Below are 72,089 nucleotides of genomic sequence, written 5' to 3' on the forward strand. Positions count from 1 at the left end.
AAGATGTAAGGATCCCCGTTTGTGAATCTATATAAGCCCTCATGAGCATAATCTATGAGCACTCTCATGAATTCATTGGCTTTGATGAATCTCACGTTTGGTTTGTTGATCAGAGGATGCCCCTCCTCTATGTATTCTCTCAATCCCTCTGTTGTTGGCATTGCAGTGTTTTTCATGTCTCTGAGTGGAGTAGAAAACCCTGGTGGTGAATGAGTTACCATGATTAAGGATCACTCAAATCTCTTAAGATTGTCCTTGACAACCCCACTTTGGCTTAGTGCAATTTATCCCTTTTTGTTCCTGGTAAGGTCTCTCAAAAGTCAGAAATTTGTGACTTTTTGGTCTCTGGAGACTACTCTTGGGGTACCCTAAAAGTTTGGATTTAGGAAACCTAAAAAATTCAGCTATTGCCTGCAAGCTTTCCCTTTGCAACCGTTTTTTGTAATTGGCCCATATGTAACATAGCATGTAGACTCCATTTAGAACTCACTTGAGTATGCTAAACTAGTTATCACAACAAAGATGTACCCCAAAGAGTACCTCTTTTCACTTTGCATGAAGTAATGATTGACCAAACTCATCAAAAAAGGATAAGTCCTTGAATTGTTATCAATTTTCATCAGTAAACCCCCCACCATAACTAGTGTTCAAGGTTGAGAACTTGATGTATACATGAAGAGACTAAACCTAGTTGAAAATATGCTTTACCTTATGGTAAGCAAACTCCAACTAGAGCGATACATGCTTTTCAATTGAATTGGTTGATTCTAATGTACGCACTTTGAATATGCTTTAGCACAAAATTGCACTTGTAATCTTCCTATCCTCTTTGGATAAATGACATTTCCCGTCGTTTACAGATAGTCTTCCAAAATGACTGGTAAATAGGGATCACAATGCCTTACAACATTGCTGAGGAATCAAAAATGTTATGAATAACCATCTTGGCTAACTTGAAAGATCCACAATTATCCAAACCAAGCCATGACCTCTATTGGTGATTGTGAGATCCATGTCATGAATGTGCATGCCGCTCCAAATTAGGCTTTACTAACCACTAGGGCCCATAACACCTACTGTGCATGCATTTAGCAAAAATAGATCCAAACTTGCATATCCATGATTGTACTTGACCATACTTATGGAAAATATGATGCTCATAGCACACATAAAAGAGGAGTGTAAATAGTTCTAAAAGAAAACTAGATACTTTCTACTGCAATCATTTGCAAGACTTGTTGAAACGTTTGAATCACAATACAATGTGAAACATAAGTCACTTCTAGGTACAAACAATCAAACATTTTCATTAACATTAACAACCATCCGTTAATGTTTTTTAGCAGCACTTGTACCTTAACAAGTTAAACCAAGTATCCTACAATTTTTGGCCACTGAAATTGTTCATGATACCACGTGCTCAAAATGGTCATAAAAAAAGGATTTGCCTAGCACCTAGGGACTTTGTCCCAACACATAATTGAATTTAAGGGTGCTAGTGTCAGTCCTAGAGACTCATATTCTCCACATGTGGAATATGTCTCAACTAAGGATGTCTAAAAAAAGTATATCCTTTAAGTACAAGATATACTTGTGTGTGGAGGTAACTGAAAACACTCTGCAAGGTGAGTAAGAGGGACCCTCTTGAACCTTGCTCCACACTAGCTAAACTAAACTCCTTGAGTTCCTTGACCATGTTGTATCCATGTGACAACATGTGCCAAAGAAGACCTTACATATACATCCATAACTGCATAATGCAGAAATGTATTTGGACACTGTGGACCAAAAATCTTTACTGTTACATGACCTTGTCATGGTTCTAAATAGAAAAATGGATGAAAGCATTCAAGCTTATTCATCCAGCTTGAAAAATTCAAGTAAAGTATATGCAAAAAGGGAGTAAAACATATACATACATAGAGGTTGAACATAACGTGCACTTACATGTAGTCACGTGCACTTTGCAAACCTGAAAGAAACAACTAAAAAACAAGCATTTAGAAACTCGTAACTCTGGGTGTTGCATTTGAAATCCAAACCCCTTTGTGAGCTTCTGAAATGCCAAAGCGCTTAGTTAGAATTTTCATGAAAATTGCTCATTGTAGCAGCCAGAACTGCTCATTGTAGCAACCAACAATGACCAACACAGTCTACCGTGGTAAAAAATGTTGAGAATCAAACGAGAAAGTTGAATTTGTCCACTACTCCTTGGTGGATTGCAGACTTCTTTCCTTGAAAGTATGATTGTTGGTACAAGAAAATCTCATCAATACAAAAAAGCGTACTATGCAGAGCTAGAGATGTTGGTAAGTGCAAGGGGAAGAGCTGAAGCAGGTATATGAGACCTGGCCAGGCAAGGTACAACTAAAATGTATGCTTTATGTGGTTTCTTAGGCCAAAGGGGCTCTAGAAAGAGCCAATTGGGATGGCAAGTCCGGGTGTTCCAAGTGATAAATTAATGCTCTAGAATGTAGTGTTTGAGGTGCTCTACAAGCTGGTCCAAACGGATCATCAAATTGAGCTATAGTTGCAAGTTATGGATGTTTGAAGATGAAGTGCATTGTAGATTTGAGACGGATAGGGCAAGTGATGACAGATGGTATGATCCATTTCAAAGTGATAGATGTGTAGAGCTTATTTTATGAAGCCTGTTGATCTTTTCAAGTCGTTAATCAAAGCTAGGATGGGAGAGATATGATCAATTGAAGTTCGACCAGGGGTTGATTCTGAGCTGGTTTGCCTGCATTGGGAAATGTGCTAGCAAGGTCTTTTTTGAAACTCAACAAGGTTTTTAGAGGTAAAGTGCAGTATATGGAGCTAGTAGGAAGAGATAACTCATCAATCGGATGCTTGGACAGTGAGATATGGCATGTTGAAGCTCGGTGCCAATTGGTGACGATGCAATGTCAGTTAATTTTTTGCCGTTTTGGTCAAATCAGTTGAAGTACTTGGAAAATTCAAAAGGTGGTGGTGCTTATACAAGATAGAGTCAACAATGGAGAGATCCATTGGGGTTTTACAGCTGACCCCTTGGGTTCATGAGCTGGAAGTCACAATGGGTTGAAAAGAGGGAGAACAGATGATTTTTTTTAAAAGTTTCTAAAGGTTTTTTGAGAAGGTTTGAGGGTGGGGGCTCTGTGAGGCTGCCATGTGTCACCTTGCAATAACCCATATGTGCTCGATGGATCTCAAGGTGTAGAGTATATACTTGAGGTGTGAGACTCATAAGGTTTCACGAAGTGAGAGAGCCCCCTTGTGAGCTGGCTATGACGTGTGCCCCGCGGGCATTGTGAGGGCGGCACACGTGAGGAAGATGGTGGCTCTGAGCGTCATTTTTGGTGGCGTGTGATGGTAGTTGGAGGCACCCATGAGTAGTAGGTGATGTGGCATGCAAGTAAGACCGGTTCTTGTGCCAATAATTTTTTAGGGGAACCCTAACAACGCCTTGAGGATGCTCCTAGGGGGTTGCTCATGTGTGGCTTGAGGAGCAAGGGTTACTGAGGGGCCCAAGGGGTAGTTCTCATGAGATTGAGAGTGGAATGTGGCCAAGCATCAATGGCATGCAAAGACCTACTAAGTATGATGGTGCCAAGTGTGGGCAATGCAAGAGAATTCTAAATGGGTCTCTCAGAAGGCTGCACAAGCTAGAGGATTACAAATTTTTTGGTTTTTTGAAGTTTATGACTCTTATAAAAGGGGATTCTCACGACTTTAGAGGGCCTCTTTGCCATTGTGAGTAAAAAACAAGGTAAAGAAGGAGAGGAGGTGACATATTGCTATGTGCGATCCATGGCGGCTTTATAAACATCTTTGCAAGGAGAAACTCGCCATTGTTCCCCTGTTTTGGTGTCGATTCCCTGCTCCCCCTCCTTTCTTTTTGTTTGTGTCCTTAACATGTAGTTCCGAGAGAGGAATAGAGGTGTGGAATAGAGGTTTTGGGTGCGTTATATGTGCTAGAGTTTCTTGAAAAGCATGTGTGTGCATTGATGTATCAAAATAAGTGTGTGCTATTGATTTTATGTCGATTGTGAAGGTGAAAACTAGTGGTTAGGGTGTTGTATTTGACATGGGTTGTAGAGAGGCATATTCTGTGTGTTTTGGGTGTGAATTACCTTCCCCCTTTCCACCGTGTTGAGCTCAAATCATGACTCTAGACACCTATGGAGCGATTATGTATTAGTGGGGTGTCTGCGGTGTGGAATAGAGGTTTTGGGTGTGTTATATGTGCTAGAGTTTCTTGAAAAGCATGTGTGTGCATTGATGTATCAAAATAAGTGTGTGCTATTGATTTTATGTCGATTGTGAAGGTGAAAACTAGTGGTTAGGGTGTTGTATTTAACATGGGTTGTAGAGAGACATATTTTGTGTGTTTTGGGTGTGAATTACCTTCCCCCTTTCCACCGTGTTGAGCTCAAATCATGACTCTAGACACCTATGGAGCAATTATGTATTAGTGGGGTCATACCGTTGAGAATGCCACTCTTAGAGGCCTTATCCATGCTGCAACTAAGGAAATTATCTTCTTCAGTTGGAGTCTTATTCACAGCCAAGCTGTGATAGAATATTCTCCCTCCATATATAGAGGAGAAAGATGTCAAATACCCCTAAAGGAATTAGTCATACTAGATTTTTGAGGTGTTTACATAAGAGATTACTTGTGCGGAGGCTTTATTAATGTATTCATGTCTTCCCATGAATTAGTTTCTTGATAGCAAGGCCATGCCTACTTGCTACCCATAGAAACCATGATTGGGATTGACTTCACTTTGTGCATAGAGCCAATGATGGAAAGTGCTCACTGCTATAAACATATACAACAATTGGAAGCCCATCTACCAATCTCAAATCTTTATAGATAGAGTAGCTTATGGTATCATAAAAGCGTATACAATGATGGGGTGGATGTATTGCCATTGTATTTGCATGCCATGCATGCATATCAGAAAAATGGATTTATAAGCCCTTGGCTTCAATAACAATCTCAACATTGTGAGCTACTGCTATACGTGCCTTGCACAATTACACTGGCATAGATACATCATAGTGCGTTGTTGTGAGCTTATATCCACTTTATGGCAAAAATGTGTGCCATTATCCTTGATCTAAAGTCAAGTGATAGTTCCTTGGCACATAAGAGAAGCCTTGCTTTGCATGAAGTCTGGCAAAGCACTTTGCATTGCACAACAGAGAAATATTTTTCAAATAAAAGATTGAATTACAAAAAAAACAAGTATAACTTGAAATGTACTAACCTGTTTGGCTCACTCGTAACTGTATATGCTAAGAAATTGAGAGCTATCGGAGGTAATGACATTGTGGTCATAACGACCTCCAAGAAAAAATCAAATAGACATGGTGCCAAGTTTCCCGAAGTCTTGTATGCTAATAGCATATTCCAAACTTTGGAAACTTCTATGCAAGATGCTCTAAAGTGAAGCCTTTCTTCACATAAGTTCATTAGAAAGATGAGACAAAACGCAACCTAAGTGCTCATAGCTAACATGTGGTCCTATTGACACATTTATGTCAAAGCAGAAGAGAATTGACCCTGTCAAAATTTCATAGAGAAAATCGGCCTTGCTATTGAGAATCCTTAAATTTCCCAATTGTGAAATAGATAGCTTAGGAAGCGTACCTATCAAATTTCATTTTATTACCAATCTCTACTCGTCGTTGATTGAAGCAACATTTGCTTGTCAAGTTGGCATTGTGAAAATTCCTGAAAAAGTGAATAAGTTCAAAATTGAAACTTGAAGGTAACATACTTAACAATTTTTGTAACCATTGTCCTTGGCATCAAAAGTTGGATTATGCATCCAATGCATGGAGACATGCTCCTAGAAGCCTTTCTTTCCCCCTCCTCTAGGTAGCACAGGGAGGATATATAAAAAACATCATAGTCGACATAACACACAAGTCAATTGGTAAGAATCCCTATACAAAGCCTTGCTCCCTACTTAAAGCTGATGTATCGTGGTGCACCTTATGGTAGTGCCATATGAAATAGAGTTAAAAGGAAATTAACCCTGTCTTTTGTCAGCTTGGGTGGTTCAATGCTACTAGCATTTATCATACTACTGGAATGTACCCGTGGAATCCCATTGGATGTATCTTGCCGGCAATGAATTGAGTCTTACCATTTTTGAATGTCAGCTTCTTAAAATTGAATTAATGATTGGGCTTGCCGATTAACTTTGCCTTATAAGGCACATGCCATTCCTTAGTTTCCTGTACTACCAGTCAACCTTGCCTCATTGGTGGAGCACCATAGAAACCCTTGTATAGGTTGGCAATTATTGGAGCCTTGCTCCTTAGTCCAAATCACGATAACAAACACTTAATTAGGATGAATGCATCGAAAACCAGAAGGACATGAATCTCAAACCTTATAATCCGTCGTGGTCTTTGTCGCAATTGTGAAAAGCTTCAAACTCAAATTTGCTTTTGACTCTGTTAACTATTGTAAAAAACTGCAAAAAGAAACCTTGCTTTCCCTCTAACGGTTCATCGTTGCTAGTAGCCAAAAACCCTAAACGGTAAGGGTAATCTGAGAAGATGACCACCGATATGCTCAATTTTTAGAATGATGAAGCTTCAAGGATTGACACTTTGAGGGCATCATGCTCGACTTTGAGGAAATTTTGCATACTATTGCAAAGTTGCTTCATGCAAGTTTTAATGTTCTTCAACACCATGCATCCTACATGTGTTCCATACCGGCACCTTGCATGCTTTCCATGTCTGACTATTACTATTGTCGGATAGGCCCCTTAGGGCCTTTGAAGATTGGCCACCCCTTGACTGTGGGAGGCCCCCAAGTGGAAAACGAAGGAGAAAAATGATGGCGGCATCAACAAAGATAGTGCTTAAAAAAAAACTACAACGTGCTCTAAGAAAAATTTTGAGCTTTTTGCCTGTGAAGTATCTTGTTACCCATGAAGGGGTGCTCCCATCAAGCCCATCTATGCCCATTTTATGTAGATCGACCCCGTCTCCCTCCCTTCCTCTGCAAGTGGTCATTCCCATTCTTCTTCTCAACCGCCTCCTATAAATAGGAGTTGTTTCTTGCGTATGTGCACTTCCCATGGGCTTCGACGAGTTTGAGGGAAAATACAAGCCAAGAAGCCATGCCTCCTCCTCCATGCTTCAAGAGAGAGAGAAAGAGGGAGGGAGAGATCTTCATAGAGGCCATGCCGAGAGAGAGAGAGAGAGAGAGAGAGAGAGAGAGAGGCCATGCCCCTGTACTTCCCCTCCTCCATAGGTGCCCCTCTCCTTGAGCTTTGATACCAATCTAAGATTGAGAGGACTGGAGCATGAAACTCTCCACCCAACCATGCCCTCGGCTTGCTAACCCCTTGACTGCATGTCCATCCTAGCCCTTGGACTACCACTCGGTCTTACCCTAGGCCTGGCGTTCTCACTCTAATTTTGGTAGTGTGTCTTTAACCTCCTCACCCAGTTCTCCTCTTTTGAGTTTTGACCTATAAGGATGGAAGAATTTTTCCATAGATGATGGGTACCTACTCCACAAGGGGAGAGTTTGTGTACTGATGGGGACCCATACATTTGGCGCCAAGTTCTTTATGAATGTAACGACATTCTATGTGCAGGGCACCCATACATAAAGAAAAGTTATGCTTTCGCAAGATGAAAATTTTACTGTCTAGGTGTAACTGGATATGTTCAAGATTATGTATTGCATCGCCAAAACTGTCAAGTAAATAAAGTAGAGTTCCTAAAGGCAAGAGGTCTCTTGCATCCATTGGAGATTCCCAATGGGAAATGGAAAACTATCTCTATGGATTTCATTAAGGGGTTACCAACCACCATATGAAGTCATGCAATTGAATAAACTTTGCAAGTTTATTCCAATCAAATCCACAATTAAGACTCCAGAGTTAGCTAAGTTATTTGTGGAAAATTTGTATAGGTTGTATGGGCTATCAAGTAACATTGTGAGTGATCATGATCCCAAGTTTAGAAATCATTTTTGGAGGGCTCTATTTAAATGATTGGGCACACAACTCAGCATAAGTACTGTAGATCATCCTGAAATGGATAGTCAAACTGAGAGGGGTCAACCAAGTGCTAAAGGATATGCTACGAGCATATATTAGCAAGAAGCAATCGGATTGGGAAGATTATCTCTCTCTTCTCAAGCTTGCTTACGATAGTGCTAAGTATTGACGATTGGTTTAGTCCTTTCATACTTATGTATGGTTTTCAACTTAGGTCACTAGTTATGGTGGGGTTGGTGATTGAAAAGCTTCATGAGGTCAATGATTTCTTCCAAGACCATATGGAAATGCTGATTCTGGCTCATCAAATTGTTCAACAAGCATAGGATCGGCATTAAAAGTATGCTGATGAGAAACGCTGGCAAGTTACCTTCACGAAAGGGAAATATATATTTTTTGTGTGTGCAAGATCATTTAGAAAGTCTGAAGATTAGGACAACACCTAAATTATCTTTGAGGTATGGTGGGATTTTTAAGATACTCAAGCGAGTTGGTCATCATGTGCATCAATAAGCATTAGCCAAGTGAAAAGACACACGTGAGGAAGGTGCCACTTGGTAAAACATTGGTGTTCTTAAGAAGAAGTTCTCCGCTTTTGTTTTCAAGGACAAAAACGCTTCTCCAAGGTGGGAACAATGTCAGCCAAGACCCAAAAGCCACGGGCTTGGTCTAAACACGACTATGGGGAGCTTATAAGGGGCTTCAATTGGGTTGAGAGTGGCATTCAAATCTCCCATGTGGTCTCATAGGAGCAGTCCTTTTGCAAGAGGGAAGGACAATTGCATTTGAGAGAAAGAAGCTTAATTCTACACAACAAAATGTGCTTACGAAAGAGAACTCTATGCAATAATGTCTACTTTGAAAACGTGGCAAAATTAATTGTATGGGGCTCAGTTTGAGACCATGTTTGACTATGAAAGTATAAAATCATTTATACAACAAATATATTTGAAGGGTCAGAAGGCCAGGTGGGCTAAGATTATGCAAAGCTTTGATGTTGTAAAAGAGGATACAATGTGGTAGCTGATGCTCTTTGACGTATGCCAGAGATCAACTCTCTTTTGTTCCTAGAGCTTCAAAGTGAGTTTGGAATCTCTAAAGGACAAAATATGAGCATGATGAAACACTCCAAAGTGTGGAGCCATGTGAAAATGAGGGATTCTTCTCACTCCAATGTTGGCAGTGTGTCTTTAACCTCCACACCCAGTTCTCCATTTTCAAGCGATGAACTATAGAATGTAATAATTTTTCCATAGATGATGGGTAGCTACTCTACAAGGGGAGAGTTTGTGGAACAACAAACAAGAACATACGGTGCCAAATTCTTTGTGAATTCCATGACAATCCTAGTTAGGGCACCCAAACAAGAAGAAAACATATACAACCGTATAATGATAGTTTTACTGGCCAACTTTACAAAGGTAAGTTCACGACTATGTCTTGCATTGCCAAACATCTGAAGTGAATAAAGCGGAGCACCTAAAAGTAGGAGGTTGCTTGCATCCACATTGGAGATTCTCAATTATAAATGGGAAAGTATCTATGGATTTCATTGCGGGTTTACCAACCACTATACGAATTCATGACTCGATATGGGTGGTCGTAGATCAATTGACTAAATTTTGCAAGTTTATTTCAACTAAGTCAACAATTAAAACTCCATAGTTAGCTAAGTACTTTTTGACAATCTCTACAGGTTGTAAGGGTTGCCCAACAATATTGTGAGGGATTGTGATCCCAAGTTTAATAGTCATTTTTGGAGGGCTGTATTTTAATGATTGGATACACAACTCAACATCAAAGTTGCAGATCATTGTGAAATGAGTTATCAGACTGAACATGTTAATCAAGTGCTATAAAATATGCTAAGAGTTTACTTTAGCAAAAAGAAATCAGTTTGGAAAGATTATCTCCCTATTCTCAAGTCTTCTTACAATAGTGCCAGGCATGTGACGATTGGTTTTTAGCCTAGGTCACCAAGTATGCTGGGATTGGCAACTCAGAAACTTCAACAAGTGAAGGATTTTCTCCAAGACCACATGAAAATGCTAAGACTTGCTCATCAAAATGTTCAACAACCACAATATTGGTACAAAAATTATGCTGCTAAGATCGTCAACAAGTTACTTTCATGGAAGGGAAAGAGGTATTTTTACGTGTGCCAAAGCATTCAAAAAGTTCACAGACTGGGCCAACACCTAAATTATCTCTGAGATACTATGTGCCTTAAAGATACTCAAGCAAGCTACAGATATGGCCTACAAACTCTCATTACTTACACACTCTCATATTCATCCGTTATTTTATGTAAGTTGTTTATGTAGAGATGACAATGTCATTGACCAATAGATTTTGGTTGGTTTCATTGAACCTCCAACCCAGCTGCATGAACTTAAGCATATTCCAGATTATCAGGATCTGTGAACATGTCATCATGTGCATCGATAAGCATTAGTCAAGTGGAAAGACATATTTGAAGATAGTGCCACTTGAGAAAACATTAGTGATCTTAAGAAGAAATTTCTCACTTACATTTTTGAGGACAAAAACACTTTTCCAAAGGGAGAGTAATGTCACAAGGGCCAGAGGCTTTTGTAAGGTGTGAGCTTTGTCCTAAAGTACTAGAGTATGAGTCAAGGAGAGGAAAGGTTGATTTATCCCACATGCAGTGGTGCAAGGTTGTAGAGCTACTTAAAGCTCATTTCATGAATGAATAAACCAAGTCTATTTTGCATTACATCTCTCTTGTTTATGGTGAGCTTGTGATGGCTTAGCAACAACTCAAGATCGTGTTTATGAGTCCAAGTTAATTAATATTGGAACCTAATTTTCTTGAGTGATAATCTAACCAACACACACTCACTTGTGTGCACGATGTTACTCTTTCATCCACCCTAGCTAGCATGATCCAGTTCCCATAAAGTGGTATCAGAGTTCCATGGTTTTCTAGTTAGGTTCGTTACTGCTTTTATGTGATAATGTAATTATCATTTCCATTAGGTTCCTCTTCTCATTAATCAATTCATGATTAGGCTATGTGTGGAAAAGTTTGCTAGGTCAAGCTTGATTAAGAGTTGTAGGATCTTTGCACATTCGACTTGTGCATGATGTGTGTTCTGATCTTCAATTTTCCCTCTAATAAGCTCACTAATTAAACATCATCAAGCAAGATATTGCATTCGTATTTAGATTCCACTTAGTGTCAATTTTTGCTAATTTGCAACATCAATTAATTCTATCAAGTTCGCTTTCTCATCGCATTGGTCACATAGTCTTGAACTGCTTGCCACAAGCTCTCCATAGAGCCCTTGACTGCCCAATTCTGACACCATATGCCCATTGAATTTTATTACCATATTTGGGTGTGTGTGACAAGTTTTGTGTGTGTGCATCTCCTTGCAGAGCCGAGGATAACATTTCTTTTTTTTGGCATTTTCTCACATGGAAGCCCTTGGGCCCCTTGGTCTAGCTTGTCACACTAGAGTTAGTGTGTGTATGGTGTGTCATGGGCTCGAGTTCCCTTGTCATATTTGGGTGATGTGGGCGTATTCATTTTGGGTGCCAAATTCCAACTAAGGCCCTCATCGGGTCCACAAGGGTGTAGTCCCGCATAGCAGAGGTGCCTCTCTGAGGTCAATCGGACACGATCCAAGTATAAGCCCCACTATTTCAGCCTTTTGGGTCCACCAACGGCCACTCCCATGGAGCTTCCACCTGCCCGTGCCTCCACCTCATCACTCCGCACAAGGGGGTGCTCCCACCCCATGGCATTAGCTTCAAAGAGCTCATAAGGCACCCCAAGCAGGCTAATTGGTGGCTTGTCACACCTACAAAAGAGAGAAAAAATCTTAGCCCTTCTTGTTGCATCGAGTCTCAACAAAGCCAAACAATCATAAGGGTTTAGAAGGAAAACCATTGAGCACTCAAAAGGGAGTCATATTCAAGATTCCAAAAAGGGATTCGAAGGCGGTTTTACAAAATTGTCAAAGCTTCATCAAAACCATTCAAAGCCAAACTTCAAGGCTTCATCGAGCTTCTCCAAAGTAGAAATTTAACAACCTCAAAGAATATTGTGAAGAGGAGCTTCCCCCCTGGTGAAGAGGAGCTCCACAAAGTTTGAAGAAATTCTCTCTCTCTCTCTCTCTCTCTCTCTCTCTCTCTCTCTCTCATTAAACCTTCAAAATCTTGTAGCCAAGCACTATCGCTTAAAACAAATTTCCTATCATCTCCCAAGGGGTATTCGTGCTTGTGTAAGGAGATAGACACTGGCTAGGAGAGTCTCCTAAGCTAAGACCCCTCTATTAGCGCAATGGAAGAGAAAGGGATTATGAAATTTAACGACGAGGGATTTCACACTTGGCAAACCAAGTTGAAAGACTACTTAATGAAAAAGAAGTTGTGGGGAGTAGTCAAGCGAACACTCATTGATGAAGCACCTACTGCTGATGCATGAGTACTGACACGAGCTACGAGTGCACAAAATCAAGCCAAGGACAAGCACGCATTAGAAATCATAATCCCTATACTACATGACAATTATGTACACTTTATTGATGATTGTGAAACCTCATTAGCTGCATGCGAAGCACTAGAAAAAACTTTGGAGCTAAAAACGAAGAAGAGCAAAGTGAGCTTAAAAAAGATCTATACAAATTAAAAATGGAACATAACAAAGATGTTTCAAGCTTAGTCAATCGCGTCCAAAACTAATAATGTCCGAGGAGAATAAGCAAGGGAGGAATGCTACTTCAAGGGGAGGATCTTTTGCAATTAGCTCTAGTCTCACAAAACTTGTTTCAAGTGTGGCAAAGAAGAGCACATAGCAAAAGGCCTGTCTAGCATGAAAGACTTGCAACATTTGCGAGAAGAAGGGCCACCTTCCTTCCAAGTGTTTCAAAAAGGACAGAGGTAGCACCAACAAAAATCCAAGACCCAAACTCGGAACAAAAGACCAGAACAAATTCTCTCTCTCTCTCTCTCTCTCTCTCTCTCTCTCTCTCTCTGACATCAAAGTGGCATTTTGATAGGATAGAGGTAGGCACAATATACAGAATCATGGTTTCTTCTTGTGGAGAGGATGAGGGAAGGGTGAGATGAAGGGAGGAAGGGATGGAGGGGGGAGGGATAGAGGGAGTGATTAGAATCACTTAGGAATCAAAAGATGTGTGGATGGATGATCCAACCAAAAGCAAAACCACATGCCCACTATGAATGATGCCACTATGAATGATGCAAGGGGTTTTTTAATCCAAATATGATCAACCACAAATAATCAACCACATGCCACTCAGCTAGACGAAGACGAATAAAATTAAACATTGCATCATGCAAACTCATAATAATACTTGCCACATAGTTTTAATCATAAGTAAAGTTCGCCATGGAATTATACAAAAAAAAAGATCTTTTGATCCTAGGCAAAATGATTCAAATTTCACTCCCAGTAAAAATCCAGATTTTTTGATGGCATAATCTCAGAAAACAAAACCAAAAAAAGGACATGAATCCATAATAGGCATATATTATTTCTCACAGCTTATCCTGTATTCCATATCGTCCAATATGTAAAGCTTGCTGAGTCTTCTCTCATTTCTTAGAGGCATCTAAAGAAGTTCAAAAAACAAACAAGTCATCATCGCAAATCCCCCCCCTCGTACACAAGCGAACAAAGCATAGCAAAAACCTTTTTTGTTTTATTTCCCTGAAAAGCAAAAAATTACCGCTATGCACACAAGAAAAAACTTGACAGACAACCATTGGCTTATATCTAACCCGAACCCTATCCCACATCAAGAGAATATGCAACATAAAGGCCTTTTGCTGCTCATTCTGAGCATGTGACAAGTCCTAGCACGAAAGCAACAATTTCGATGAGGCGTGGAAGCAAGGAAGATCTTGGAATCGCTATTGCCAAAGGTACTCATCACAATCACAGGGAGAAAATGTACAAAAGGATCCCGCTTGAGCTCGGCACACATCAGCATCGAACGACTGTCTACAATCTCCGAACCAGACTGCACACAGCAGCATACAAACTAGTAACAATAACCAAATGCGCATTCCAATAATCTGCAAATGCCATTCAAGCAAATGAAGCGGAGAAGTGCTCTTCACTCTCACCGTGAGACAAACCACCATCGGGATCAAAGTACTACTTAGTGAAGATGCCATAACATAAGAGATGAAAGAATACAATAATAATAATAATGCATAGGGAAACGGTGAGAACATGAGAGCTTCTTCTTCTTTTCACTGAAGAGTACCTGGCAGTGAAAGGATTTCCATAAGAATCAACACCCTTTTCCTCCATTTCCAACGATGAGAAAACTGACAGCGACTCAAAAACATTATGAGAATTACACCGAACTTCAGACCCTAGGAATGGAAAGCTTTTCAACTAGAAACAAAGAACATGGCCCACACACAACCGGCTCACAACCAAGACCACACCATCTGAGAGGCCAGCACAAACAGAGCAAAGCACATGGAAAAAAATGTCCACCATGCAATCTCTAAACAGGGCTGCACAGATCGTGAGAAATTACACTAACTAGACTGATCTGTGTTCAAACAAGCTACATAATCACAAAACTTCAATTGAGCAGCATGACGGAAATACCAAACCTGCAGGATGTGGATCCCTATCCAAATGCTTCATGGCTTTAGACTAGCTATCGACGCCAGTGCAGATGAAGACATCACCTTAACAAGTTGATGACAGATTGGGAGTACTGCATTGACATTGACATAAAACATCAGCTCGCAGCCATCCCCTGGTGGAGCTGAAGAAGTGTCTACTTAACCATTAGGTCTGGGTGAACGAGCTTCTCTCCTTCTGCAAGAAGGTCTTTCAGAATGGCGACTATTGATCCAGCACGTTGGCTTCCTCATTGCGCAGGCCTTGAAAGACAGCCAGCAGAAGTGAGCACGAGCTTCACTAGCAAAGAAGGACAGTGGCGTAGAGGTGTAAGAGCGTTTTTTCACCCCTCAGGAACCTTCGATCATCTGCACCTCCTCTTTTCATCTACAGTTCCATCATCAGAGCAGCAAAGCACAAAAATAACCTAAGCAAACATATTATTACCTAAACCAAGTGCATTTTCAGCAGCAAAAACCCATCCGCTTGCAACTTTGCCAATTTAGGGTTGCACAACGCAGGGGGCAAAAAAACCATTACACAATCACAAGCCGAGATCAATCTCTCTCTCTCTCTCTCTCTCTCACTCTTTCTCTCTCAGCCCCGCCATGGGCGACTCACGCACAGGGAATGCAAGAGTTGTGCCTATGCCAAGGACATTCTCGAACCACGCACGCGGTACTAGCAGTGAGATGCGGGAGCGACAATTGATTGGCACAAAAATGAAGGTTGACTCACCAGGTGGAGATTTCCTGGTGGAGGAGGTTCGCTTCCAAAAGTGCACGCATGTGACCTCAAAAGAAGTGAAGCCTTCACATGCCTCACTCTTTAGTTTCTTGATTGCAGAGGTAGACAATGGGAACACATATTGCACCAAGGGGTCACGCTTGGTAAGGGACTTGCCACCATTTTCACGACTTGTTTTTTAGCTCTTGTCATCAAGCCCATTTTGTCCATTTTTAGAGCCGGCATTAACGTATTCCCTTCCACCTTCTGATGTATTTGCTAGTAAAGAAGAAGCTTCCTCATGCTATCCTTCTTCTTGCTTGCCAGGGTATTTGCTTTGTCCAAAGTCCTTGGATCACCTGCTTCCATGCTTCGGACCTTTTCATCCAATCTTGAATCATCTGCCTCCACAATAAGGTCCTCTTCCCTTGCCTTATCTTCCTCATTGATATGAAAATCAAGGCTCCATGTGGCTTTTGTTGGAGACGGCTCGTGCATCGCTCGGCTATTGTGTATAGGGGTTAGACTCAAGGGAACTGCTCTCGAGAACTCTCCCCATGACACCATAAAGTCCCATAAAGACTACCCATTTGCAACAACATGGCTGTGTGCAATGCCAAGTGCAAGGCCGCCATCCAAGAACAAGGTGGCTTGCTGCCATTCAAGGACAATTCTCTCTCTTTCTCTCTCTCTCTCTCTCTCTCTCTCTCTCTCTCTCACACACACACACACACACACACACACACACACACACACACATGCACACACGTGCTATATATTACCTGAATGGAGAGAAGGGGAGTGGAGAAGAGGCACTCTCCCTTTTGATCTGGCTGTTGGAAAAGCTGATCAAAGAAGGGCTTTATCTGAAAGCCATCTTCAACAAGCAGGGAAAGGGGCATGTCCATGGAGGCCTCTACAAATTCGACTCTGGCATCGTTGCATTCGATAAAGAGCCTGTGGGGAGAGTTTGCACCCTTGACAAGGCGGCCACAGAAGGGGAAGTACTGGACCAAGCAGAGAGTAAGGCTGTTTTTGAGCTGCCGCATCAGATCCGCAGTCGATAGGACATGATCATCACCACCGTTTTTCAATGGTAGTACATGTGGGTAGAAGAGGAGTCAGAGGTTGTAGTTGACCTCCTGCCAGATGATATCAAGGCAGAGAGGAAAAGAGGGTGGGGAATGGAGGGGATAGTAGGAAGGACAGTCTCTCTGTCTAATATCATCACCTCCGGTGGCACAGACGGGGAGACGGCACCATTGATGTCCATGAATCTGCAGTCATTCTTTAGCTGGTGCTCTATGGGCGCCCTAGAGCTATGGGTGCAAGCTTGATGGGAGATGGAGAACTAGGCTTTGAGGCAACACATAGCAGTTCTGCTTATTTAGATCGCACATGTGCTGTAAACAACTTTTCAAACCGAGAAATGCAGGCCCATCCCAACCACCTATCGCAACTATGGTGATGTTCACATCTAGGTTTTGAATAATGCAGCGATCAGGCATACTCTACTCTCTGTACTCTCTCTCTCTCTCTCTCTCTCTCTCTCTCTCTCTCTCTCTCTCTCTCTCTCTCTCTCTCTCTCCCCCTTTCCTCCCTCATCCTCTCCGTTTCATCATTTTCTTGAGATGCTGCAAACAATGAATACCCACTTACCCCATGTGCCAATCAAAAAATTACGAATTAAAAAAATTAACTCTCCTTTTTCCTTAGCAAAAAAGGGAGTCATCCCTATGGCCTCAGCCCTTTGGGGTAGGCCAAAAAGGGAACACATCACTATGGCCTTAGCCCTTTGGGCATGCCAAAAATGCTTGTAAATGTTATCTCTCTCTACACTATAGACAAAGGGGGAGGGATTCGAGCCCCGCCCAGCCCCCAGCACATAAGAGGGGCGAGTCTAATTCTCCTATGAGAGCTAATGTGCTCTGCAACTTGACACACAACGAGACAAGGGTGCATGAGAGAGAGAGAGAGAGAGAGAGAGAGAGAGAGATTGGGGGGGGGGGGGGTCCATCGGAGACGATGCCTTCACTCATCATCTCCACAGTAGTACAAATTATGAGCCCAAGATACATACATGAAGCTTCTCCATTTTAGACATTCCTTCTTTATATCAATTTGAGCATACAAAGCAACATTCCTAAGTGAAGTTGTAAGCTCGCACATTCTATTTTAAGACACATTCTTAATTTTTTTGATTTGTGATTGACACACATGTTGCCCAATATTGCACTTTTTGACATGTTCGATCGCTCGTGTGTGGCACGGGCCTAAGATAAAGCTCTATCGTTTTGTAATGTAAGCCCATATCACACCAAGGCAATGGACGACCCATATCACACCAAGGCAATGGACGCAGATGAACTAGCGGAGCTTGCGTGGCACCTGGAAAAGGTTTGATGAGCTTTTTGAGCCTTTGTCACAGAAAGCACGAACGAGTGTGTGTATCAAATAGGAGATGATTACAATGATGGATGTAAAGCTGGTATCGTGGGTGCACGAGAAGCTCTTGATCATGCCATTCGTGTTGCTATTGAGTTTGCATACGAAGAAGAAGAAGAGAAGAGTGACTTGGATGATGTGCAAGAAGACAACAATAAATAAAATGAGGGTGCAGATGTGGAGACAAAGGCTATGCAGATGGTGGTATTGATGATGATTATGTTGAAGAGACACATTGGGGGTCTGATTGTCCAAGATAATGATGCCTAGTGGCTACATAGAAGAAGATTAGTCAAGTTTATGGTAGCATCGACCCATACAAATCTAGAAGCTTGTTGAACAAGTCTTAAAGATGTTACCTAAGGGAGAGGACATGGAGGTACCATATTTTCTCTTTGGTATAGCCATCTTAGTTTGCTAGTGGAGTAAATTAACTCTTTGAAATACCAAAAACAACACCTCACATGAAAGATTATTTAATTGGCTTGTTACGACATATGTCTTATGGCATAAGCACTTAATATCCCCCCCCCTCCACGGGGTAGGTCCCCCCCTCCCTTATGCATATGGTACGAGCATAAAATAATGGGGGGCTACCCCTATTCTATACGCTTATGTCTGACCTCTAAAAACCCCTCTCTTGCACACTCACGTGATACCATACGGAAATCCATAATGAATCCCCCGGGATTCAAAAAGTCCACACACTGGGCCAACACCTAAACTATCTCTGAGATACTATGTGCCTTAAAGATACTCAAGCAAGCTAGAGATATGGCCTACAAAATTCCATTACTTACACACTCTCATATTCATCCGTTATTTTATGTAAGTTGTTTATGTAGAGATGACAATGTCATTGACCAATAGATTTTGGTTGGTTTCATTGAACCTCCAACCCAACTGCATGAACTTAAGCATATTCCAGATTATCAGGATCTGTGAACATGTCATCATGTGCATCGATAAGCATTAGTCAAGTGGAAAGACATATTTGAAGATAGTGCCACTTGAGAAAACATTAGTGTTCTTAAGAAGAAATTTCTCACTTACATTTTCGAGGACAAAAACACTTTTCCAAGGGGGGAGTAATGTCACAAGGGCCAGAGGCTTTTGTAAGGTGTGAGCTTTGTCCTAAAGTACTAGAGTATGAGTCAAGGAGAGGAAAGGTGAATTTATCCCACATGCAATGGTGCAAGGTTGTAGAGCTACTTAAAGCTCATTTCATGAATGAATAAACTAAGTCTATTTTGCATTACATCTCTCTTGTTTATGGTGAGCTTGTGATGGCTTAGCAACAACTCAAGATCGTGTTTATGAGTCCAAGTTAATTAATATTGGAACCTAATTTGCTTGAGTGATAATCTAACCAACACACACTCACTTGTGTGCACGATGTTACTCTTTCATCCACCCCAGCTAGCATGATCCAATTCCCATCAAGTGGTATCAGAGCTCCATGGTTTGCTAGTTAGGTTTGTTACTGCTTTTATGTGATAATGTAATTATCATTTCCATTAGGCTCCTGTTCTCTTTAAACAATTCATAATTAGGCTATGTGTGGGAAAGTTCATGGTGAAATTCCATTGAGCCACTACCCTCCATAGCTAGGTCAAGCTTGATTAAGAGTTGTAGGATCTTTGCACATTCGACTTGTGCATGATGTGTGTTCTGATCTTCAATTTTCCCTCTAATAAGCTCACTAATTAACATCATCAAGCAAGATATTGCATTCGTATTTAGATTCCACTTAGTGTCAATTTTTGCTAATTTGCAACGTCAATTAATTCTATCAAGTTCGCTTTCTCATCGCATTGGTCACATAGTTTAGAAGTGCTTGCCACAAGCTCTCCATAGAGCCCTTGATTGCCCAATTATGACACCATATGCCCATTGAATTTTATTACCATATTTGGGTGTGTGTGACAAGTTTTGTGTGTGTGCATCTCCTTGCAGAGCCGAGGATAACATTTCCTTTTTTGGCATTTTCTCACATGCAAGCCCTTGGGACCCCTTGGTCTAGCTTGCCACACTAGAGTTAATGTGTGTATGGTGTGTCATGGGCTCGAGTTCCCTTGTCATATTTGGGTGATGTGGGCGTATTCGTTTTGGGTGCCAAATTCCAACTAAGGCCCTTATCGGGTCCACAAGGGTGTAGTCCCACACAGCAGAGGTGCCTCTCGGAGGTCAATCGGACACGAGCCAAGTATAAGCCCCACTTTTTCAGCCTTTCGGGTCCACCAACGGCCGCTCCCATGCAGCTTCCACTTGCCCGTGCCTCCACCTCATCACTCAGCACAAGGGGGTGCTCCCACCCCATGGCATTAGCTTCAAAGAGCTCATAAGGCACCCCAAGTAGGCTTATTGGTGGCTTGTCACACCTACAAAAGAGAGAAAAAATCTTAGCCCTTCTTCTTCCATCGAGTTTCAACAAAGCCAACAATCAAAAGGGTTTCAAAGGAAAATCATTGAGCGCTCAAAAGGGAGCGATATTCAAGATTTCCAAAAAGGCATTCGAAGGTGGTTTTACAAAATAGTCAAAGCTTCATCAAAACCATTCAAAGCCGAACCTCAAGGCTTTATCGAGCTTCTCCAAAGTAGAAATTTAACAACCTCAAAGAATATTATGAAGAGGAGCTTCCCCCCTGGTGAAGAGGAGCTCCACAAAGTTTGAAGGAATTCTCTCTCTCTCTCTCTCTCTCTCTCTCTCTCTCTCTCTCTCTCTCTCTCATTAAAACTTCAAAATCTTGTAGCCAAGCACAATAACTTAAAATAAATTTCCTATCATCTCCCAAGGGGTATTTGTTCTTGTGTAAGGAGGTAGACACTGGCTAGGAGAGTCTCCTAAGCTAAGACCCCTCTATTAGCCCAATGGAAGAGAAAGGGCTTATGAAATTTAACTATGAGGGCTTTCACACTTGGCAAACCAAGTTGAAAGAGTACTTAATGAAAAAGCAGTTGTGGGGAGTAGTCAAGCCAACGCTCATTGATGGAGCATCTACTGCTAGTGCATGAGTATTGACACGGGCTATGAGTGCACAAAAGCAAGCCAAGGACAAGCAGGCATTAGAAATCATAATGACTGCACTACATGACAATTATGTACACTTTATTGATGATTGTGAAACCTCATTAGCTGCATGGGAAGCACTAGAAAAAACTTTGGAGCTAAAAACAAAGAAGAGCAAAGCGAGCTTAAAAAAAGATCTATATAACTTAAAGATGGAACATAACAAAGATGTTGCAATGTTAGTCAATCGCCTCAAAAGCATGACCACAGAACTAGCTTATGTAAACAGTACAGTACTAGAGGAGGACAAAATTGTAGTTCTTCTAGCAACCTTACCACCTAGCTTTGACCAGATCATAACCATCATTGAGAAAAAGGATCGAACACGAGATTTCCAAGATGTAATCAACTCTTTAATGTCCGAGGAGAATAAGCAAGGGAGGAATGCTACTTCAAGGGGAGGAGATTTTGCAATTAGCTCTAGTCTCACAAAACTTGTTTCAAGTGTGGCAAAGAAGAGCACGTAGCAAAGGACTGTCTAGCATTAAAGACTTGCAGCATTTGCGAGAAGAAGGGCCACCTTCCTTCCAAAGTGTTTCAAAAAGGATAGAGGTAGCACCAACAAAAATCCAAGACCCAAAGTCTATTTGGAAGAAGAAGACAAAGATGAAGATGAAGAACTTAGACGGCAATAGTCTTCTAGTCTACGATGACATTCTCTAGTTTTTTGTTTTGCCTTTTCCCTTCAGTTGTATTTGTTTTGGAGATAACTTGGACTAGCTTGGTCTCAGCTTTATACATCTGTTTGAGGAAAGGAGTTGAGTGTTTCTTGGATTAGAGATAGTTTGTCTTTGCTACCATATACATGTGGTAGTGATGTGTATGAACACACTAGGACCGCTGGGGCATTTTTTCCCTCTTTAGGAGGTTTCCCCCCCGTGCATTGTATATACGCCCATCACTCTAGGGCTATCCATCTTTTCCATTGCCTACTAAGTAATACACTCTCTATTGTGTGCCTTGAGCTTCCTTCAGCTTCTCCAAGCTGTGTGAGTTTCCTTGCAACCCTAATTCCAACAATTGGTATTAGAGCAGGTTGCATCCTCCCGGGCTTAGTCGCCAGCAGCTCTAGCACATGCATGCTCACTTTCTCAGATTTTTGTGAGCAATGTGCTCAGATGTTTGATTCAGGCTCGTTTTAGCCTTTGTTTCCTCTACAAGCAGTACTGCATAGGTTATTTTATCATTTTGTACAGAATTTTGTCAGTCCCTTACAGTCTTCTATGGGTTGTGGTATATAGCACGTGTTGTTCCCGTTTTCTTTCTCCTCTTTCCGAGTAGTTTTCACATAGGTGCAACATTTACCATGGCTGAAAACAACACAGATGTGTTCAAGATGTTTGCTAATGCTGAGGATAGATTGGATGGGGATAATTACCCTATGTGGTCTTACATGATGCAACATGTTCTTGTGTGAAAGGGCGTCTGGATTCACTATTAGAAATGGAGGGATGTTACTTGCGTGCATCAAAATTAGAGAAACCCCCCTATATACGGTATCTTTCATGCGAACCTACCCCCTACATACGGACAAGATACGGATGTTCCCGCAATGAGCCATCCCCCTTCATACGGATTTCGTACGGAATGTATTGACCCGCTATTTTATGTATGCTACGCGCCGTTGATGAACTAAGGCAAGCAAGCACTCAACCCTACAACTCGGAACAAAAGACCAGAACAAATTATTTCTCTCTCTCTCTCGCATCAAAGTGGCATTTTGATAGGATAGAGGTAGGCACAATATACAGAATCATGGTTTCTTCTTGTGGAGAGGATGAGGGAAGGGTGAGATGAAGGGAGGAAGGGATGGAGGGGGGAGGGTTTTAGGGAGTGATTAGAATCATTTAGGAATCATAAGATGTGTGGATGGATGATCCAACCAAAAGCAAAACCACATGTCCACTATGAATGATGCAGGGGTTTTTTAATCCAAATATGATCAACCACAAATAATCAACCACATGACACACAGCTAGACGAAGACGGATAAAATTAAACATCGCATCATGAAAACTCATAATAATACCTGCCACAAAGTTTCAATCATAAGTATAGTTCGCCGTGGCATTATACAAAAAAAAAGATCTTTTGATCCTAGGCAAAATGATTCAAATTTCACTCCCAGTAAAAATCCAGATTTTTTGATGGCATAATCTCAGAAAACAAAACCAAAAAATAGACATGAATCCATAACAGGCATGTATTATTTATCACAGCTTATCCTGTATTCCATATTGCCCAATATCTAAAGCTTGCTCAGTCTTCTCTCATTTCATAGAGGCATCTAAAGAAGTTTAGGAAACAAACGATACATCATCGCAAATCCCCCCCCTCGTACACAAGCGAACAAAGAATAGCAAAAACCTTTTTTGTTTTATTTCCCTGAAAAGCAAAAAATTACCGCTATGCACACAAGAAAAAACTTGACAGACAACCATTGGCTTATATCTAACCCGAACCCTATCCCACATCAAGAGAATATGCAACATAAAGGCCTTTCGCTGCTCATTCTGAGCATGTGACAAGTCCTAGCACGAAAGCAACAATTTCGATGAGGCGTGGAAGCAAGGAAGATCTTGGAATCGCTATTGCCAAAGGTACTCATCACAATCACAGGGAGAAAATGTACAAAAGGATCCCGCTTGAGCTCGGCACACATCAGCATCGAACGACTGTCTACAATCTCCGAACCAGACTGCACACAGCAGCATACAAACTAGTAACAATAACCAAATGCGCATTCCAATAATCTGCAAATGTCATTCAAGCAAATGAAGCGGAGAAGTGCTCTTCACTCTCACCGTGAGACAAACCACCATCGGGATCAAAGTACTACTTAGTGAAGATGCCATAACATAAGAGATGAAAGAATACAATAATAATAATAATGTATAGGGAAACGGTGAGAACATGAGAGCTTCTTCTTCTTTTCACTGAAGAGTACCTGGCAGTGAAAGGATTTCCATAAGAATCAACACCCTTTTCCTCCATTTCCAACGATGAGAAAACTGATAGCGACTCAAAAACATTATGAGAATTACACCGAACTTCAGACCCTAGGAATGGAAAGCTTTTCAACCGAAAACAAAGAACATGGCCCACACACAAAAAGCTCACAACCAAGACCACACCACCTGAGAGGCCAGCACAAACAGAGCAAAGCACATGGCCAAAAATGTCCACAATGCAATCTCTAAACAGGGCTGCACAGATCATGAGAAATTACACTAACTAAACTGATCTGTGTTCAAACAAACTACATAATCACAAAACTTCAATTGAGCAACATGGCAAAAATACCAAACCTGCAGGATGTGGAGCCCTATCACAACGCTTCATGGATTTAGACTCACTATCGATGCCAGGTGCAGATGACGATATCACCTTAACAAGCTGATGACAGATCGGACGTACTACCTTGACATTGACATAAAACATCAGCTCAGAGCCGTCCCCTTCATGGTGGAGCTGAAGAAGCATCTATTTAACCATTAGGTATGGGTGAACAAGCTTCTCTCCTTCTGCAAGGAGGTCTTTCAAAATGGCGACTATCAATCTAGCACGTTGGCTTCCTCATTGCGCAGGCCTTGAAAGACAGCCAACAGAAGCGAGCACGACCTTCAGTAGTGAGCTTCCTTCATCTTCTCCAAGCTGTGTGAGTTTCCTTGCAACCCTAATTCCAACAATTGGTATTAGAGTAGGTTGCATCCTCCCGGGCTTAGTCGCCCGGAGCTCTAGCACACGCATGCTCACTTTCTCGGATTTCTATGAGCAATGTACTCAGATTTTTGATTCGGGCTTGTTTTGGCCTTTGTTTCCTCTACAAGCAATACTGCATAGGCTATTTTGTCATTTTGTACAGAATTTTGTCAGTCCCTTACAGTCTTCTACGGTTTGTGCTATATAGCACGTGTTGTTGCCGTTTCCTTTCTCCTCTTTGCAGGCAGTTTTCACATAGGGGAAACATTTACCATGGCTGACAACAACACAAATGTGTTCAAGATGTTTGCTACTGCTGAGGATAGATTGGATGGGGACAATTACGCTATGTGTTCCAACATGATGCAACATGTTATTGTGTGAAAGGGCGTCTGGAATATTATGCAGGGCATTGATGTACATCTTGGTTCTGAGGATGTAGGTGATGTTGCAGGTCTTGCTGCAAGGATTGCTGTGGCTGTTAGAGTTGTTTTGCCTACGACAAAACAAGCTCGTTGGGATGTAAAGGGGATGCACATGCTCATGTGTTGATTTTATTGTCTGTGAAGCACACCATTACTTCTCACATTTGTCTAATGAAATCTGCAAAACAGGTTTGGGATATTCTGGCTGGTCTTTATGCAAGCCGTAATGAGGCAAAAATTGCATTGCTGCGTAAAGAGCCGGAGTCAAAGATTATGCATGAGGAAGATGATATGGACACTTTCCTTGCTGGTGTCAAGGATATCAATGAGCAACTAATTTTTGCAGGTCAGACAGTTCTCTTTTGCAGACTCTTCTTACAAGACTTTTGCTAGTACTTGGAGACTTATGACCCAAGAAAATCCTGAAGTTGTCAAGTTTGATGCATTATGCACATTGCTATGGTGGTAACAATAATGAAACCACTTCTTAGTGGAAACTCACCTATTCCTAATGCTTCTGATGGCAGCAATTCCTCTAGAAATTCTGGTGATAAGGGCAAAAAGAAGATGCATTGCCATTATTGTAAAGCCAATGATCACTTGATCAAGCAGTGCCAGAAGCTGAAGGCCAAAGAGGCTAAGAAGAAAGAGGGTGGTTCCACTACAAATGCTGGTTCCACTACAAATGCAGCCATTGTTGAGTCTTTTGTGAAAGGAGAATGTGATGTTGATGTTGATGTAGAATGGGCTTTTAGTGTAGAGTGCACTTACAATCTTGTTATCCATGATGCATGCATGTCAATTGCTGCAAATTCACATGTGTGGTAATTCGACAGTGGTGCTACAAAGCACATTACCTCACATCGTGAATTGTTCATCTCTCTTGAGTCTGTCCCTCATGGAAATTCAATCACTTGTGCCAACAGTGCCTCTTATCCGGTTCAGGGAGTTGGAAAGATTGTGCTTACTGCTGCAAATGGTAGCTCTTTCACACTTGTTGATGCACTTTATGTACCTGGGATCAAGAAGAATCTTTTGTCTATATCTGCACTTGCTAGACTTGGACTTGTAGTCGAGTTTGTGGATGACAGATGTACAGTCCATGATCTCAATTTTGGTGATGAAATTGTTGCATCTGGCATATTATGTCGTGGGGTGTATAAGCTCACTTTGTATGACAAGTGTGGGTAAAATTTTGCAAATGCAGTTGTGGATTCTAAGGCTATTTCAGATGCAAAACTTTGGCATGCACGTTTTGGGCATCTGAATTTTGCCAGTTTGCTGCGTTTGCAAAAATCTAATATGGTTGCTTCTTTACCACCTCTTGAAGTACTTATCAAACATGTTTGTGAAGGCTGTATTTTGGGTAAGATGCAGCGTTCTAAGTTTCCAAAGGATGGTTCAGTAGGGCCACATATACGTTGCAACTTGTGCATAGTGATGTTTGTGGGCCCATGCAAACTCCGTCCTTGGGCAATTACCTGTAGTTCGTGACTTTCATTGATGATTACTCTAGGCATGCATGGGTATTCCTGCTTAAAGCAAAGTCCGAAGTATTTATGTGCTTCAAACAATTTTTGGCTATGGCTGAAAATGTCTCAAAATGTACTATGGGCACCCTCTGTTCCGATTGAGGGAGGGAGTATATGTCTCATGAATTTAATAAATTTTTGTCTAGTTGTGGGATAAAACACCAATGTATAGTGCCTTATATGCGTCAGCAAAATGGTGTTGCTGAGAGGAAAAACATGTCACTTACGGAAATGACACGATGTATGGTCAAAAGTTAAAGCTTTGCCTCATTCTTTTTGGCTTGAGGCCATCTTGTGTGCCACTTATGTACTAAACAAGTGTCCTACAAAAGCTTTGCACTCTGTTACTCCATATGAAGCATTCATAATAAAAAGCCTTCTATTGAGCACATGTGTGTTTTTGGTTGTTTCACATATGCTCTGGTGCCACAAACACAACACATAAAATTGGATGATAAGGCTATCAAATTTATTTTTGTTGGTTATAGTGCTGAAAGCAAAGGTTACAGGTTGTATCATCCACAAACAAAGTGTATTTTGGTTTCACGGGATGTTGTGTTTGTGGAAGTTTTTGTTCAGTCCTTGCTGTCATGTACTAAAGACAGTAATGTAAGCTCGCAGGACATTTATGACACTTTTTTGCCTCTTTTCAATGATGGAAGTACGAATGTAAATTCCAATGAGGCAAATGTAAGACCTAAGGGGGTTTCTAAAAATGTTACATATCAGCCTATTACTGATGCAGATGTACATGATGTACTTGATGAGGAAAGGACTGAAAATGAGCAGGCTAGAGGTATGCCAAAATGCTGGTGCACACTTTGTGTGACACTAAATTGGATGCACCTTTGTTTAGTGGTACTTGTTCAGGTTCTTGCCATTTGTCTTATGCATCAGATTGTTATGCTTTGGCTGTGTCTAGCTTACATGATGTTGAGGAACCTCTATCTTTTGATGAAGCATAGAATTCAGAAAATTGGATGGCTGCCATGCAATCAAAATATGATGCACTTATAGAAAATGACACATGGACTTTATGCGATTTGCCTCCTGGCAAAAAGGCCATTGGTACAAAGTGGGTTTACAAGTTGAAATGCAAGCCGAATGGTGAGGTTGATTGCCATAAGGCTTGACTTGTTACAAAAGGCTATGCACAGCAAAAAGGCATAGATTATGAAGAAAATTTTACTCCCACTTATCGTATGACTAATGTTTGTTTTCTATGTGCATTGGCAGCTCATTTTGGTTGGGATGTACATCAATCAGACATTGTTACTGCTTTCTTAACTGGTGACATATTTGAGGAAGTTTATGTAATGGAATCTCACAGTTTTGTCAAGAAAGGACAAGAGGAAAAAGTGTGCAGATTTAAGAAGGCTTTGTATGGGTTGAAGCAATCTCCTTGTGCTTGGTATGAGAAAGCCAACACTCATTTGGTCAAACGAGGCTATTGTAATAGTCCAACAAAAAGCACATTGTATGTCAAGCATGAGGGCGATGTACTTCTCATTGCTGTTCATTATGTGGATGATTTGCTGATCATTGGTCCCAATGAGGCACATATATGCTGAATTTAAGTGCTACTTTCAAGATGAAAGATTTGGGGCTATTACATCATTACTTGGGCATCTAGTTTAAGCAATGTGATGGTGGTATTGCGTTGTGTCAGAAAAGTTACATAGAGACATTGCTATGTGTAACTGTTAATGGTCTAGTAACTTGTGTGTAGCGGAAAATAGCATGAACATAGTGAGCATTTCATTAGAATAGCTTCGTAATGAGAATAACAAGAGTGCTTGGGTGGAGAGAGCAACAAAAAGCATAACACCTAGTTAGATAGCATGAACAATACTTCAAAAGAGAGAGAAATTAAGCAATTGACAACAGTTGAGGACCGGATTTGCATGGAGCCAGTCCCCCTCCAAAAGGCTTTGTATTATGGTTTCTCCCATCAAGAGAGACATTTTACAATACAATTTCTTGTGTTCCTTTAATACTAGCTAGTGCAATGAAGATGGAAACTTCGTGCACTAAGCAAAACACTTATCAAACACAACAAAAAGCATAACACCTAGTTAGATAGCGGAAAATAGCACGAACATAGTGAGCATTTCATTAGAATAGCTTCCTAATGAGAATAACAAGAGTGCTTGGGTGGAGAGAGCAACAAAAAGAATAACACCTAGTTAGATAGCATGAACAATACTTCAAAAAAGAGAGAAATTAAGCAATTGACAGCAATTGAGGACCGGATTTTCATGGAGCCGGTCCCCCCTCCAAAAGGCTTTGTATTATGGTTTCTCCCATCAAGAGAGACATTTTACAATACAATTTCTTGTGTTTCTTCAATACTAGCTAGTGTAATGAAGATGAAAACTTCATGCACTAAGCAAAACACTTATCAAACACAACATCAATTCCCTCACGGTCTCAGACCCAAGACCTCACACACCTTTGAAGATGGTGAGAGCTAGCGGGGTATGAGAGTAGATTGAGAGGAAGAAGGAGTATTCTTACGAGAAAGATGTACATCTCCTCACATAATCACTCATATTAGCATAGCTTAGCTTAGTAATTAGCATGGTAGAGGAGATGAGCATGCATTGAAGCTTGGCTCTTGGTTGGATTTGCATCGCAAAGCCAAGAGTTGTTGGTGTAGGCCTCCCTTCTCACAAGCTTGGAGTAGGTGGTAAGCTTTCCATTAAAGCTTGAGAAGGAGAGAGAGAGAGAGTCTTCTTTGCTTCACACATGAGATTGTGTGAGTGTGTGTGTGATAATGCCTTGAAAAAATCAGCCCCCTCCCTCTCTTGGTCGACCCCCCTTGCTAAATGCTCATGCTACAGCCCTATTGGACCTCCCCAGGCCTAGCCAATGGAAATTAAGCAACATAAGTGATAGCCTTCTGACATGTGTCCCCCTTTCCCCTTTTGTGAGAGCTTTAGGTAATCAATAAATGCAACTAAACTCTCATTGGACCCCTTTGCCTCCTAGCCAATAGGAATCAGGCAAACCATTGGGCTGCTGAATGCTCATTGGTCCCCTTGGGAGACTGTCCAATAGTCTGCTAGAGAGCTTAATTCTTATTGGTTCTTTTATTAAGTGTTTTTAAATTAATTAAACTAGATTTACTCTAGCCTAATTCTCATTGGTCCACCTCCATGGCCATCCAATAGGATTTGAGTACACCTTGTGGGCATCTGGCCTAGGGAGTTGACATGTGTCCCACTTTCCCTTGTGAACAAATGAAGCTTGTGAGTGTGTGTGGGTGTTTCTCTCTCATACCCTACTTCTTGGGCTCGCCCCCTCCTATGTAGGGCTTGACAAAGACTTTTTGGGACACACTCAAAGCATCCAATTCACCTAATGTTTGACCTTTGGACAGAACCACTGAATTTTGGAACCTTAGCGTTTTGGAAGTCTTAATGGGCTGAACCTTAGGGTCTTTTGAGCCCATTGTTGCACATAGCTCTTTTGCAGATGCCCCCCCCTTTGGATCTTTATTTTCCCTCCTTTGGATCCCTACTGTGGCCGGTCTGCTAGCTTAACCAATATTCTAGCTTTTTCTCCCCTGGCACTTCCCCATATTAAATGATCATTTTAACATGAGAAAATCATTTAGGAATTAGATATTGATTATTATGACACTATGTAACTTTGGACTTGAGGAATGCAAACCTATTGCCAGGCCCATGGAAACAGGTTTGAAGTTAAGTCTACATGATGCTGGTGATCCTGCTGATGTCACTCTTTACCAAATTGCTATTGGCTGCCTCATTTATGTATGTGACACGAGGCCGGACATTCAGTTTGCAGTCTCACAGGTCAGCAGATTTATGCATAGCCGAGGGTCTAAGCATTGGCAGGCCGTCAAGAGGATTTTACGCTACTTGAGTAGCACTTTACATCTTGGCTTGTTTTATCCCAGGGGGGTTGTTTGTAGATGCCATGGCTCGGTTGGAGCATGGATTTCATTGTAACTTTTTTTTTCCGTAATATATATATAAACTCACTATTGTGAGTTTGAAAAAAAATCTTTTGTCAGATGAATTCTATCACCCAAGTGTGGTAGATTTGTTATTTAATTCCCTATTGAATAGATAGTCAAGTTCTAGACTCCTTGAATAGATCATTGATGCCTGTTGGAACTATTCCTACTATGTTAAAATCTCTCTCTCTCTCTCTCTCTCTCTCTCTCTCTCTCTCTCTCTCTCTCTCTCTCTCTCTCTCTCTCTCCATACAACATTACTATGCCATTATGTATACGGTATTTGTTTAGTGTTTCAAACATTGGTATGTCATGTCTTTGGGAGCACAATTTTTTTTTTGGGATATTATGTCTTGAAGAATGGAACTTGGCCCTTTATGCACCCACTCACTATACATGCATACCTTAAAGTACAAAAATCAAGTACATAAAGAAACATTACTAGAAATTAAAACAAGAATTGTTTAAACTTAATCAAGAAATCTAAACAAGAAATGTTACCTCTCTATCATCATCTGCTCATAATGATTTCTTCTCCTTTCAAAAATTTTAATCCAAGAATTGTTACTTCTCTCTCTCTCTCTATTCATTAGAGTTTTCTTCTCTTAATACGGTTAGATAACCGTGAAAGAATGGATGGAGATTCATTCTTGGTAGATTTGCCACCACTTTGTTTTCTTTCTGTTTTGCAAAGTTTCTAGCACTCTTTAATAAATCTATCCATACATTGTGAGTTGTAAATAACAAACACAGATATGTGCAAGCCTTTTGCAGTTGAGAGTTTGTGAGAAATACTCTTACCACATAAAACCTCTTCTAAAAGTATCAAACACTTACACTGACTAGGCTAGCCCTCTCATTGCATTGTAATATGATGGACCTTCAGCTTAAATAAACCTACCTTCTAAAGTGCCAATAAAATGTTTTGCACCTAGTTCTCACTTACTATGCAAGGCATACATCACTTCTCTCTACATGGAACACCTTGTGCCTTGACAAGTGCTACCTTGCATTGGATATGGGTTATGCGTAAGATGTGTACAATTTCCTTCGGCATGCTTATAATATGGTTTGAGAATAAAATGAGACTATGCATAAAAAACATCGTCTCTGCAAGGAGATTTATGGATTTTAGCAGAATTTTGAGTTGTTTTTCCTCGTGCAGCCCCAAAGATTTAGATAGGCCCAACTTGAAGCTAGAATGTTGTCATCCACTTTAGCCTCCTTCCAAGGTCCTCCTTGTGAGAAGATCTCCACTTTGTCAATCATATCCCAAGCCCTAATCACCTAATCCTACCTTTGACTTGTTAATGAGACAATGAAATTTATACACATGTCTTTTGCGTGCATCATTGGGTCAAGGAAGGTTGGATGTACTCTTGTTGGTATTCTATATATCACATTGCTAAAAAAGCATAGATGTGGTGTGAAAAATTCGTTCAATGTTCTCCATCGATATAAAACACATTATACAAGAAAGCAAAGTGCTAATTTGGACGCTCGGGCGCAAGCAACACTCAGAGGATTGGTCTAGGACTACTTGTGCCTTGGTGTCAGCAGAGGGATGCCTAGGATGGGGGAAAATCTTGGCTATCGGTAATTAAAAGATCTGAGAAGATAATGGATCCTATGTATCAAGGATAAGGGGGCAAGGTGGTTGGGATGGCTGCCCTAATAGCCGATGTAATTATGGTCCCTGGATGGTGTCATGGCTCAACACGAGCATGACAAGACATTGTAATTTTTTGGGTTGATTAATATAATTCACTCACAATTGTGAGTTTTGCAAAAAACAAAAATACATTATGTACATAACCTCATGTGGAGTGTAAATTTACAAGTTAAGAAGAAACATTCACAATCAGTTTCTAATTTTGCATCAATTTTCAAGGTCAAAATTTGGAAGTTGTAGTTACAAGTCCCTATAGTACTTACATTTTTGTGTCAATCATTGTTCAACAAAACAATTTTCTGAGCAGTCGACCAATGTGTGTGGAAAAGTTTTCCCTCAACTTTAGCGAAGAGATGATTGGAAATTTAGATTACCCAATTTCATATGAGGGTAAGAGGAAAAGAAAACCGATAAAATTACAAAGACACAATTCAAAGTCCTATAGATTTGCAAAATTCTATGAGTACTTTCAATTAAGATCTTAACAAGGACGTAGGAAGACAATGCCGAAGATAGGGGAGATCTAAGGCTTGTCCCTACCGAACAATGGACAACTCATAGCAAACTGTTTGCGGATGACTCCCTTCCTCTTTCCCAAAGCCTACCCTCAGATGGTTAGAAAGGCTCGGTGGCCTTATGGTCGAAATGCAATAATAAAAAATCTAGATTGATTTCTTTGTCAAAAAATGACTCGTTCGATCCTTTGGTGTGGGCCGTAGAGGTCGTGTCAAAAGGCAAGATATTTAGACACCTCGCTTCTCCAATGGGAGCTAGGGTGAGGCATAAGCCAAAATTCCAATGGGTCTTGGACAAGGTCAAGACCAAGATGCGAAGATGGGAGTTTGTGCTGCTCCCATTTCCGAACAGAGTGAAAGTGATTAACTCGTTTATGATCCCACACATAGCCTTCACTAGTCCAATTCTCAAGATTGCTAAGTGTCATTGGAAGGAGTTCCTGAAGCCTGTGAAACACTTCTAGTGGAAAAACAACACAAAACATGTGACGCCTTGGCAACGGGCAAGGTGGGATTCCATTGCGAGACCTGTGGAGCAAGGAGGGTTGGGGATTATCAACCCGATTACCCATGCAGAGGCTCAATGTACCAAATTTATTATGGAAATCTTTGAGAAGTACCAGGCCTCGGCTAGCATGGTAAGGGTCATGGTTGGAAAGGCAAAATTTTGCTCACAGGGAGGCCAATGGAAGGGGCTAGAGTTGCACGACAAATAGTTCGCCTCTTCGTGGTCCTCCCTGAAATTGGGAGGAATAACGAGGGAACTAGTACGAAAGTACAAGAGAGTAACGGAGGCACTAGAGTGGGGAGAATTACCCAGATACTTCAAGAAATCCATCTCTCACTGATCCCCTCAGATTTCTAAAGCCAATACTATGCATCTTAACCCTCCAAAGTGGGGAAAATTAACCGAATACTTCCAGAACTCCATCTTTCACTGGTCCCCTTGGCTCTCTAAAGCCGATAATATGCTTCTTAACCCTCTTTGGAGGGACACCGCCTGAAAGATGAACAACAAAGGCCTAACTCATCGGGCCCATTTCTGGGACTGTAATAATAGGAAATGGAAGGATTCGGATCAACTGGCTTCTTAGTTCAACCTGAGTGTGATAGAAAATCTATTGGCAATCAAAGTGCTAGAAGGGTTGGACAAATGTTGCATGTCGGTATGTGAATCCAAGTTCGAGTGGAAAGCCTGACAATGGCCCAAGGCCAAGCATTTTGGGAAACCAAAAACCAAAGATGTTTATCTGTCTCTTATGGGCTCTGTTGATTGGTTCTCTCCCCTCAACAAGCTATGGAGTATACAATGGACGGAGGCAAGATGGAGGGTGGTAGTGAAGAACATTTGGATCCCACAATGGCCCTTGGCAATGAAGTGGTATATTTGGAAGGTGTTACTGGGGGCACTACCAATAAGTACACAAATTCACGCCAAAGGGATTGGCCCGAATAGATGTAGTGGCTGCAAAATAGCTTGTGAGGATCTTCCTCACCTGTTTAGAGATTTCCCAGCTATCGGTGGCCTAACAAGAAAAGTTTGCAAGTGGGTACAAAGAACATGTAGGATAGGTTTTTCAAGAATGACCTGTTCCTTGGAGGGACGAGAATTGAAAGCCAAGCGCTCCTAATTTGCACACAAGTTGTCAGGTTTTCCTTCTTTGAAGATATTTGGAAGATACGTAGGGTGTTTGAGAAGACTCTTGCAAATGCAAGCTTCTCTGATATAGTACTAAAAATCAAGGAACTGATTGTCTCCATTGGTAAGAGGAAAACCTCGGACAAATGTTACTAGGCCATCAACTCAGTGATGTCAGGTTTGAACTCTTCTAGTGAGGGACGGTGGATTGCCTTCTTGAAGAACCCTAGTGCTATCGAATGCAATCCATGTTCCCTCATGGCTCCGTACGAGCTTGAGGTCCTTGTATGATGAATACAAGTTATACATTCAATATTGTGAGTTTGGATTTTTTTTTTTAATTTATAAAACAAGGACGTGCTTTGTAACATCGTGAGGGGCATGGCTTTTCCCCAACCGAAGAAAATAAGGGCAAACTTGAAGTTCTCCCGGTTTTCAAGTCAAATTTTGAAGCTTTTGCCGGTAATTACAATAAAATTTGTGAAAATTTCATGGTTTTCTTCAAGGCAAGCTCAAAATCTAACCGGGATTTTAGAATTTCAGCCGGTTAAAATACAATGGACCCCGGTTTTTTTCTAACACTGGCCCTGCCCCAGAATGCTCTTATTGCTACCAAACAAAAAAAGATTTTTTAACAAGGACCAAATTTGACGGACTCACAAAAAAGACATTCCCGTACAATGTGATAGACTCAAGTGTCAAACCAATTATTTGGACAACACAATGCACATCTTCTAGATATTGAGATCTTAGCCACCCTAACCACTTCAACGCCTTCGACAACCCATTTCGAATGACCCATCCCAACAACTTTCTCGCATCTCAATTAATTCTTTGTATGACATTGTACATATCAATAGTAGCACGCCGACAATCATAATCATGCACTAAAAACATGTGTTCCGTTCTATTGTACACACCAGGAGACACTATAAGCGAAAGTACTAATTAGCCTAGTTGTAAGGTCACTTTCGTTTTCAAAATTTGAGGTGTTTCAAAATCTATACTATTACAAAAGGGGCCCGGGGAGGGATTCTGACCCCTCCCACGACACATGGCAATTTCTTTTGTGACCGATTGACTCCTACTCACTATTCGAGCCCCTTGCCGGTTGTTGTTCGAGCAGTGCTCTCTGAGTGGACACACACACACACACACACACACACACACACACACACACACACACACACAGTTTGCAGATTCAGTCCATACTCACGCAACAAAAATCGTGCGCGATCGTGCAGCCTTTTGGGTCTCGAGAGTTGTAGAAGACCGCCATCATGAAATATATCCTCAAAGGCTCAATCAATTAGCTGCCCATGATACACAAGTTTAACACGTCAACAATTTGTGCAGTTCGCTCGTTTTTTGCTTTGTGGTTAAATTGAAAAGGACAGGATGTGAATTAGGGTCAATCGATACAGCCACAGTGCGTGAGGCCGTAGTCTTGAGAGGAGGGTGGTCGTGAGCAACCTGCAAACGGACAGAGGTGAGCGGGAGAGGTTGGCAACGATAGATAGAGCAATGCCAAGAAAGTAGCAATATCCGCTACACAAGCAAACATGGAGGGGCAGAGAATCAATCTTTCTTTTGGGAGCTCACTTAGGATTTGTACCAAGGCAGTAGGATACATGCTGATATTTGTGATAGTGTGTTACTTGAAAGGGACACATACTTAGGCAATACGTTAATCAGCATGTATGTCAGGAGCACTGCACTTCTCAGAACGCAACAGTTCCTCGATAAGCTTCCCGTCTACAACATTGTCTCATGGAGTGCATTGATTGTAAGATATGTCCATAGGGTTAGGGTTAAGAAGCTCTAAACTGTTTTTAGTAAATGTAAAGAGAGGGTGGTGCATTTCTTAGATCACAGCATGTCCTCGAAGAGTAGAGAGAGCGCGGTGCATTTCTCAGAGCGCAACAAGTCCTCAATGAGCTTCCTGTCTGCAACATTGTCTCATGGAGTGCATTGATTGCAAGATATGTCCAATAGGTTGAGGGTTAGGAATAGATGCAGAGAGAGGGCAGTGCATTTCTCGGAGCGCACGATGTCCTCAATTAGCTTCCTGTCCTCAGTGTTGTCTCATGGACTGCATTGATTGCAGGATGGCCAATATGTATATCAAGTGCGGTGCACTTCTTAGAGGGTAGTATGTATGTCAAGTGCGGTGCACTTCTTAGAGCGCCTAACTCCCTTGAAATGTATGGCATGTCAGATTGTTGAGTATCATGTTGCAATGTTTTTGTGCGAGCATTTATATCTCCAAAGACAATAACATCACCTTCGCCTTTGAAATAAGCAATTTCCTCTTCTAAATAAAAAAATGGATGATCTTTATTCATGCAAGCATAAAAGGGGGAATCATGATGAGGAATGTAGCAACCGGCTACGAAAATGGGTGCTCTTTTTGGTGTCATAATTTTCAGCTATACATAACGTTTGTACTTGTCATCTTCCACAATTGATACAAAATCTTCCAATCCTTTCTTAACCATACATCCTACCCCTCCTTGCCCTCTTCGTTACTTGAGATTTTTTGTCATAAAATCTAATATCTAACCAACCCAAATGATTTTCTCATATTAAACTGATCATTTAATGTGGGAGAATAAACTGGAACAAGAGTTAGAATATAGGTATGTGCTTTCAAGTCTATCTCGACACGGGGCCAATGGTAAAGGGGCTCAAATGAGAGATGATCTGTCAAAGAGCAAGTTAGTTAATGGAGCTTAAATACCTTAGGGTTAGCTTCATTAAAAACCTCCAAAGGTTAATGTTAAAAAGTCCTTTGACCTTAGGTAAGCTAGGGTTGACCATGAGGTGGGAACCCGGCCCAAGCTTAAGGTGCTTGAGGTGCTTGTCGTGCTTGATGACTAAGGTGCTTGAGGTGCGTGTCATGCTTGCTGACTAAGGTGCTTGAGTTTCTTTTTTGTGCTTGCCGACTAGGGAGCTTGAGGTGCTTGTGGGAACACCACCCAAGCTTGAGGTGCTTTGTCATGCCTGGTGACTAAGGTGCTTGGGGGGGTAAGGTGTGCAAAAATCAAAACCTATCCCTACAAGGAGGGGGAGAGCCTTACAAGAGGGGGGGTAGAGAGAGAACACACACACCCTCACACAAGGTAAGCTTGGTACAAAGAAAGCATTTAGGACACTTGTCATGTTCCTCCTCATGTTTCCCTCATGGTGTGCCTAAAGCCTATTGGTTGGCCACCCAAGGGGTCCAATGATAATTTAGTAGAATTAATTAATTGTTTTTGCATTTATAAAGTCCTCTCTCAAAGGGGAAAGGGGGACACTTGTCCCAAGACTACCCTTGTTGCTTGTAATGCATCCTGCATGTGATTGGCCAGTTTTGCAGGGGTCCAATGAGCATCAAGCTTGAGATACAAGGGGGGTCGACCAAGGAAGCTAGGGGCATGCTTGATGGGTATACTCTCTCACACTCACTCACACACACTCTCTCATTTGTGAAGTGCAAAGAGCAAGAGATCCATCTTCTTCTCCAAGCAAGTAGAGAGCCTACACCAAACACTCTTGGCTATGTAATGCAAATCCGACCAAGAGCCATGCTTCAATGCTTAAGATTTCCATCTTCTCCATCTTCATTACTATGCTATTATGTATGCTAGCAAGAAGTGTGATGATAAGTGAGGAACTAATTCTTTCTCCTATGAAATGTTTCTTCTTCCTCTTCCCTACCGTCATTCCCTGCTAGCTCTCTCCACCTTCGAAGGTGTTTGAGGTCTTGGGACTGAGGCTTGGGATAGTTAGTGCTTTCCAAAAAGTTTATGTTATGCTCATGATGCATGAAGCTTTCCATATTCAATGCATCACCTAGGTCACAAGGAACACAAAGATTTTAATATACCAAGTCTCTCTTGATGGGAGAAACTATAATACAAATGCCTATTGGAGGGGGGACCGGCTCCACATAAATCCCGTCCTCAACTAGGTCACAAGGAACACAAAGATTGTATTGTACCAAGTCTCTCTTAATGGGAGAAACTATATTACAAATGCCTATTGGAGGGGGGATCACCGGCTCCACATAAATCTGGTCTTCAACTATTGTCATGTTCTCTAAATTCTCTCTCTTGCAAATGTATTGTTCTTGCCAAGTTAACTAAATGCCATGTTTATGTTTCTACCATCGATTAAGTTCACCCGTTATGCTCACAAAGTAATTTCACAAAATTATTTTTCTTAATTTTTGTCACTCTCAAAGTTAATAGGCTATTTCCATTACATTCTTTGACCACATCAATGAATGTACATTGTAATCCTCCAAGCCGCTAATCCTTTGTGTATCATGCTCCCAAGTTTTAACAAGAAGTATAACATCGGCTTTGCTTGTTAGTTCATCAATGCCACCCCCCGCATTCCATGGGCATCCATTGCAATTCCAAAAGCATATTTTCAATTGTAACGTGGCCTCATAGGTCACACATTCCTATTTGCTTGAGAGACTTGCCTCCTCCTTGGGCATATCTTCTTCATGAGAGATCTCCTTGTTTTTTGTATTCCTTTTGTCATATGTCTTGCGGCACATATTTTGTTGCTTACTAAAGTGATCTTCACATACAAAACATTTTGTATCCCTCAAATAGATCCAATTATTATCAAGGATAATCTTTCGTTTAGTCTCATCCGGCATGGTGCATAAAATTGGCCGTTCTCTCGAGCGAGGAGCTCCTTGCTTACCCACTCTATGTGCTCCATAGACCATTACTCTGAACATGTCAAAGTGGGTTTTGAAAAAATATTCGATAACAATGGGAAGAGAAGGAGGCATCTCAGGAATTCCACGAATAACAATGTTCTTGGAACGTCACTCCCGTTCCTTCAACTCCTCCACATTCACATTCTCAACATTCTTTGTTTGAGCCATAGCTTGCATGAGGAAGGAATTAGGAACCACATTGCTACCACATACATCAACCCATTGCTACCACATACATCAACCAAAGACTTTTTTGTGCATACATTTTTCATGTCGCATAAATCTCGGCTCGTGGTGTCAAATTGCTCCTCTTTCAATACATGGTCATGCTCTACTTTGCTCATGTGCTCCTTCAAAGCATTCAAATCCATAAGAGAGCATTTACATTCCTTGACTTCCTCTTCAAGTTGCATCAAACGTGTTGCTTGCATCTCAAGTGTCCTCTTGAGATTCTCATTCTCAACCAACAAGAACCCTTAGCATGCCATTCTCCATTGCAAGTACCTGTAAGTCTTCACTTTGTTTGTTTACGGTCTCTTGCAATGATACCAAGTATGCCATGATCATGGTTTTTGATGTCTGTGGTTGAGTGGTTGTGTTGCTATCTCCACACTTAAGAGATTTTGGATCATTTTCTACAATGGTTGTGGACCTTGTTGAAGAAGAAGAATCCTTGCAAGTGCCGGAAGACATTGTATGTAATATGAGAGATAAGAGTCAACTTTCCTGAACCTGTTCACTTTAGAAATTCTGTTCTACAATAATGCCTTCCAAACTCTGAAAATTTCTATCTTTACATCAATGTGTAGAGCAAATCGTGCTCTGTAATTGAGGCTATCGATCACCCAAATTGAAGTTCGGATGAAAAAGTTATGTTCAAAAGAGTGAATTGTTGTTTACTAGGTCAAAAAATAGCTGCACTAGAGAGAGAGAGAGAGAGACAGAGAGAGAGAGACTTAATATGGGCATGTTTGTGTCCAAGTGACGAAGTTAGATCCTCGCCTTAATATGAGCATGTTTGTGTCCAAGTGATCAAGTTAGATCCTCTCTCTCTCTCTCTTCCTTTTCTTGAGCTTTTGCAAAGATGATGGCTAAGTATTACATGGTGGTAGAGTGGAGAGTAGAAAATTGGAGCTTACATTCGTACCACATATCTCTTAGGGTATGAATTTTCCTCAAGATAGAGGTGAAGTATGCAAGAAAATGACACAAATTCAAGAAGAGGAAAATAGCCTAATTGACTATGTGTCAAGTTCTTTGAGTCTCTTCTCAGCTTTTTGGTGATTGTCACTTAGCTTCAATTCCTTGATTATGTTCCATACCATCCAAAACTTACCACTCTCAATACCATTCGTTTGTGTATAGGCATTGCAACCCCGCGAAATCTCACACTTAACAAAAAAGTTAGTGTATCTTCATCAAACTTGAAAATGACAAAACCCTCCACGTATGTATGAACCTATGCACTCAAACACATTCATTTCTAATTTTCATTCTTCGCCTTGTATATGTTTGTCAAGCTGCATACTATCTCTATATTTTGTCTTACCGTATAAACATATGTAGCATTCATAAGTTCCTCAAGGCACAAAAGCTTAAACATAACATTGCTCAATATTGCTCCCTTATGAAAAGGGGTAAATTTGGATTTGGTTCACTTGGCTCCCTGTCAAGTGTGTTTTAAGTTGCATTCAAAATGATTTGAGTCATTTTGGGACATTTTGTGCCTCATCTCTGGTAGTTGTGGCCTATAACTTCCCTATCTTTGGAGTTCGCCTTGTCATAAAGTTTCTTGTCATTTCTTGGGGCCATGTGAATATGTGCTCTAGCCTAGTTGCTTGAGAGGAAAGTGTCGGAAGTCCCTCCACACCTCTCTCTCTCTCTCTCTCTCTCTCTCGCGCGCGCACACACACACACACACACACACACACACACACACACACACACACACACACACACACACACACACACACACACACAGAGTTAGCTGTTGTGAAAGGAAGCGATTAATACCTCCAATTATAACAACAAACTAGCGTGCAAAGCAGTCAACTCACTTGGTAATTTTCTCTCATCTATAATATACAACCACACACAACCAGTTGCAAGAAGATGTGCACGTAACAATGGAAGAGAGTCCTTCCTTGAAACAAATTAGTAATTACTTGTGACCAACAAAAAATAAATACATGTAATCTTGAGAGAGAGGACATCTAGAAGTCAAAAGATACCTAATCTCTTAGATATCTGAGCTCGTCTTCTGGCGATGATCCACTTGATGCAATAGCTATTGCTTTTGAATTCCTAATTGGTGGCATGTTCAACACCAGCATCCCTTGTTGGATGTGTGAAAATGTGACCTTGCACACCTCCTCCTATGCCAACATCTCTTCTAAGAATCCCAATAGTGGGTTGAAATAGTAAATTGCCAATAAGAAGACCTTATAGCCTAAAAGTGTGAAAGAATATGGAATCTCAAGAGGTGGGCTGACCTGTAGAGAGAGGGATAAGCCTCAAGATGCAAGGTCAACGGCCACAAATGGGTGGATTGAATTTATGAGAGGGAGTTTACACCCCCCTCGAGCTGTGGGTTGTACACTGTCCTGGGTGGAGGGAGGATTTGAGGAGAAGGGAAGCTTGAGATGGTGTTTTCTGTCTATCATTCTAGATAGATAGATAGATAGAGAGTTATAATGACTCTGTCAGTTTTTCAGTCTTCTTACACATCACCCCTAATCCTGCTACATTGTATTCTTTTTGGAAATATTCATTAGTTTCTTTGATCCTGCTATAGCATTTTCAATGGCTAGGCCTATCATCAATACAACTAATTAAATGATATCGTGATGAACTTGAATGATGACATGAGGTAAAGGGCAGTGACATGAGACAAAGGGCTGGGGCTACTTCACCATGATGACAAGAAACCCAATGATGTTTAACGTAAATTGCCAAAGAGGCATTGTTTTCTGTCTACTTGCACCTACACTTTTGGGGGGGGGGGGGGGTCACTTAATAATTATGTGACTATCACGTGAGTGCAGAAGGGGTTATCAAAGTCCATTTTGTTCACATTTTCACATACAAAAGGGTGCCACAAAAAGGAATTGGAAAAAAACTTTACAAATTGAATAGAAAAAGGTTGTATTTTATTTGTCAAAAATTCACAGATAAGGAGTTTTAAAAATAGTCCGTGAATGCACGCGATATACACAATTTATACATCATGACCCCCCTGCCCCCCCCCCCCCCCCCTCTCTTCTGCACAATATCTGATGATGGAAATCTAGGACACTCTCTCTCTCTCTCTCTCTCTCTCTCTCTCTCTCTCTCTCTCTCTCTCTCTCTCTCTCTCAGACTCTTCAGCTCTCCCTAGCTGGCTGCCTGTTCACCTCCCCCAAGCTAGCCTCCTATTCACAAAATCGGGTATCATTTCCTCTTCTAGACCTTGCAAATACAATGTCTTGGATCTCCTCCCTATTCCATGTGGAAAGCAATCACGAGAGAGAGAGAGAGAGAGAGAGAGAGAGAGAGAGAGAGAGAGAGAGAGAGAGAGAGAGAGAGAGAGAGAGAGAGAGAGAGAGAGAGAGAGAGAGAGAGAGTCTCACCCACACCCCCGTGCTGATCAAAACCTACCCATAGAACAAATTAGAGTCACGCATCGTCATTGTTGTTCTTTGTGCATGCCTTGCCAAGCTTATCTTGATGCCTCTACACTTTGCCACAATCATCGGCATTGGCCTATTCCTAGCTTTCATTGGGTTGCAATCTAATGAAGGGCCAGGTCTCATAGGCTTTTACACCTCCATACTCATCTCTCTTTGTGCGTGCATGCGTGCGTGTGTGACAATGTGTTGCCGACTCTTCCGACAGCAGGAAACATTTGCTTGGAGCAAGAGCTGCTGCCACATGGCTGAGGGAGGGGTTGGAATCCCTTCTCCCATTATGTGTAGTATAGATGCTATACAATGTAAGAGACTTTCTTTCCAACTTTGGGACAAATTTGTTTGCCCAATCAATGGGAAATTAATCTTGACCTTTCCCACCTATTTAGCACATTAATTATCCTAGTCTCTCACTAATCAATTCATTTTAATCAAAACATGTAGGCTTCCTTGGTATTGACTATGCTTCTGACATAGAACTGTACACCTCTCACTACAGAATCAACTTGATACATGAAACCAATTTGACCAATGAGGGTAGAAAGATCAAGCTAAGCAATTCAAACACATTGCAAGCTGAGGAAAACGTGGCTGTTCAATGACAATAGCAATGAGTCGAAGAGCACCACGAAGAAGTACTACTACAGCTTGAGCACACGTGATGTGCAAGTAGGGGCCTTCTTTCTGGTGAGAGTGGGGATATGGGCGGAGATTGTGCAATAAAAGACATGCACTGATAGCCTATTTTCAATGGGTTTATGTACGTAGTTTACATTGCACGTGTAGCCAACAACATCGACATTTGCGTGGCCGGCACCAACCCTGATGGTGACGCACCCTTCACCTCTTTGTTGGAGCTTCAACCCCTATCCCACTCTCTCCATCTTCCTCATCAAGGCCACCAATCGCTTACTTATCCTCATTGACATTGCCCCTATGAAATGGAACTTCTCTCTCTTCTTATGTTCTTGAAATTAAGTGCAATCTGCATTGGGTTGAAAATGCAATCGGCTTTTGTCTAATCAAGCAATGTGTGTAGACTTCTTACACTTTTAATGTTGAAGTTTCGCTTATGCAACCATCTAACACAACAAAGTACATCATAAGCATCTGAAGAAATTGCTCAAACTCAACAAAAAATGCAATGTACACACTTGCATAGACATTTTCTCCCTGCGCCTTGCTCACCTCAGCCGATGGTCTTTTCTTCATTATACCTAGCTTGTAAGCAAAGGTCTTACCCCTATGTTTCTCTTTGGCATCCTCAAAGAACGGGTTGAGGTTCAAACTAGGGATTGCTTTCAAATGAAGACTCTTAACATAGTTGTAGACATTTTTGGCCTTTCTTTCAATAGATGACCATAAAACCTCGATCCACAAGCACCCTCCAAAGACGACCGATTATCCTGTTTCAATTACACATCCTATATTTCAGACAATCTCAAACTCCAATGACATCTTAGGTAGCCAGCTACAAGAGTAAGTTAACTTACTAGATCCGGGGATGTCCAAACTTTTTACATCAATGAGATCACTTGAAGCCATCACACGAAGAAAGTAGTAGGGAGGTCTGCACAAGCCAATCCGTACAATCGTTCTTCTTGAATCCACCTTGGTCGGTTGTTCCACCCGATCCTGCGTAGTGTTTTGCAAGACTATTTTAATATCCAAACCCCATGGCTGCTTGTGAACACTGTTAACATATTATGCGCTACTTGCCTCCACTAATCACCTCCCAACGTCGGATCAACAATGGTCAAAGCATGTTTTGTCATTCTTCTAGAAGGCCTGTCCGTTTTAAATAATACCTTTTTGTAATGGGCCTAGAACTCCAAGGGGAGCATTGTTTCCTTCTCGGACATAATCTTCTTCACGGCAAGAGAATACTTATCCTACAAATGATTTTCCAATGTTGTGTCAATTCACCACTAGATACAGCATGGTTAATCTTGATATCTAGAAATAGTTTGAAGTAACATACCGGATGCAGAAGTTGCGACATGAGAGCAATAGGAACATTGTACCATGTTTTTGTTCTGACTCTTTTGTCAATATCGGCTTGCATCCAACTATATACAACACACAGAAGCTTAGCCATGATAGACTCTTTTGAAGAAAGTCCCATTGCTTGTACCATCCATAACATGCCTATGTAGGAGGTCGCCCACATAACCAGTGTCATTTAATCTACATGGTTATGGAAAAAAAGGTGTTTAGATAAATTGCATTTAAAGCTGCAAAGTTATCAAGCAAGAAAGGAGATTACTTATTTATACACATAACTATGCTCAACATGTTTTTTTCGTTTGAAGAGTCCAGAGACCAGTTTGACTCGAACTTTGGGTGCAGATTGCTGCCTCTCTTGTAAAAAACACCTAAAATCAAAGGAATGGACAAATCATAAATGAGTTGCAGGTAGCTATGAAGATCAAGAGCAAGCAGCAAGCTGCAACAATTACGTATTCTTTATGTGGTTTTCAAGGCCAAAATTCTATGCCATGGTGCCTATCAAGGTGAATGGTCAAAGGGTGAAAAGTGTAAAAATGGAAGTGCCAAAGATGGACCTCATTGCGGTCTAGAGGCTAGTCTAAATGGCTTCTCAAATAGAGCTACAGAGTGAAAGTTATGGTGGTTCACATTTTAAAGTGGTTTGCAGATACTTATTGGATTGGGCAGTAGCACGTGGATGGTTAGAGCTGAAATAAATGCATATGCTTAAAGTGCTCATTGTATGGTGCATGTCGGTATTTTTAGATCGACAATAAGTTCAAACGGCCAAGATATGACTAGTTGCAGTTTCATCAGGGGCCAGTTATGTGTCGGTTTGATTACCTTGGTAGGTGTGCCATCTTGAGTTTTTTTAGCTTTGTTAGGGTTTGTGGAAGCTATGGGGCATGAGAAGGCCATAGGAGGTTATGGCTTGTAAATCAGAGTTTGGACTGCAAAGATATTGAATTTTGAAGTCAGCAGTGGTGCCAGACAGATGATGTTTGCTAGTTTCTGGGCTCCAGGTTCGAGGGCTTGACGGAGTCGGCAAGCAGCAAGATTCTAGAGTTTCGACTGGCAAGGAGGGATTTCATTCGGTTTTTGCGGCTCGATCATAGATTCTTGGGGCAATAAGTAATAGAGCTATGAAAGTTGGTGGAAAAAAAAGTTGTTTGGGATTTTTATTAAAAGCTTTGAGGCCCTTGGAGGACCAGTCGGCCACGAGATGCCACGTGGCAGTCAAATTGTCCCATATGCAAAGATCAAGCCTAGAGCCCCAAACTATAAACACTGGAACGTGACCTCCTTGGAGAATCATAAGGAGAGAGAGAGAGGAAGAGGGGAGCTCTCCCAAGTTCAATGGCTATGGCATCACGTTAGGGGTGTTGCTCGTTGCTATGCGCATGGGTGACTTTGTCCCTGCTACGGCGGCTTTGCATGGTGGTGGCGGCGGTTTTAGCCATTGGTGGTGTTGAAACAAAGTGATGATGTCACAACCAGGTGTGGTAGCTTCCAAGTTCCCACGATGCTCTATGAGCCTAGTTTTTTAATTGAGGAGAGGGGTCATCCCTCCCACTTGTCACGCCATCGTGACAACCAAGATGGGGAGTCTCATGCGAGACATGGAGTACAAGGCACGCCAAGAATAGAAGTGGCAGTTCACATGCATGGAGCTAAAAAAAAGGACCTCAAAAAATAGAAAGTGTAAAAAAAGAAGTATGCCCTGTAAGGCCTTTTTTTTTTCCATTTGGGAGTGCTTTTCAAAGAAGGAGAGCCTGCACAGAGAAAAGGGAGAACACAAGGAAGATTGTATTGGGTTTTTGAAGAGTAAGAAGCTCACATTGCCCCCAATTTTTGTCCTATTTTGCTCTTTGGCACCGGTGTCGGTGTGGTTGTGTGTCCCCCAAAGTGAGTGTGGTGTGTGCAAAGAGGAAGAGAGAGGATTGTGTATGCAGTTGTGGTGTGTGTAATCAAAGTATGTGTGCGTGGTGTGAATTTGGGTTCTCCAAGGTGTCTGTGTATTTGTTTGCATTGTGCGGCAAAGTTTTGTAGATAAAATAGTGTCGTTCTGAAGGTGATTCTGAGAGGAGTGGGGTGTTGTGAGTGCCTTGGGCCATAGAGAGGCATGTTGGTGTGTTTCCAGGTGTGTTTACGTTCCCCCTCTCTAGCGGTTCAAAGGCACAATTTATGTGGTTTTGCAATGATAGTGTCGATCACATGTGGCAGATTTGTAACATGATCACTCAATGCCCGGCTAGAGTACCCAACATATGACCACTAGAAAAGGGAACAAACTTGACTGCTTCTGAGTTGCAAAATTCAAAGTCAAGAGGGTTCATAGTAAAGAAGACTGCAATTAAGGAAACAAACAATGGGTGTTATTGGCCATGAGTTGCAATTCAAGCCTCCAAGAGAATTGACTCATCAGGAACCATGGAAGGTCACATTATGCAGCACATTGTTGTTAAAACAAACATGCATGAAAAATTCGTGATGGAAACATCTAGTTCATAGGTCCAAGGTGAGAAGTATGAAGTTTGTATCACAAATAGACTGAGTAGCACATAGCAAACCTTACATGGCTTGCAAGCATAATTACTTCATCTTCCTTCACTACTTTAGCTTGGATGTGAACCACAATATGCTTATCCATCAGAACAAGCTAACAGATGAGGATCTGCTTCGTGTGTTCAAGTGTCGACGTACTACTTGAGCAAGAAGTGATGTTTACGAGTTGTATCCCAAGAATCTCTTACCCCTTTGGGAATGGCCCTATCAAAAATTGGTTTTTGAAATTGTAATTATATTTTAACATATTCCAAGAATCTGTTTCAAATGCACGATGATGGCTTGTTTTTTTGGTTTACCAACTAAGTGGTACTGATTATAGAAAGTCTTGTTTGTCAAACATAGAGGGAATTATGATGTGAAACTTGTAGAACAAATTGACGGTAGATTTTTTGGATATGTAAATATACATGTTTGAGGCTCCTTTAAAATTAAACAAGGTGAAGAGGCACAAAAGCCTGCTAAGTTAAGGGGGGAATAAGATTTATGAAAACTAAGATTAAATTTTTACTATGTTTTGATATAAAATTATAATATCCATGATATAAATAATCACAAATGGTTTAAATGAGTACCTATAATCACATGAAATTTTTATTGTTTTTTGACATAAAATTATAATATCCATTATATATATATAATCACAAATGGTTCATATATTAGAAAAGGCCCCGCTTAAATAATAAGGTGAAAGATGCACATTGCACATCATCATTTAACACAAAATAAAATGGAAAAAAATTTAAATAAAAAAAGACATTACATTATTCATCATGCATACACAAACTAAATTTACAAGTGTCGGCGGCAAAAACCTCTTACTCTTCTTCCACCTCTCTCTTCATCCACAAGGAATGGAGGTAGCTCTATGAAATATATTCTATACAATTTTGACATCCAATGAGTTGTACTATAGTGCGTGTTGTTGAGTATGTAGCTATTGGATTCAATTCAATCACACCGATCCACATTTTGTGTTGACAAGTGGACGGTAGAACTGCTCTTCCGAGGGGGGAAAGGCGTGCTAATTTTTTTGTGGATCCAGAGAAATGTAATTTTCTTTTGTGCCAATGGACAACCTCCATGGTGAAGGCACATTCCGTTTTGAATATCTTTTATCGGCTCTCGTGAACCCAACCATAATCTCGAATGGTTTATATATTAAAAAAGGCTCCACTTAATTAATAATGTGAAAGGTGCACATTACACATTATTATTTGAAAATAAAATGCAACAAAAATAAAATAAAAGCAGAGCAATAAAATAAAAAAACACATTAAAATTTAAAACTAAAGAATATATTAATGCTTTAATTAAAAAAGATAGATTTAATAAGCATTAAAATAATAAATCAATTTAACAATTTAATAAAATGAATCTTTGTGAATTCTTTAAATAATAAGGTGAGAGGCACAAAGGCCTACTAAGTTAAGGGGAGATGAGGGAGAGTAAGTTTAAATGCAAACCCATAATCATATGAAATTTTTATTGTGTATTAATATAAAATTGTATGATCTATTATACATATATAATCACAAGTAGTTTATTTATTACAAAAAGACCCACTTAAATAATATGAAAGGTCACATTGCAAATCAAATTTTTTGAAATAAAATAAAATGAGAAAAAAGTAAAATAAAAACAATAAAATGTGAATTTAAAATACAAAAAATATTTTAGTGCTTTTTTATAAGAAAATATAAATATAATAAACATAAAAATTACTAAAACAAGATAGTGAAATGAAAGTTTTTAAATGAGAGAACTTTTTATCAATACCTCATATCATGGGATCAAACTCCTATGAATACACTTGTTAATCAAAAAAGGTGAATGCAACTTTGAAAAATAGCATTTAAAAGATTATGATGTCTTTCTATTCACTAAACTTTCAAAGTCTTTTTGGACACTTGTCGAGTAAAGAAATTTGAACAACCTTCACCCATAGTGCACTAAGGCCAAAAATATCAAAAAAATCTCCCTCCTAAAAGCTCTCTCCAGTTGGCTCTTGAGGGAGCATTTTCATAGTAAACAACACTTAAAATCCCATGCGAGTTTCGTACAAGATGCATGGTGGCGGGGCATCAGAGAGAGAGAGAGAGAGAGAGAGAGAGAGAGAGAGAGAGAGAGAGAAGGTGGCCTGGTGGTAGGATGGCATGGAACCCTGTCCCAATCTAGTTTTTGCTTAATCCACCCTAATCAACCGTCATTTTGCTTCCCGCAGAGCGTAACGTCTGCGGCCTGCAACTCAATGTTGAAGTTTGTCCAGCTTTGCAAGGCAAGTGGAGGCTTGGTTTCTGTGCAATGCTTGAGGTAGAGCTAGGCTATGTGCCCACATATCATAGATTCATTCACTGTTTGCAACTATGCACTATGGTGGACCGTGGAAGGGAGGCAGATCACGGATGAGGTCTTTCATTTTTCCTTTAGCGTTTTCTTCTAAGTTCTAGTTAGCATTTTTCCTTGCTCTCCCCCCGCCGCCCCTCCCTCTCTCTCTCTCTCTCTCTCTCTCTCTCTCTCACTCTCACAATGTTGTATTCATATATTCTTAGGTAGTATTGTTGAAAATCTATGTTCTTCATCATTACCTGTCGTTACATGCTATAGATTAACTCATTGTTTTTCTTGTTTTTTAGTGAGTAAGCCTTGCCAATTTTGAGTTTGGGGCTTATTAGGGGATATCAAAGTGGATACCTTTTTTGATTGAATAGGAAAAGAAAAGGGAGTTACAAGGACGCAGATGGCAAGCGTGAGGCGAGTACAGATGGACGAGGATGTGAAGGAGAGAGATGCCATGCACCAGCAGTTGCGCATACGAAGAGAGATTTTTGCTAGCAAGTGATAAGAGTGAGCCTTTTGGTGTCCGCCACGATCGGGCATGGGAGGACAGGCTTGGTCTTCTTCTCTCTCGGCCTATCTTGTTCTCATCTCTCTACAAACTCGGAGAGGGGAGACAAAGAATCTCTCTCTCTCTCTCTCTCTCTCTCTCTCTCTCTCTCTCTCTCTCTCCATAACACCCCAGATCTAGCATTGCGCGAGGATGGAGAGCAAGCCAGGGAAGATCTTGAGGTATGCATGTGTGTGTGTGTGTCTACCTCAGTGCTGAGCATAGATAGTCAGTACTCTCTATGTGTAGACTGGGTTGGGCTGCTGGGGAGGAATGGTGCACGTGGCAGAGCAGAATCCCAGCAGATGGGCACAAGGGAGGTTTGTGTTGCTTGGCACAATGCAAGGTAGTTGGATGCGAGTAGGGAAGTCTCTGTTCATTGGAAGCTTCTCTATGTCTCGAGGACTGCACGCAAGATTATAGAGTAGGGCAATTGCTTGAGCCATGGATGCAGAGGTGATGTGGGGTTTGATTAAAGAGCAGTCTTGAGAGAATAGTTATCTCTCTTTTGGCAGGTCCGGAGGGATAGCGCAGGCACATTTGCGTCTCTGTCTCATTGGAGATGGCACGGATCATGGAGACAGTGTTTTTTTTGGGGGGGGGGGGGGGGGGGGGGGGCATGGCAACAGGGCGATAGCAAAGGGGCGGACGAGGGAGCAGAGCCTCTGATGGTGAAATTTTTTCCTTTGGGGTGCTCAAATTCTTTGAGATTCCCTAGAATCTCATAAAGTAATTAATGGGCTTAGTGTATTTTGATAGAGTAGTACGATGCAAGAGTATGATTAGCGGTAGTAAGAAACAAGAAATTGACTCAAAGTTTACTCTTAGAATTGGCGACAGCTTCATTTCTAGATTCTAAAAAACCCAACTACAATATGATCTCACATGCCATCATTGATATTGCACCTTGATTTGCGAACCCCATACTTAGAGATTCGATACCTTGGTGGAAAGTGTTAGCTATCAAGCATAACGTGGGACACCACTTTCTTGTGCTTCTTTGCCGAGATCGAGTAGACGAGGGTTCTTCTTCCATTTAGCTTAGTCTTCAATGGGAGATCAAGAAGAACAATTTTCTCCCCCGTCTTCTTCTTCTTCACCTCCTTTTATCTCTTTAGAGAGAGAGAGAGAGAGAGAGAGAGCATTGATTCTCCTCTGCCCTCTTCACAAAAATCACCCTTCATCTCTTGCTACTTGTAGCTTCCTTCCCTACACATTCTCTCCCCCCTCAGAGATGCAAGATACTCTTTGGTTTTTCTGGTCATTAAATTACTCATGCCCAATTGGCTCCAAAAATCTCTCCACGTATGGATTTTAGTGGTGCCCTCATTTATAAAAAAAAACTCACAATTGTGAGTGATTGTATTATAATGTCACCAAGAAAATTTACAAATTAGCCTCAAGCTCCTGCCGAGCCTTGAGGGCCATATGATTACATCCGAGCTTAATTAGAAGTACCTAGTAACGTACTATTACCAAAAGCCCAATCCTTTACTCAACAAGGCGAGGGTCGCCCTATGCCAATCATCTGAGTTATGTCTTTTACCTACCATATATATTATCTCCTTACTTTCTTGTACAATCTCTGAGAAGCTAGCCACAGAGGGGCTGCTATCAAAGACCAGCAGTTCCTGGCCTTCTAGATATTACTGAAGAAACAATATATGACAATTTGAGTACAGATTAGAAGTGCAAAACTTTGAAACTGTTTTCCACCAAGACACAGGTCCTTCTTGGAAAACCCTATCTTCCACATTTTTCGTATTCATTTAGCCTTGCCAAGCATAACATCTATTTTGCTTCCTGGCCGTGCTCCTTTTGGATGTATCCTACAATCAATGTACTCCAAGAGACAATATTCTGGACAACAAGCTCCTTAAAGACTTTTTGTGCGTTCTGAAGTGCACCACATTTGGCATGCAAATTGACCAAGCACAACATCTGTTTTTGCTTCTTGGCCCTGCTTCTTTTGGACGTATCATGCAATCAATGTACTCCAAGAGACAACAATCCGTCCAACAAGCTCCTAAAAGACTTTTCATACTTTGTGCAGTGCACCACATTTGGCATGCAAATTGACCAAGTCTTTGCCAAGCACATTATCTATCTCGAATGACCTCTTTACACCAATGAATCAAGCATATACAGCGTATGAGAATGCCCAACTGTCCAAAGCTTTATCGTGAAGGTCCAATCCCAATGCAAATTAATGCCCAAAATCCTTTTTATCCTCGTTTCAATCAATTGTCGTGCATCTCAAACTGGTCCAAATCTAAACCGCGACACACCTTTCCCCGATTGTTGGGGGCAAAGCCTTGTTTTCTCTGCTTTTCTCCTTGTGGCTGCAGAGCATCACAACAATGTGCACTCATTATTTGTGTTATATACAACCATGCAAGTCTTTCTATGACTATGTCAATTTTTGACGTAGTTGTATCAAAAACGTGTTAGTGATAACTGATTCATGCATGACCACATCCTTAGCCACTTGAGGATTCAATAACTCTACTTAGGAGAAAAAATAAAAGGAAATGTTTCGCCTAAAAGCTTGAGGGAAATTGTGGACATTTTGAAAAATCTCACATTCTGAAAAGTACCGCTTTGGAAACGAAAATGGGGTGCCACCCGTGTCTATAAAGGCCACGGGCTCGAGTAAAGGGATCAACGGCCCCCGTTTAATCCATCGTTGATTGACCTTCATCGAGCATAAAAACTAAGGGTTCCCAACCTACGTGTCTCGACTTGGACCCCGGACCTCCCCTTCCACACTCCATAGCCTCATCCAACCCACCTATAGCACGCCACTGTAGGGAATGCGAGACCATAACTACAAAAGGCATGCCCCCCTGCTGCGGAGATCTGACAAGCTAAAATGCCGCACTACTCCGATCGTGTGCCCCTGCCGTCGATCCCTCAACTCTCCTCCCGTGTCACTTATAAACAAGGGGGTACCAACCTGCTAGTACTTTCTATGATAGTGGATCCTAATGTGTACAATAGAAGGGAAAGATCTTTTTAGTGCACGAGGCTGATTGTTGGCGTGGTGCTTTTGATATGTCAGACAAGAGAGTTAAATTGAGATGCCAGAAGGTTGTTGGGATGGGTCATTCGAAATGGTCAAATTTCGAATTGCCTTAGGTTGTCTAAGGCGTTGAAGTGGTTAGGGTAGCTATCACCTAAGATCTCAATCTCTGCAAGATATGGTGTTCAAATGATTTGGTTTGACACCAATGTTGGGAAAAAAAATCATTTTTCCAAACATAAGAAATTCCTTTCCTTGAATTTGCTAAGAGGAAATTTTTATTTTTTGGGTTTTTACTCTATTTTTCTCTATTTTGGGGCGGAGTTTCTCCTTTTCTAGTTGCCTTCAACCGGCATTTTTGAAATTGAAAACGACACGATATTAAGCTAAGACACATTTTTCCTGAACATTGTTTGACACTCAAGTTGGTGGACTCCTTGTCAATAGGTGGGCCAAAATGTCTCATTAAGAGGCGTGTAAAAAGATTCCCTTTGATATTTAAGGGGTAGGGAATGGACAGTGTCCATTCCTCATAATACCTGCGACCCCTTGGTGACCGACGGAGGCCGGGAGCCATGGGGGAGCAGGTATTATGAGTGAATGGACACTAAGTGTCCATTCTCGACCGTCAAGGGTCGCTGGGAGGCTGGCCAAGCTCCTTGCATGCTAAAGACATTTGCAGAGCCGCACATTGGTTCTGAATTCATGCTTCGCTTGCTGATGCGCCTCAATGCGTGCTGGACAACCTGCAGCAATGTATAATTTTAGAGGACACAGAAGGACGAGGTTCATGGATTACGGGTGCTGACGGGGCATAAAATTATTGGCGATGATCGAAAAGAGGTTGATGATTAATTACGGCCGCTGACGGGGCATATAATCATTCGCAATGATTGGGAGGTTGCTGATGATTAATTACGGCTACTGAACTGTCGTCAATCCGTCGGTTGAGGCAGTGATTCCGCTCCAGAATTGGCACTTGATGCAAGGCCAGGATCGCCTACCCGCCAACCAACGACCTTGACGGTGGGTTCACATTGCGTGGCGGAAGAGCAGCCAATTCCTTGTGAGCCAATCAAAATCTCCCTCGGTCGTTGCCTTGTTCACATAAAGCGGTGGAAGGTGCTGACTGGGTTGCCATGTCGAGGAAGAATTCCCCTTTTTTCTCTTCCACCCTGTCCTCGTTTTCTTCCGACCCCCGCCCCCCCCCCCCCCCCCCACCCGCCCCCCTTTAGCAATTCCAAACCAATGGATGCAAGCAAAGGGACCTATCGTCTTGTGTGAGCGTTAGGGCGGCGGCAAATCTGAGAATTTTTGTGTTCCGCCTGGAAGTGGTGGAAACCAAAAGTTGAATCAAGAATGGAAGTCGAAATGGTTTCCAGCTGTCGTGCGAGCGAGGTACCAGTGCCTGAAGCGAGCGGGAGGCGGGGAGATGGACAACACGTGTCGCATCACAGGTAGGCACGTCTGATAGGCAACATGCGCAAGCAAGTGTTTTTTCTTAATCTACTTGAGTTGTATGCAGTTTACTGAACTGCTCACGTGCGGAGTAGGTGTAGTCCAATGACGGACGCCTTGAGCTCCGTATGGGGAGCAGTAGGTGGTTTTCCTTCAAGGATAACATTCGAAGGTGGAATCTACACAGATTCTATCTAATTGAGATGTACAGCCACTAGATAGTAGTAACATTTTTGCTAACCCAAGAAGAGAGAGAGAGCACTCTTACCAGACACAAGTCAAAAGAGAAGGGGGATGTTATGATTAAGATGCATTTCAAGGTTTTGTTGCACTGTGCCGCTCTTAGGGTTTCGCTATTTAGCCTACGAGAGGTTGGAGTTGGGGGCGCTCGAAGGGCGTATGCGGTAGGGAGTAGCCCTGCTCCATGGGAGGAAGCAACTGCTAGAAGGCAATACCACGAGGGCATGGTCTTGTCTTGGGGAGGGGCAACCGATTGCTCTCCTTACCACTTGTGCGCAACAGGACGACACTTTTTTTTTAGAGGCGAGAGACGTTCTTCCTCCCATGCCCCCTTTGGGTGGAAAAGATGGCCATATGCTTTTGAGGACCATGCTCGGGGAGTTTGTGGTGCGTGGCAAGTCCGTGGCAGCGAGTATGGGTCGTCGACGGGGCTTAGCTCCCCTCATAGCTTGAAACCTTGCAAGTGATGTTGGTTGCACTTCGTGGTCGGATGGTAGAAGGTGATGGATTCGGTGGTTGTTGTTGAGCTTCTCGAGGTGATGGAGCAGAAGGGCTCCCCTCTTATGAAAATCTATTGATATCTGATAGTCTATGGAGGCACTTGGTTGGTGGGCATCCGGGATCAGAGTGGCAATCCTCTTGCCATGGTGTCACCTCTTGAGTATGGTATGCTTTGGTCTGATTATGGCATGTATTGGTTTCTTTTTTATGCTTGTCTCAGATTTGTGTTGGGTTGTGCCTCCTTGTAAAAGGCAGAGTGTATGAATTGTTACTACATGTTACTTCTTGTCTCATGGTTATGGGTGATGCCATGGCTCGATTGAGCATGGCTAATTATGTAATTTTTTTGGTTGCAATACAACACACTCACAAATTGTGAGTTCTACGAGAGAGAGAGAGAGAGAGAGAGAGAGAGAGAGAGAGAGAAGGGAGACTAGTTGTTTCAAGAAAGGAAAGTGGGGACACGTGTTTGAATATGAAAAGTTTCATTTTTGGGTGTTCACTTCTCATTAGACAAGTGGTAAGCATTTCTTTTAGTATTTATTGGCAAATTTTGCATGTATCAAAAGCAAGGGTCTTTGGAAATTTTTCTCTTCTCTTCACCTTCATTCACAAACTCTCAAGTGCTAAGTGTGGACAATCAAACTCTCTCTCTCTCTCTCTTTTCTCTCTCATGGGAGCTCTAGAGACGGCAGACTCTATGCTCGAGAGCTTGGCTATGGATGCAAATCCGAGCAAGTGAAAGCTATATCTCCTTCTTCTTCATCTATATAACTCTATTATGATAAGCTATACTAAGAGCTTTCCCATTGAGTAAGCATATATAAAGTAAAAATTCTCTTGCTTGAAAAATACTTCTTTGACCCTCATCTACCTCTTACCCTGCAGTTCTTGCTCCCTGTTTGGGTGTTTAGGGTTTAGAAAGGAGGTGATACCATGGAATCATGAAGAATGCTATCTTTTGGTTCAAGGAAAGCTCCGCAAGAGCACAAGTTGTGTTGCAATCAAATCTCTCTTCAAGAGAGAATTATAATACAAAGACCTTTTGGAGGCAGGAATGGCTCCAAGCAAATCCGGTCCTCCTCGAGTTGTCATTCTTAATTATGGTATTCTCTTTGAATTATGTGCATGATTTTTAATTTTGTAATGTGTAAAGACATCAGCTTAATACAATCTCTAATCTCCTCTAAGAGCTCTCTTTTGGAGAATTCTCTCCTTTCATAAGCTAAAATTTCACTGAATCTAAAGTAAGTATTAAATTCTCTGACATCCATATCATAATTGAGGTTTCTCTTTTCTTGCCTAAGAAGAGAGGTCCTTCAATAATCTATGGAAGGTTGGATTTGTTTATTGCAATAGGGTAAGTGGGACAGGGATTTATTACCTCAATTCACATGCATATTTACAAGGTACAAGGGACACCATCAAGAACTACGTTCTTAATAATGGAGTCTTTTGAGACTTTTCTATGACTTACCTATGGCTTAACCATTATTTAGCTATTAGCCGCTCATGGTATAACATTTGATGATGGTTACAAAGTTGTCAACTATTTGGTCGACAACGGGGATGGGAATGGAGGGAGCTTTTTTCACATTTTGCTCAACTAACCAATAGAAAAAGCTCGCTTCGCTCCAAAATCAATTTTTGGAGATAGATTTTTTCAATCCCTCAATATCTCTCTCTCTCTCTCTCTCTCTCTCTCTCTCTCTCTATATATATATATATATATATATATATATATATATATATATATATATATGTGTGTGTGTGTGTGTGTGTGTGTGTGTGTAACCTTTCTGTTTCTTACTATATTCATCACTTTCTTTCTTTGAGGTGAAAATCTTCGAGAGGCTGGCTCATAGAAGAGGCGACCTGCTTGTAATGGTAAAGATAAGGATGTGAAAGAAGTTTCCATACGGCCACATGCAGCTAGCCATGTCCGCTTCTCTCTCTCTCTCTCTCTCTCTCTCAAGCACAAGGAGAGCTGGTGGGTGATAGTGCCTGGGCGTTGATGTTGCATGGTTGCTATAGAAGATTTCCATTAGCGTTAATGTTGCATGGCTAGTGTGAGAAGGCGGGTGTGCTTCCATTAGCATATGCTACACACAAGGAAACCTCGCATATTTGATTTCATCTACAATTTCCAATTGGCTAGGGAAGAAGGTAATTGATGACAACACGATTGCTAGCATAGTCATGCAGAATTCACCTTTTGTAAAAACATGTTTTTATGTAATCTTTTACCGTTGAGAAGACGTAAGTAGTATCAAAGTATTAAATTCATTAGTTAAAGTAAAAGCCCCCCCCCCCCCCCCCCCCCCCAACCCTGCGCTCTTGCATAGCACGTCTTTGCACATGATTGACTCCTAACATTGCCATGTTTGACAAAGCTACTACACCATCTTCTCTACTAGCACCTGGTATCTTTGTCTTGTCCATTGGTGGGAGTTAGGGTCAGTAAGGAGAAAGTGATGCAAAATGCAGATGGCTCCAATGTGATGCATTTATGGGGGACACACACACACACACACACACACACACACACACACACACACACACACACACAGGGGGAGCGAGAGAGAGAGAGAGAGAGAGAGAGAGAGAGAGAGAGAGAGAGAGGGAGAGAGACTGAAAAAACTCTCTCTGAAAGCACGCTCCTCTAAAAATTAATTTTTGAGTGAAGCGAGTATGTTTTTTATAATTGGTCAATTGAGCAAAAATTTGGAAAAAAGATCCCTCCAAAGCTCCCTTCAAAATCTCCCTCAAAACTGCAACTCAAAGGCTACTGCTCATATGCAAAGATGAGCCTTGACCTTCAAAGAGAATGAATTGGGTATTGCTCAAGTTTTCCAAAGTGCACCTAAGTCATACTACGGGCAAGGGAATACAAGGATGCCCAATAGGTCACCAAAAATATTATGTTAAGTTAATAAAAAGATATAATGGCCCATTTCAAATTCTTAAGCCTATCAATGCATCAAATTACAAATTAAGGTTACCAAGTACTTGGCGCATTAATAATGCCTTTTATGTGAGCCTCTTGAAACCTTATAAGGGCAAGCCACCCAAAGAACCAGTAATTGAAGAACCGCTCAAGTTTGAGAGTCAAGAAGAGATCTTGTAGCCAGAGAGCATTTATGACATGAGGACAAGGTTTGAAGAAGTGGTAAGACTATCCAATGATATCTTGTCAAATTTAAGAAGTATCCTTTTGAAGATGGAAGGTGGATGCAAGACATCTAGCTAAAACGTAATGGAAATGGCCTATGAACTTTGAGAATAGCGGAATTAGGAGAATTAGAGTAAGCATTTTTGTGAAACTACTTTGAGAACATAGAGGGTGAACTTATTTAGCGGTAGCAACTTAACCATAATAGTTAATTAACTTGGCATGAACAATACTTTTGCAAGAGAGAGAGAGTTTAGAGAACTTGACAACAGTTGAGGACCCGATTTATGTGGAGCCGGTCCCCCCTCCAATAGGCTTTTGTATTATAGATTCTCCCATCAAAAGATACTTGGTACAATACAATCTTTGTGTTCCTTGTGAATAGGTGATGCAATGAAGATGGAAAGCTTCATGCATCCGAGCATAACATAGACTTTGTAAAACTCATTAACCATCCCCAACCTCAGTCCCAAGGCCTCAAACACCTTCAAATGTGGAGAGAGCTAGTGGGGAATGAGGGTAGGGAAGAGGAAGAAGAAACATTCATAGGAGAAAGAATTAATTCCTCACTTTATCATCAATCTTCTTGCTTAGTATACATAAAAGCATAGTAATGAAGATGGAGAAAATTGCAAGCTTAAGCATTGGAGCATGGCTCTTGGTTGGATTTGCATGTCATAGCCAGGAGTGTTGGTGTAGGCTCTCAACATCTCTACTATCTTGGAGAAGGAGATGGAGCTTTGGAACTTTGCACTTCACACAATGAGAGAGAGAGAGAGAGAGAGAGGTGTGGGGGGGGGAGAGTATATCTTGCAAGCAAGCTCCCTCCTTGCTTGGGTAGACTCCTCTTCTAGCTCAAGGTGAAAGCTCATTGGCCTTTCCAAGCCTAGCCAATCACAAACTTGTTCACTACTTAGCAATAGAGGTAGTCCTTGGACAAGTGTCCTCCTTTCCTCTTAGAGAGAGAGGGCTTGATAAAATCTCAAAACAAATAATCTAATTAGCTAAATCCTCATTGGACCTCTCTAAGGATCAACCAATAGTCTTTGGACACTCCTTGAGGGCAACCTAGCTAGGGGCTTGACATGTCTCCTTCTTGCCTCTTGAGCAAGGGGTGCCCTTTGGGAGAGAGAGAAGTCATCAAACCATCTCCCCTACTTGCATGGCTCGCCCCCTCCTTGTAGGGATCTTTGTTGACTTTTGTGACACCTCAAGCCCCTCAACCTTGGGCCCAGTTCCCACCACAAGCTTAGCCCTTAAGCCCCTCAAGGTTGGGTATGGTTCCCACCTCAAGTACAACCCTAGAATCTCAAGCATGACAAGCGCCTCAAGCATCTCATTCATCAAGCACGACAAGAACCTCAAGCTTGGGCCGAGCTCCCACGTCAAGCATAGCCCTAGATTTCTTGAGGTCAAAGTACTTTTAACACTAACTATTGGAGATCTTTGATGAAGCTAGCCCTAAGGTCTTTAAGCTCCATTATCTAGCCTTTCTCTTTGATAGATCATCTCTCATTTGGACCCCTTTACTATTGGCCCCATGTTGAGATGGACCTGTAAGCACATGTCCATATTCTAACCCTTGTTCCTGTTTATTATCCCATATTAAATGATTAGTTTAATATGAGAAAATCATTTGGGTTGGTTAGATATTAGATTTTATGACATTACCTCTCTCTTGAAATCACTATGAAGTAGAAGAGATAGAGTTTTAGTCATTAGTCAATGTTTCTTAGCGGATAGAGGATCCCTTTTTACCCTACGGCATCATTTCAAGATGGATGACTAATCCATTTGATTCTTGGGAGACATAGCTGTCCCAAGCATGTCTACTCTTTAGTGCATTTCATTCTCCCAGGACAAATTCTACTTGAAAGTTTGAGAGACGTCGTCATCACAAATATGATTGAAAGTATGCATACTATTTAAATTTGTGCATAATAAAAAGAAAATTATTCTTATAAGACAAAAACATTGGTCATTTAAAAGAAACATTTACACTTGCTTACTCTAATGTAGCATTGTAAGCATTGACAAGGTTCATAATTTTCTTAAGTTGATTTCCTTGCATCCATCTAGCATCTTCAAAAGGACGACTTTTTAAATAAATAATATATCATCGGATAATCTTGCCATGTCATAGTACCTTGTCTTCATGCCGAAGGATAGCTTCGGGTTGTAGCACCTTTGCTTCATCTTCGATTTTGGAAGGGTCTTCATAATTGGTTCACTTGGTGGCTCTCCTTTGTAGGGCTTAAGTAGGCTCACATGAAAAGCATTGTGTATGAGCCAATGGTTGGGCAACTTAAGTTGATAAGCCATCTCATTGATTGGCTTCAAAATTTGAAAAGGACCATAGTATCTTTTTGCTAGTTTAGCATAATACTTGATTGTGCTTACCGGCAATGTGAGCAATATGAAAATAAAATTGCAAAAGAAAAATTTTCCACCTCATTTGTTTGGCAAAAAGCTTGATTCAAGTCATGAAGTACTTGAGACTTTGGTGGTCTATTTGTAAAATAAATGGAGTCCCCAATAGATACTGCTTCCATACGTTTAGGGCATGTAGAATAGCTAAAAGCTCTTCCTCATAAATGTCCAAGACCAGTTCATCCGTATTGAGCCTTCGGCTCTCATATGCTATGGCATGCCCTTCTGGAAGCAAGACTACTCATGGGCAATCACCATAAGCATCACATTGGACCGCAACTGGCTTTGAGAGATCTGGAAGCATAAGGACTGGTTGGGAGGTAAGCTTCTCTTTGAGCTTGTCAAAAGAATTTTTCTCCTTTGCAATCCATAAGTACTTAACGCTCTTCTTTGTTAATTCATGTAATGGTTCTTCTATTTAAGAGAATTTTTCTATGAAGCGTCTATAGTATGCACACATACCAATAAATCTTCTTAGGTCATGTAGATTCCTTGTATTAGGCCACGCTTTTATTACCTCTAACTTCGATGGATCCATATGGATACCATCTTGAGAGATAATATGACCTAAGTATTGAATCTCTTGAATGAAAAATTCACTTTTCTTTTGATTGATAAAAAGCTTGTTCTCCCTCAATGCTTGAAAAATCACCTGGAGATGTTGCTTGTGTTCCTCCAAGGACTTGGAGTAGATGATGATATTATCAAAGGACACTCCAGTGAATTTGTGATAGGGTCTAAAGATTTTCTCCATTAAACGATTGAACATGGCTGGTGCATTAGTCAAGCAAAATGGCATGACTAGATATTCATAAAGGCCAAACGTTGTACAAAATGCGGTCTTTAGGATATCTTCATTCACTATCCTTATTTGATGGTAGCCACTTTTAAGGTCAATCTTACTAAAGTAGGTAGATCCTTGTACCTTATCAAATAGATCTTCTACCCGAGGTACGAAAAATCTACTTTTTGATAGTGATATGGTTTAGTGCTTGATAGTCCACACACATCCGGTGTGTACCACCTTTCTTTTGCACTACAAGGACTGGAGAACAAAAGGGAGAGGAGCTAGGCCTCACCATCCCTTTGTCTACCAATTCTTGTACTTGCCTTATGATCTCCTCTTGTGGAGCTTGGGAAACTCAATAAGGAGGCTTGTTAGGTGGTGAGCTTCCTAGTAGGAGTTCAATTCGATGCTCATCATCCCCTCGTTTTGGAGGTAAGTACATAGGGATATCATCGATGAACACATCTTGGAATCCTTTTAGAAAATTAGACAATTCGAACTCTTCTTGATTCCTACCATTTACATTTGATGAAATATTGGGACCTTTTAGGGACTCTTTGATAAAAATCATGTACTTGAAAATTAAGTTTTTCATTGATTTATCAAAAGCAAGAGGATTTACAAGTGGTATAGTACGACCAGACTCACTAGAATCCATATCAAAAGTAGGAGGATTTACAAGTGGTATAGTACGACTAGAATCACTTATATCTATACACATGCTCTTTTCCCTGTAGGTGAAGTAGATTCTCCTTTCAGGGAACTTCATGTTGGAAGCCATGCGGCTGAACCATGGTGCCCCTAGGATGGCATCCTTATGTTGGAGAGGAGAAACAAAAAAGTCTTCTTTGTCGACATAGCTTTGTACATGAAGCCTCAACTTCCCAATCAAAAGAGTAACAGAGGCTTGCTGTCCCTTGAAAGCTGTATCGGCAATAATAGTATCTCCCATCTCAAAAGCTTGAATGTCCAACTTGGTGGCCAACTCCGTTGATATGAAGTTGTGAGTAGAGCCAGGGTCAAATAAGATGAAGGTATCATGCTCCCTTACCTATCCCCAAGCATAGGAGAGAGGTATGATCATCCTCTTTTGGAGCTTCAATAGTGGAAGCTCTAGGAGTCTCATTGCGGACATTTCTCTTGGGGCAAGAACGATAGCCATGTCCTTGCTCCCCACACTTATGGAGAGATTTTATTTTTATCTTTGTAAACTCCCTTCTCCTTGGACTGACTGATGTTGTTGTTGTTGTTGAAATTGCCTTGGGAAGAATTTTGGACATTGGTTTTCCCCTTTGCATCACTTTTGTCTTTGCTTTCCATGGGCTTGACATTCCTTCTAGCCCCTTGTTGGAAATTGATGCCTGAAGCAACCATAGTGAGGTGGATTACTTCGGTGATAGAACCAGTCCATTGAGAGTTGACATACTCGGCCATCTCTTCAGGTAATCCCGCACATAATTGTTGCTTTTCCTTGGCGAAGTCTATCTTTTGAAAGACAGTAGCCTTGAGATGTAAATACCAAAACTTGTTCACATATTTGTGGATAGACTCATGGGAGAGAAGCTTCAAACTATGCCATTCGGTAAGCACTTTGTCCTTTGCATCACTTGCAAGGAATTGCTTCATGATAGAAACTCGTAGAATTTTCCATGTCTTTGGGGTTCATGATAGAAAATCGTAGAGTTTTTCATGTCTTTGGGGCTTTGATGTTGCCACAAAGGCTAGCCCACCATTGATGAGTCAATTTCATGAAGTGCCTAGCTACATCGTGTAGCTTGGAGGACTCCGTGAAGCCCTCGTCTCCAAAGGCCACATCAAATTGTTGGATGAAGGCCAATACTTTGTTGATAGCACCAAAGGTTCCATCACAGGTGAGAAAAGAGATACTCTTTCCTCCCTCTTTGAACTTCTTGAGCTTTTGGGACCTTTGCCATGCAGGGTAAGATTTGAAATGTCCTCCCCTCTTGTATTCTCTAGGAAAATAGCCATAGCTTTTGTCGAAAGAGGAGGAAGGTGAAGAAGAAGGAGAAGAGGGTGACCTCTTTCTTGCCCTTTTCTTCCTTTGTTTCCTCTCTTGCCTTTTGGGGGGAAGAGGAGAAGGACTGTGGGTTGACCGTTTCCTCTTGGGAGGAGTTGGCAACCATCTAGACCACCGTCTTTGTGGAGACACATCTTCAAAGGAACTTAGGGATTCATTACTTTCTTATTCTTTGGATTCCCTCTTCTCGTATGGGAGAGAGTCTTCTTTTGGGGGTCTTATAAAGAGGCCTGCTAAGCTCTCTCTCCTCTTGAAGAGGAAGGAAAATCCCATAAGTACGAAGTTGTTGAGTAACTTCGGCTTGCAAAGCAGGGTTTCCCATAGCTTGTTGTAACCTAGTAACAAGATAATTGACAAACATGGGGGCATCAATCATTAGCACCTTCATGTGCAAAATCAAAGCTATCACTGTTCATTCTACTCTCTTGGTTATTCTCAGCCATGCTAATTAAACTTATGTATAGACTACTTTGTGCTTTGGTACCCTCAAAAACCTTAGTTGCAGCCACACCCGCGGTTTAGACACTGTTGATTGCAAATACTAGTGTAGAGGGTCTAACATTGCCCGATTGATTATGCTCGTAGCTCAATAATGGTTAAGCCAAAGGCAATCCTCGAGAGGCTCCATTATTAAGACTATAGTTCCCAACGGTGTACCTCGAACTAAGTCCTTCTCAACCAAGATAATAGATTCCTGTCCCACTTACCCTATTGCAATAAACTGTCCCAACCTTTAATGGAAAACTTAAGGACCTCTCTTCTTAAGCAAGAAAAGAGAAACCAATAGCTCTGATACCAATGTAATGAAAATGGCCTATAAACTTTGAGAATAGCGTAATTAGAGTGACCATTTTTGTGACACTACTTTGAGAACATAGAGGGTGAACTTATTTAGTGGTAGAAACTTAACCATAATACTTAATGAACTTGGCATGAACAATACTTTTTCAAGAGAGAAAGAGTTTAGAGAATTGACAATAGTTGAGGACCGGATTTATGTGGAGATGGTCCCTTCTCCAATAGGCTTTTGTATTATAGATTCTCCCATCAAGAGAGACTTGGTACAATACTATCTTTGTGTTTCTTGTGACTTATTTGATGCAATGAAGATGGAAAGATTCATGCATCAAGAGCATAACATAGACTTTGTAAAAAGCATTAACTATTCCCAGCCTCAGTCCCAAGGCCTCAAACATCTAAGGTGGAGAGAGCTAGCGGGGAATGAAGGTAGGGAAGAGGAAGAAGAAACATTCATAGGAGAAAGAAATATTTCCTCACTTTATCATCACTCTTCTTGCTTAGCAAACATAAGAGCATAGTAATGAAGATGGAGAAGATGACAAGCTTAAGCATTGGAGCATGGATCTTGGTTGGATTTTCATTCCATAGCCAAGAGTGTTGGTGTAGGCTCTCAACTTCTCTACTAGCTTGGAGAAGGAGAAGGAGCTCTTGCACTTTTCACTTCACACAATGAGTGTGTGTGTGTGTGTGTGTGGGGGGGGGGGGGGGGATATATCTTGCAAGCCCCCCTTTTCTAGCTCAAGTTGAAAGCTCATTGGCCTTCCCAAGCCTAGCCAATCACAAGCTTGTTCATTACTTAGCAATAGTGTAGTCCTTGGACAAGTGTACTCCTTTCCTCTTAGAGAGAGAGGGCTTGATAAAAGCTCAAAACAATGAATCTAATTAGCTAAATCCTCATTGGATCTCTCTAAGGATCAACCAATAGGCTTTGGACACTCCTTGAGGGGAACCTAGCTAGGGGCTTGACATGTGTCCTTCTTGCCTCTTGAGCAAGGGGTGCCCTTTGGAGAGAGATAAGTCATCCAACCATCCCCCCTCCTTGCATGGATCTCCCCCTCCCTATAGGGATCTTTTTTGACTTTTGTGACACCTCAAGCCCCTCAACCTTGGGCCCGGTTCCCACCACAAGCTTGGCCCTTAAGCCCCTCAAGCTTGGGCCGGGTTCCCACCTCAAGTACAACCCTAGCATCTTAAGCATGATGAGCACCTCAAGAATCTCAGTCATGAAGCACCTCAAGCCTCTCAATCATCAAGCACGACAAGCACCTCAAGCTTGGGCTGGGTTCCCACCTCAAGCACAATCTACCTTGCCTAAGGTCAAAGGACTTTTAACACTAACCATTGGAGGTCTTTGATGAAGCTAACCCTAAGGTCTTTAAGCTCCATTATCTATCCTTTCACCCCTTTACCATTGGCCCCGTGTTGAGATGGACCTGTAAGCACATGTCTGTATTCTAACCCTTATTCCCGTTTATTATCCCACGTTAAATGATCATTTTAATATGAGAAAATCATTTGAGTTGGTTAGATATTAGATTTTATGACATAAAAACTTTTATAAAGAATTCTTTCTTGTTTTGACTCTAAGATTTTTTTTAAATGTACATAAGTTTTAAGTGTATGCACAACATGAATCATGCTTACGGCAACTTATTCTCTCAAGAACCTAGTAGACCTTGACAATTTACTATGCAAGATGATTAGGGCTAAGTAAAGACATGCTTGGAATTAATCAGCCTTCCAAGCACCAAGTGTAGTTAATAACCACGGTGGAAGAATGTCAACGGGTAAAAACGGATCCTCTACCCAAGTAGTAGGACTAGCTATATGAAGACTATGATTTCAAGGGAGAGGTAATGCCACAAAAATTTATTTCTAACCTTCTAAAGTACTTTCCATATTAATTTGGTCATTTAAGTCCGGGAAAAATCAAAGAGAACAAGGGAAATTGATTTAAGTACTTACGGACTAGCTCGGTTGAAGGCTTGGAAACAAAAGAGGAGAAGTCCATAAAAGAGCAAGAGTAATTGTTGTCTAGTTATCTTAGTCCTAGGTACAAGTCAAAAGTACTTTCCATATTAATTTGGTCATTTAAGTCCGGGAAAAATCAAAGAGAACAAGGGAAATTGATTTAAGTACTTACGGACTAGCTCGGTTGAAGGCTTGGAAACAAAAGAGGAGAAGTCCATAAAAGAGCAAGAGTAATTGTTGTCTAGTTATCTTAGTCCTAGGTACAAGTCAAGGAAGGATTGATATATCCTGAGAAGCCTTGATCAAAGGTACAAGACAAAGGAGATGACCTAGAGCAAATAAAGGAATCTAAAACTAAAAAATATCTATGCTAAGTTACAATAATTAAAATAGCTATTTAGACTTCAAGTATGACATCTGAGAAGCCTTAGAATAAATTTCTAACTTGTCATAAATAGTTTAAATTTAGCAGGTTTTGGGAGTATCTTGTGTCACCTCCAAAACACTATGCTAAGGTTTTGCATAGGAGGTGAAATGCCAAAACCCAAGGGTGAGTTTTATTTTTAAACAAGTTAATCTTAAATTAGCAGGTCCTAAATTAGCAGCTAGGCTGTAGCTCGGTTCAGCTTCATAAAGCATCCAAATGTTGGTGCAAAGGTCTTGCACCCAAGTTAGTTTAATTAAAGGATACATTTATGGATTTTCATAAGTTCAAGACAATATTTAAGTCCAAGGTTAGATCAAACCCACCGATTTTGGTAAGGTGACACTAGACCTCTTCAAAGTTTGGCTATGCTACATGTCCAAAGTAACTTCCACTTGCTTTTGTGAAGTTCACCAAGTTGGCGTATATGTGAGTGCACTTACTAAACACAAATCAAAAGAGAAGGGGGATGAGTTCTTTCAAGAAATGAAAGCGGAACAAGTGTTTGAATATGTAAAGATGCATTTCTAGGCATTCACTTCTCATTAAGCATTCCTTCTAAAGTTTATCAATAGGTTTTGCATGAATCAAAAGCAAGGGATCATTGGGAATTTTGCTCTTCTCTTCACCCTCATTCACATACTCTCAAGTGCTAAGTGTGGACTCTCTCTCTCTCTCTCTCTCTCTCTCTCTCTCTCTCTCTCTCTCTCTCTCTCTCTCTCTCTCTCTCCCTCCCCAGACTCTATGCTCAAGAGCGTGGCTATAGATCTAAATCCAAGCAGGTGAAAGCTACATATCCTTCTTCTTTATCTCTACCACTCTGTTATACTAAGCTATTCTAAGAGCTTTCCCATTGAGTAACTCTGTACAAAGTACAAATTCTTTCGCTTGAAAATACTTCTTTCACCCTCATCTACCTCTTACCCTTTAGTTCTTTCTCCCCACTGGGGTGTTTAGGGCTTGGGAAGGAGGGTGATACCATGGGATCATGAATAACGCAAAGACCTTTTGGAGGGGAGACCCACTCCAAGAAAATCTGCTCCTTATCCAATTGTCAATCTTAATTGTGGCATTCTCTTTGAATTATGTGCATGATTTGTATGTTCCAATGTGTAAATGTGTAAATAAATCAGCCCATTGGCACACCCCTAGTCTCCTCTAAATAGTTCTCTTAAGGAAAACTCTCTCTTTTCATAAGCTGAAATTCCACTGAATGTTAGATTCTTTGACAAAGAGGGCCTCGACGTGTCACACATTGGTTCACTTCAAAGAAAACCTTACAAAACATGTAATCTAAAATGAAAAAATGAAGAGTAAAATTTAAAATACAAAAGTAAGTCTTTTGCTTCACGGTTCTAGGGTTTGCAAGTCTACGCAAATTGGATGGATTAAGAGTAGGATCGGTGGGGAAGGCCCATGCAACAAGAGATGACCTAGCTAATTAGTCCCTCTTGTTTGTCTTGCTTCATTCAATTCCCTGCTTGTTTTGGATCTTTGGCTGCTTGGTGGCCTCCTCAATTGTGAAGGGAACTCATTTGCTACAACCAGCAAGTTATGGTGCAAGAAGATGGGTGGGCTTCCATCCATGGGAGAGCAAACAATGACATTATGGGCATCTTCCATCATGAAGGGGGGCTTGCCAATGGTCGCTCCTCCCTTCAATACTAGATAAGGCAAGGCCTACCAAATCTAGCAGAAGGGCCTTTGCTAGTATTCATTTCTCCCTTGGGCTCTTGGATTGGTTGGTCTTAGAGGAGGATCACTAGTACTTGCTGGTCTTCTCTTGCTAGTTTGCATGCAGAGTTCAAGTTTGGGTAGAGCTTGAGTAGTTGGAGATTTTCTATGGTAAGTTGTGGCATCCTTTTTTATGTTTCATAATGGTTGGGGGTGTTCCTGATTTGCCTCATGTACTATGGGTGTTTGTATGGTTGCTCGATGGACAAGCGAGGGTGGGGTGATAGCCCCATGGCCTGGTGGTATCCTCCATTTAGACTCGGTTTCTTCCTTCATTTCCCCCCTCATATGGGTGACTCCCAATCTATAGTGTTAGGGTGGCTCCCTTTTTAGGTATGTAATGATGATAATGATTGTATTGAGTTTTGATGATGTCTTGGCCTGGATTAAGCAAGGCTTTCTTTGTAATGTTTTTGGCTTTGAATACAATATCACTCACACTGTGAGTATTGGAAAAAATAAAATTCAAATGAAAAGCATGTGGACAAACGAAAGTCAAAATACTTTCTACTCTACACATAATAAATGTATCACTTTAAGTGTACGTGACCCCCAAAATGGAATTTAAAATCTAGCAAGCAAAAACATATCATGTAACATATCTACAAAAAGAGCTCAGCGTGTAGATTATTGACCTATGATCTCTCCTCAAATCGGAGATCGTATGAAGGAGTTATGGAAGGCCAAAAATCATAGAGTTGTCCATCCCTGGGGATTTTTATTTTATTTTTGGGCGGGGGGGGGGGGGGGGGGGGGGAGACAGTGCATCCTTTTCCCACTCTTATACCTCTCTACACCCACCATTCTTGCACACATGGCGTGCATCTATTCATAAAAAATGTTAATCACCACCTTAATCTCATGGCAAACAAAGAGGCCCTCCTAGACCCCATCCTCTTCCTAATGGTTTGTATGGACCAGAGAGATAGTTTCAAAAGGCATGATCTTTAGACAACTGGGTGCCCCACTGGGGTTGGGGTAACACACAAGCAAAGATTTCAATGGGTCTTAGACAAAGTAAGGATCAATATGCGAAGATGGGAGTATGTGTTGCTCCCCTTCCCTAGCAGGGTCTTAATTTGTTCTTGATCCCGTACATAGCCTTCACCAGCCCTATTCTCAAACTGGCCAAGTACCATTGGAAGGAGTTCTTGAAACCAGTGAAAAGAATCTTATGGAAAAATAATACCAAGGATATGAAGCTTTGGAAGTGAGCACGATGGAATTCTATATCAAGAACTATGGAGCAAGGAGGGGTGGGGATCATTAACCCTACTAGCCTTGCAAAGATCCAGTGTGCCAAATTTCTTACGCAATTTAAGCGAAGGGCTAGGCATGGGCAATTATGCTAAGGGAAATGGTTGTGAAGGCTAAACTTTTCTCTCAAGGAGGCCAGTGGAAAGGTCTGGAGGTACACGACAGGTTGTTAACTCCTAGATGGTCCAACCTTAAGTCAGGAGGATTAATGGACGAGCTTGCTCAAAAATGCAGTAAGGCAGCGAAGACATTAGAACGGGGTGAACTCACCAGATACTTCCAGAACTCTACAATCATTGGTCCCCCTGGATCTCTAAAGCTGGTAATATTCTGTTGATCCCTCTTTGGAGGGACACAGCCTGAAAGATGAACAATAAAGGTATAAGTCATTTGGCCCATTTTTTGGGATAGCACTAATAACAGGAGATGGAAAGGTATCGATCAAATTGCAGGGCCCAATTCAAGCTAAGTAGTCAAAAAAGGTTACTAGCAGTCAAAGTTTTGGAAGAGCTGGACAAATGTTGTATGTTGGTGTGTGATTCTTCTGAGCTCAAATGGAAAGTGTGGCGATGGCCCAAAAATAGGCCTTTTGAAAAAACCAAGAACTAAGGATGTTTATCATGCTCTAATGGTCTCTATTGACTGGTTATCTCCCCTCAACAAGCAATGGGGAAAGCAATGGTCAGAAGTGAAATGGAAGTAACATCTCAACCCCCTAATGGCCCATGGCAATGAAGTGCTTTTTATGGAAAGTACTAGTGGGAGATCTGCCAACAGGAGTGAAAGTTCATACTAGAAGGATCGGCCCGAATAAATGTACTGGCTGCAATTTGGTATGTGAGGACCTCCCTCAACTCTTCAAGGAATGTCCGGCTATCTGCGGCCTCGTAGGGAAAATGTGCAAGTTGGGTGCAAAGGACCTGGAGGATAGGCTTCTTCAAGAATGACTTATTTTTTGGAGGGATGAGGGTAAAAAGTCAAGTGCTCTTGGTATGCATTTAAATTGTCATATTTTGCTACTTTAAAGAAACTTGGAAGGCAAAGAACCGTAGGGTGTTTGAGAAAGCTCTCCTTACTGCAAGCTTCACTGAAATAGTAAGTGAAAGCAAGGAACTGATTGTCTATATAGGGAAAAGAAAGCCCTCTGATAATTGGGCTTGGGCTTGTAATGCCATTCTAGCTGGACAAAATTGATCTATTGTTGTTTGCCTCGTAGGGTAGCCCAGTTGTTATCCATTGTAACTTGTTAGCCCTCAAGGCTCATCATGAGCTTAAGGTATCTTTGTGCATCATCTTGGTTAGTACAATTTATGCGCTCGCTGTTGTGAGTTTGGAAAAAAAAACTAAAAAAGGGAAAGAAAACTTAGATCAAACAAGGTGAAGGAATGAAAAGATTCTTTTTTTAATTCCAACTCACAATTGTGAAATTGTATTGTCCAAATAGACACGTAATCACAAATGCTTTATATGTTATGAGACAAACCCACTTAAACAAAAAGGTGAAAGGATCACATTGGCATTTTAAAATAAAAACAATTAAATAAAGAGATTCATTAAAAAGCTAAAGTAAAATAATATTTCAATGCTTTCATAAAAAAAGCAGGTCTAATGAGTATAAAACAAGGTGAGGAGTCACAATGGCTTGTTGAAGGTAAGGGGAAGGGGAAGATTTATCGAAAGTACATCTCAATCAATTGTGCAATTATATTGTTTTGATATAGAATTGTATTGTCTATATACACATAATTAGGTCCCTATCACATTGGGCCGGATGTCCATCATGAATTGGATGACCATGATCAGCATGCCCTTGCATGAGAAGAGTTTGGATTACAATAGCTAGCACAAATGATGTCACACTGAGCGCGTGCAAGAAATTAGAAAAGTTGCTACGAGTCCAATCAAACGACAAGATTAGTGTTGGGGTTGAAGTTGGGCGGGCATGGGAGTCTGATACAATTTTGGAAAAAGTGTGTCGCTAAGCTAGACGGCTATCTAAGTTGAGGAAACATGGACAGCATCCCAGTGCGACAAGTAACTCCGTTGGCACATCCGT

The 72,089-nt window shown here is 41.2% G+C and overlaps 2 protein-coding genes and 1 long non-coding RNA gene across 6 annotated transcripts; 1 reads left to right on the top strand and 2 right to left on the bottom strand.

Moving 5' to 3' along the window:
- Positions 1-13,694: 13,694 nt before the first annotated feature.
- Positions 13,695-15,882, bottom strand: LOC147434018 (uncharacterized). 3 transcript variants are annotated; one of them, XM_086490644.1, is made up of 8 exons: positions 15,763-15,882; positions 15,397-15,468; positions 15,017-15,045; positions 14,825-14,903; positions 14,724-14,752; positions 14,646-14,662; positions 14,285-14,348; positions 13,695-14,035 (listed from the first exon to the last, which is right to left on the bottom strand). In XM_086490644.1, the coding sequence occupies exons 1-8, from the start codon at positions 15,880-15,882 to the stop codon at positions 14,017-14,019; spliced, it is 429 nt and encodes a 142-aa protein (XP_086346770.1). In that variant the 3' UTR covers positions 13,695-14,016. The 3 variants fall into 3 exon arrangements, 1 of the variants encoding a protein (XP_086346770.1); XR_015185336.1 differs by lacking the exons at positions 15,397-15,468; positions 15,763-15,882 and adding an exon at positions 15,106-15,390 and having other exon boundaries at positions 13,695-15,026; XR_015185335.1 differs by lacking the exons at positions 15,397-15,468; positions 15,763-15,882 and adding an exon at positions 15,106-15,390 and having other exon boundaries at positions 13,695-15,045.
- A 7,418-nt stretch (positions 15,883-23,300) lies between these two features.
- On the bottom strand, positions 23,301-24,382 carry LOC147434019 (uncharacterized). Of its 2 annotated transcripts, XM_086489862.1 has the most exons (4): positions 24,208-24,382; positions 24,001-24,105; positions 23,777-23,835; positions 23,301-23,597 (listed from the first exon to the last, which is right to left on the bottom strand). In XM_086489862.1, the coding sequence occupies exons 1-4, from the start codon at positions 24,380-24,382 to the stop codon at positions 23,373-23,375; spliced, it is 564 nt and encodes a 187-aa protein (XP_086345988.1). In that variant the 3' UTR covers positions 23,301-23,372. The 2 variants fall into 2 exon arrangements, 1 of the variants encoding a protein (XP_086345988.1); XR_015185232.1 differs by lacking the exons at positions 23,777-23,835; positions 24,001-24,105; positions 24,208-24,382 and adding an exon at positions 23,847-23,978 and having other exon boundaries at positions 23,466-23,597.
- Positions 24,383-54,517: 30,135 nt separating this feature from the next.
- LOC147434020 (uncharacterized) lies at positions 54,518-55,807 on the top strand. The gene is made up of 2 exons (XR_015185233.1): positions 54,518-54,677; positions 54,746-55,807. It is a non-coding gene; the product is annotated as an uncharacterized LOC147434020 (long non-coding RNA).
- Positions 55,808-72,089: the final 16,282 nt, after the last annotated feature.

This window comes from Adiantum capillus-veneris, chromosome 19 (assembly GCF_014529385.1).
Source record: "Adiantum capillus-veneris isolate H3 chromosome 19, ASM1452938v2, whole genome shotgun sequence".
NCBI classification, from domain to species: Eukaryota; Viridiplantae; Streptophyta; class Polypodiopsida; order Polypodiales; family Pteridaceae; genus Adiantum; species Adiantum capillus-veneris.

Excerpts from the sequence above, each read along its gene's own strand:
- LOC147434018 (XM_086490644.1), bottom strand. The coding sequence starts at position 15,882 with ATGCACGAGCCGTCTCCAACAAAAGCCACATGGAGCCTTGATTTTCAT. Across the intron at positions 15,469-15,762 it reads ATTCAAGATTGGATGAAAAG|GCTTCACTTCTTTTGAGGTC; the intron begins GTCCGAAGCATG and ends AGGCATGTGAAG. Across the intron at positions 14,904-15,016 it reads GGAGGTGCAGATGATCGAAG|CCAACGTGCTGGATCAATAG; the intron begins GTTCCTGAGGGG and ends GCAATGAGGAAG.
- LOC147434019 (XM_086489862.1), bottom strand. The coding sequence starts at position 24,382 with ATGCTTCTTCAGCTCCACCATGAAGGGGACGGCTCTGAGCTGATGTTT. Across the intron at positions 24,106-24,207 it reads TAGGGCTCCACATCCTGCAG|CCCTGTTTAGAGATTGCATT; the intron begins GTTTGGTATTTT and ends TGATCTGTGCAG. Across the intron at positions 23,598-23,776 it reads TATACATTATTATTATTATT|TCTGGTTCGGAGATTGTAGA; the intron begins GTATTCTTTCAT and ends TGCTGTGTGCAG.